This window comes from Sorex fumeus, unplaced genomic scaffold (genome assembly GCF_029834395.1).
Source record: "Sorex fumeus unplaced genomic scaffold, SorFum_2.1 ptg000047l, whole genome shotgun sequence".
Classification (NCBI taxonomy): Eukaryota; Metazoa; Chordata; class Mammalia; order Eulipotyphla; family Soricidae; genus Sorex; species Sorex fumeus.
Genome location: NW_026606104.1, coordinates 4,047,301 through 4,117,516, shown reverse-complemented (window position 1 = coordinate 4,117,516; position 70,216 = coordinate 4,047,301). Strand labels below are relative to the sequence as shown.

The following is a 70,216-nucleotide window of genomic DNA, read 5'->3' as shown; positions in this document are numbered from 1 at the left end:
AGGCCCCCCAGCTGTACGACACGCCCTATGAGCCCACGGACGGGGCTGCCCCCAGGGCCGAGGGCAAGGCCAGGGCCCCCGACAGCCATGGCCGGCTGCCTGAGAACGACGGGAGGCCTGCAGCCGAGTACGAGCAGCCCTGGGAGTGGAAGAAGGAGCAGATCGCCCGGGCACTGTCGGGTGAGGCCGGGCCCTGGGGAGCAGCCCCCACCCGTCGGAGAGACAGGACAGGGGGGCGGCACTGGCCTTGCACACACTGACACACCAGCTCGATCCCCGGCACCACATAGGGACCCCCAAGCCCACCAGGAGGTTCCCTGAGCACCACCAGGTGTGTCCTACCCCCCATAAAAAAAGAAAGTCCCATGTTGTAATTCTTTATGGTGGCTCCCGCCAGCCAGCCAGCCGCAGGGCTGTTTCCCTGAAGGCACCTTGAAGTGGCAGGTGGGGAGGAGCTTCAAGGAGCTCAGCCCCAGAGGGGCACAGTCACCTGTGACAGGGACGGGGTGCCTCTCCTCCTGGAGGTGGAGGATGTCCCCCGGGTGGCCTGGGGCTCACTGGGGTCCTCCTTCCAGTTCAGTTTGAAGGCGCAGAGCGGCCGTGCGCCAAGGAGGAGACGGGGAGGCAGCATCTCCGCCAGAAGAGCTGGACCCAGAAGATCCTGAAGCCAGCGCTGCCCGACCACAGCGAGGGGGAGAGAGTGGACCCCTCCTTGCCCCTGGAGAAGCAGCCGTGAGTGTCCTCATCCCCGGCGACCAGGGTGGGCACTGGCCCATGTCTCATTCCTGCATCCATAAGTACTTATGTGTGTTGTTGGGGGGAGCAGCATTTGGAAAAACCCATATTTTGTTTTATTTTGTTTGGGCCACACCTAGCGATGCTCAGGGGTTACTCCTGACTCTGCCATTCAGGAATCACTCCTGGCAGTGCTCGAGGGACCATACGGGGTGCTGGGGATCAAACCGGAGTTTGCCACGTGCAAGGCCAATGCCCTACCTGCTGTATTATATCACTCCAGGTCCCATTTTTTTGGGAGTGCGGGAAGAGATTTTGGGAGCCTAACTCTGTCCCCGGGGGCACTCCTGGTGGTGCTTGTGGACCCTGTGTGCAGCAGAGGGTGGAACACTGTCCCTGCTGTCCTGTCTCTCCAGCCCCAAGTGAAACCCATTTTCAAGCCCAGTCCAGAGCCTCTGCTCACAGCCAGGAGCTGATCAGCGCATTCCCTTCTGTTATCGCTCTCCTTTTGATGAGCTGCACGTGCTTTACATGCAGGAGGCCCTGTGCCCCTTCTGCCAGCGCCTCCAGCTCCAAGCACCGCCAGGAGCCACCCTAGAGCCCGGTGTGGCCCAAAACAGACCAAAGGAGCCAGAACAATAGCACAGCAGGCAGGGCGCCTGCCTCACTGGCAGCCAACTCCGGTTCATACCCGGCACCCCACCTGCTTCCTTGAGCACCTTCAGGAGTGATCTCTGAGCACAGAGTCGGGCGTAAGCTCTGAGCATCACCAGGGGAGGCACAAAAGCAAAACAGTCGCGATCCCTGAGCACGGAGCCAGGGGTAAACCCTGCGCACAGCAGGGTGTAGTTAAAAAGGAAGAAGTGGGGTGTGTGGAACTCGGTGGGCCAAAGGCACACCCAGTTCGAGGGCTGATGCTGGCCTTCCTGCCTCCCTTGCAGCTGGTACCATGGGGCCATCAGCCGAGCGGAGGCCGAGAGCCTGCTCCAGCCCTGCAGGGAAGCTGGGTACCTGGTTCGGAACAGCGAGTCGGGGAACAGTCGGTACTCCATTGCGCTGAAGTAAGTGCCGGAGCCTCCTGGGTCCCACAGGCGCGCCGGGCCGCCCTGATCACCTCTCTGCCGGGCTCAGTGGGGTGTGCCTGCTGGGGCCCCAGAATGTGAGAGGTGCGGAGGATAAGGACGCAGCGTGGGGGTTGGAGACACCAGTCCCCCCAGCCCCGTCTCTAGCGCCAGATGATCCTGTTCCACCGTCTCACCCTCTGCTTTGCATGGCCCGGGTGGAGAGAGGACGCACTCAGACCTCTAACAGGGGCAATAGTCGTGCTTTGATGCTCTCTTGCCTGGGACTTTTGTAAGTCAGTAACCACCCCCCCCCCACCCCCGCCACACACACACACACACACACACACACACACACCGAGTGTCAAGATGCCAACTGAAGTTCTGACATCAGTTTCTCCTGGGGGAGAAGGAGCCACCCACTCACTCCTGTCCTCCTCCCCCACCACCCCAGCCTCTGAGTGTGCACAGAAGCTCGTCTGCCTGCCCTGCCCAGCCGCTGAAGCTTGTATCATGGAAACTGGCGCTGCACTGTGGGCTCTGTGGTGCTATATTGGAGGGTCATTGTCAAGAGCCCTAACAGCACTTCCTTCCTCAGGAAGCTGAGCCCCTGCAGCTGAAACAATCAGACTGGAGGGAGAGCGAGGCTGGCGGGGGGAGCGCGGAGCGTGGGGCAGAGGGATCGCGGCAGACAGATGCCAGGAATAGCTCTGTGTGTTCCTGGGGCCAGGCTGCTGGAGTGCTGGCTGTCAGTCCCTACCACCCGCAAGTCCGTCCAGAACTTTCCTTTCCTCTTCCCTTCATGAATGGGAAGTTCCCCCTGGTGGTCTCGCACTTGGACTGGGAGTTTGGGGGTCAGTGGGACTTTGCTTTTTCCACCACTACCAACTATACCCCCACCCCCGCCCCTGCCCCCTCCAGTAGCTGATGACTTGTGTGCATGAAAGATAAACGCTGAGGGCGCCCCACATGTGGCGGAGGGCCGGGCAGCTCCTAAGCGCCCTTCCGGGGAGCCAGCTGCCTATGGCAGTGGAGACAGGAGTGGGTCTCACGCTTGCTGGGGAGAGCGCCCTCTTGTGGCGGGGCAGGTTGCTCCCTGACGTCGCCTGGGTTTGTGTTTCATTCCAGGACAAGTCAAGGATGTGTCCACATCATCGTGGCCCAGACCAAGGACAACAAATACACCCTGAATCAGACCAGCGCCGTCTTTGCCAGCATCCCGGAAGTGGTACACTACTATTCCAACGAGAAGCTGCCCTTCAAGGGGGCGGAGCACATGACTCTTCTCTACCCAGTGCACAGCAAAGTGCACTAGGGGTCAGTCCCAGGGAGCCGCTCAGGGCAAGGTGGCTGCACCCAGGCATTGCACCTGCGGATGGAGGACAAAGGCTGGGAACACGCCTCCGGCCTCCAGCCCCTGGCCCCTGGCCTGCCCCCTCCTCTGCGCCCCTGGCTTCCCCTGCCTGCTTTCCTGCCTTCAGGAGCCATATCCTCCCGTGCCCTCCACGCTCTCGAGTTGGGTGTTCTCCTGAGGAGCGGTGAGTCAGGAGTCGGGAAAACGAAGCCGCTGGAACACCTGATCTCCACCTTTCTGGAAGATGACAGGAAACGGGGCCATGGGCTGGGAGAGCATGTGATTCCAGAGGGGGAGGGGCTGGGCACTCTGCCTTTCCTTCCTTCGCCTCAGGGACGCCCTCAAGCTGCTTTGGCAGCCCAGCCTCCCCTGTCCCACCGAGAGAGAGAGACCGGAGGGGGCCCCATTGTCATACTTGCCAGTAGAACAAGGGACTGGTGGCTCGATTCCCTGAACCAGAGAGTGAAGTAGCCAAGACAGATTGCACTTCTGATTTTTTTTTTACTCTAGAAATTTTCAAAGCTCCATCGTAGAGAATTGTTTTCTAACTGGATAATTAGACTTTCTGACAACCTTGTTCTTGTCTCTGTGTGATTTAGTTATTCTGGAAATGTTTATTTTTTTTTTAGTTTTTGTCCCTCCAGTTAGATTTGCTTTGTACTTTTAGGGTGGTTCTGTGTTTTTTTTTTTTTTTCTTTCTGGACCACAGCCAGAGGTGCTCAGGGCTTCCTTACTCCTGGCTCTGTGCTCAGGGATTGGTCTCTCCTGGCAGGGCTCCAGGGGCCCATATGCAGTGCCAGGGATGGAACCCAGCGTGCAAACCAAGCACCCTGCCCACTGTGTTATCTCTCCATCTGCCTTTTTAGGGTCAGTTACAAACATATCAATGTAATTCCAAGGTCTGATCTTGCGACCTGGGCCTTCAGCCCTTGCTCTCTCATACTGGTCCCAGCTGACTGGTTCACGCTGTATAAAGGTAGCTGAAAAGACTCAAGGCTTTTTCCTAATTCCCATTGCTTAAGATAGTAACTTAATTCCCACAGTATTGTTGTCTTTATGAATGACTCTGGACTTGGTGCCACCAAGATTCTGTTGAAAAGCTCGCGTGGGAATAGCCGGGCTGTGATAGTCTGTGAGGCGCCTCCTCTGGCGAGCGACTGTCATTACAACTCTGCAGGAACCTCTGGAGTTGGAGGTTTGTCCCTGGCTTCTCAGACTGACCCCCAAGCAAATGCCCTCAGAGAAAACGTAACTTTAGAAGTTTTCTTTTAAATATGGGGGGGGGAAGTTGGTTTGGTTCATTTTTTTAGGAAAGCATTGCTTTCGAGTTATTAGTGGTCGTTGAACTGTTACAACTTAGAGATCAGTAAAGATTTGCTTCTCTATTCAGTTCAGATCTTAGCCTGTGGATTGGGTGATCATAGATCTAAAAAAATCTTGAAAGTGAGGCTGGAGTGATAGTTCAGTGGGCAGGGCACTTGCCTTGCATGCTGCTGACTTGGATTTGATCCCCTGCACCCCACATGGTCTCCTGAACACCAGAAGTGATTCCTTAGCATGGAGCCAGGAGTAACCCCTAAGCATTGCTGGGTGTGGCCCCCAAACAAAACAAAAATCTTGAGAGGAACTTCTTCTCACTGGGTCCCAATGGTTTACCAATAAAGAGTTCTGTTTTATCAAGTATTGTCAGAATTTTTAAAATGTGTATTTGTTCATGTTTTTGTGTACTTAAGTACAATTTTTTTAAATGTCATTGTTCTAATTTCCTTCAACAGATATTTATGATCTTGCATATACAAATAATTCATTGTGTTAAATTCATTTTTAAGTTCAACATTCTAGAAATGAAGCCTTATTTTGGATTCATCTTATCCCATGAAGGAAATGCAGCAGTTAACCTAATTTTAATAAATGCTGAATGCTTGATAAAGTTTTTCTGGGTGCCGTAAATGATTTTTGGCCCATTCCCAGCAGTCCTGTTAAATGTATAATGAAATAGCCTTTCGGAAGCTGTCCCAGTATGTTCGTATTTATTGTGCTTTTGTCCTGCATCCAACGTGGTGCTTCTTAAACTGTTCTGCGTCTGTCATACGATTTTCTTAGCTCTTCATGGAGGGCCTTGAAGTTTCTCTGTAGCCCAGATAATCTGGCTTGTGCAAGAGGGTACTGAGGAGAAATAGTAAATTAGTGGAAGGGAAGTTAAGTGCCTATTTTTTACTCCAGGTCCCGACACAAGATGACAAAAGCCAGGGAACTCACAGCTGGGGGTGGCACTGAGCACCATATGCTCTAAAAACAATTAGGCCCAGCGGGCGCTCCTAATGGCTTCCTGTGAAGTCTCCTGGGCCAGCTGATCCCAAGCCCCTGTGACCTGGTTCCTCTGAGCTCTGAATACTTCGTTTTGGTCATTTGTCTCCAAATAAGCATTTCTCTGTAGCCTTGAGCCTTTCCAGTTAATTCCATCTCCCAGAATATTTTCTGATTCTCTCTGGAGAAATTGATGTCTTCTAGTAAATTCATACTCATGTTGGATTTAGCGTCCAATACATTGTCCGTGTCTCTGCTTTTTCTCATACCTAATGTTTGGGGGCTTGTTTTTGTTTGGGGGCCACAGTCAGTGGGACAAGTTGCTCAGGGGTCATTCCCAGCAGTGCACCAGATGGTGCCAGAGCTGGAATTGGGCCTGCTCCACACAAAGGCAGCACCTAGCCTGTAGATCTGTCTCTCCACTGTATCACACCTCCTTTCAAAACAAAATTCTTGGGGTGGGGGGGAGAGTTAGTACAGTGAGAAATGCATTTGCCTTGCACATTTGACCCAGGTTTAATCCCTGGCACCACACATAGCCCCCAGCATTGCTAGGAGGCATCCCTGAGCACAGAACCAGGAGTAAACCCTGAGCACCACCAGGTGTGGCCCAGAAACAAACAAAAATCTTGGTTCTAGTTCTCTTGAGGAGCATGTTTGGCTGGTTTACATCATGGCTGACATCGAACAGAGGGAAACAAGATACAAAATGGTACAGTTGTACCATAGGATAACCTTGATTTGTCCTTTCTCCTTTGCCACAAAGAGCTTAGGTTTATCAGGTTACACCCATCACAGTGCTCCTGAGTCACTCCCATTCCTTTGTTTATCTGTAACCTCTTCTCTTCCCCAACCAGTTAACCAGCTTTCCCCCCAATCAGCTTTTGTTAATTTGTAAGTTCAGATCCTTCTAGGACTCTGAACTTGTAAGTTAATATTGCCTTTGTAAGTTATTATTGCCTTTCTCCTCTCCTTGTGTCTTTTGAATAGTTTACCTTAAAGCAATGCCCTTTTCGGAAGACAGTTAATATTATGCTTTTGTAACTTGGGATTTAATTGGCTTTAAATATTATTCTGCTTTCTCGACTTCAGCCTCAGTTGCCCTTAGTTCCTAGCACCCCAAAAGCAGGATCCCAACGAGGGACTGAATGGGCCCAGGACAACCTGTGAGCTACCCTGGCATTGAAGTGGGCCAGGCCAAAGAGCCGCAATACTCAATTATAAGTTGAGAGCATGGTCATGGACAAATGCTGTCAATGATCCAAAAGCAACGACAAGATTAGGACCCTGCTAGGGATAGGAAAGACTAATCTCACCTGAGCACTGTAGTCTGAGATTGAGAGCAATTCTATAAGCTTAATGTATCTCTTACTGTGTCCATACAAAATGATTAATATTATAAATGCTTATATGTTTGTTGGACAAGGAGAGAAGAAACACACCCATGGGATTCCGCCCTTGAGTGGGTCGTCCTGCTGAAAGAGAATCTATCCTAGAAGCAGCTTTCCCTGAGGGAAGGATTTTACCCCTATTGATTGTGACCACACCTATGTGTGATCCTCAAGCCCTCGTGCTGGGGGATTTAACTAGGCTATAAGAGGGGGTTGGGGGAGCCAGAGCCAGAAGGAGATTGAAGGGGGATGGAGAAGGAGAATGAAGTAGCATGGCTGGGGGAAGAAGCAGGGAGAGATAGGAGTGAATGGAGATGAGATTGGAATCAATGGCACTTGAGACCAACCAGCCTGGCCCTCTTTCCTTCTTTTGCCTGCCCATCACCATCGACCTCCCCCGGGTGGGGGAAGCGGCCCTAGACTACCTAACGCAGGTGATGGAGAAATAGAGCACTGCTGTCCTTTTGTGTTTACACACTCTTCCTTGGCAGCGTGGTTATTCTGGTGGATAGCACACACCGGAGATGTGTTTTTGCTGTTTTTGTTTCTGGGCCACACCTGGCAATGCTCAGAGGTTGTACTCAGGAATTACTCCTGGTGTTGCTCAGGGGACCATATAGGGTATCAGGGATCAAACTCGAGTCTACCCTGAGCAAGGTAAGTGCCCTGCCCACTGTACCATCCCAGAGGAGGGTTTCTAAGTCATGAATGAATGCTGGAAGAATGCCCGTAGGGAAGTCTGGGATGCCACTCTCCTTTGTGCCAGGCCTGTTCTTTATAAAGTCACCCAAAGAACTTTCTTGAGAAATATTTCTAAAAAGCGCTGGTTCTCTGCCCTTCTCCATTGTCTCCACTCTTAGAGGAATTGTTTTTCATCCATTAAACACTCCTGGAATGAATGGGCATGTATCTTAGCAACGGCCAGAAAGTTTTGAGACAGGTGGGGAATAGTCCTGATTCATTAATTGGATGATTTAACTCGATTCCTGGCTAATGGCCTCTGTTCTTGACTACATCTTAATGATTCTGAAAGACAGCTGGGCATTGAGACATCGTGTGTGGTTGCTTTTTAAACGAGGGCAGCCTATCAGTTCTATTAATAGTGCCTTTGGGGGACAGAGACAGAGAGAGAGAGAGAGAGAGAGAGGAGAGAGAGAGCGCTAGTACCTGGTAAGGCACCAATGTGGACCAGGTACAGAGGGTTCATCTCTGAGCACAGAGCCAGGAAAAAACCCTGAATACCATTGTTGTTGCCCCAAAACCCCAAAATAAATAAGATGAAAATAAAGTGCCTTTTTAGTCAAAAGTTAATGCCTTATTTTTTCCCCCTCCTACCTTCTCCCCTTGCTGGGGCAGAGGAGAACCAAGACACTGAGAATTCACCGTGTCCTCTGCCTCCTTTCAATATTTTGCAGAATTCCTTTTGGCCCCTCTGTCTCAGATGCCTCCCATTTGCTCGTCAACAGCCCGTACCACGTTGGCTTTATGGTATTTTTAGCATCCGTCTTCCTTTTCCTCGACTCCAGTTTCTGCATCCCGTTCATTACTGAGACTTGGTCTTTTGGTCTTGCCACTCCGCCTTAGTGCGAGCCCTGTAGAAAGACGGTGTGTTGCTGCCATCTAGTGGCGAAAATGAGAACTGTAGCAGGAAGGCTGCGCCTTGGGGCAAGGTTTCTTTCTTTTTTTTTTTCTAAGAGATTTTTTTTATATTGGGGGGGGGGCGGGGATGATGACACAGCAGTTGCCATCTTGAAATCTGCCCTTTCTTTGCCGAAAGGACAGTATGCAGCGGCCACCGTGAGGCCCAAACTACGGCTGGATCTCGTAGAGTCATGTTACACCTGAAGAATGTTCTGGACATGCCTCTGAAACAGGAAGCTCTTTTGCCTAACTATCCAGTTGGTTCTCCCGCCCCCACCCCGCAACATAACACTCTAAATATCAATTACTACTTTAGCTTTAATTTCCAAAAATACCCGAAGGCTGCATATGATGAGGCTGCCTACCTGTAGTGCTTTCGTAATTTATATTACAGCAGGGAAATTTGTTTTAGAAAATCTGGGTGTACTTCAGTAGTCAGTAGAGGCTGCATCGGCTCCCATGGATGGTTTACTAGGAAATAGGACTTTAAATAAACATCATTCCAAGAAAACAAGTGTTTTTGCTTGACGCTGTGAGGTTGTGGTTTGATTTGGGGGGTCACACCTGGCAGTACTCAGGAGTTAACTCTTCAGGGATCACTCCTGGTGGGCTTTGGGGGACCATGTGTGGTGCTAGGGATTGAACTTGCTTCAGCTGCTTGCAAGGCAAGCGCCCTGCCTGAGGTACTACTGCTGCAGCCTCGATTCTCTGAGTCTTGAGAATCACCACCTCCCTTCATTAGAAAGAGGGTCGGGAGCCATAGCACTGTGTAGGATGCTTGCCCTACACAGGGCTGACACAGGGCTCAATCCCCAGCATCCTATACGGTCCCCTGAGTACCACTAGGAGTGATCTCTGAGATCAGAGCCTGGAGTAAGCCAGGAGCACTGCTGGGTATGGCCAAGAAAAAAAAAAAGAAATTCCCACAACCAGCACTAGAGCAGAATCTAAATCTTTGCCTCACTGTTCAGAGTAGGTCCCTGCAGGCAAGTGGGGGTTGAACAGAAGCTGCAGCCCGCATCTTCCTCAGTTCCCTCCCACTCCGCTTCCTTCTCCAGCAGCCGGGTGAACCTTCCACCCTTCTAGCACCTTGAGGACAGCCTCTGTGTGGACAGTTGTTGGTGCCCTCATCTCCAACTAGGTTTCAGACTGTGGTCTGGTCTTTGCTCTAATCACTCATCGTGAGCACTGATGCTCCCAGGTCCCTTCTGGGCTCCGGACCTGATGAAAGTTGATGTTGAGACTTTTTTTTTTTTTTCAATAGCTTCTGAAGAGTTTGCAGATTTAAATTTTTTTAAATTTTTTTTTTTATTTAGATTTTTATTAGTGAAACACCATGAGGTACAGTTGTAGATTTACAAATTTTTGTGCTTGGGTTTCAGTTATACAATGATCGAGTACCCATCCCTCCACCAGTTCTCATTCTCCACCACCAATGATCTCAGGATCCCTCCCACCTCCATCATCCCCCCCATCCCACCCTGCCTCTGTGGCAGGGCATTCCCTTTTGTTCTCTCTCTCCTTTTGAGTGCTGTGGTTTGCAAAACAGGCATTGAGTGGCAATCCTGTTCGGTCTAGAGTCTACTTTCAGCATGCTTCTCCCACCCTGGGAGGATCCTCCCCACACCCTTTACTTGGTGCTCCCTTCTCTACCTGTGCTGTCATTTCCCCCAGCATGTGCAGCTGGCTGATGTCGAGACGCTTTTTACAACCCTAACATGTGGTCTTGCTACCCAGCCAGGATCGGAGGCCTCTGTGCAGAAATGCCAAATAAAAATCATCTGAGGTTTAAGCTATAGTGTGAAGTCCTGTTAAAAAATTAAATAAAACTATTTAAATTAAAATTTGATGTTTGTGTCCTGAAAGTAGATAAAGGACCAAACATGATGACCTCTCAGTATCTGCATTGCAAACCATAATGCCCAAAGGTAGAAAGAGAGTATGGGGAATATTGTCTGCCATGGAGACAGTGGGAGGGTGGGAAAGGTGGGGGTATACTGGGGATATTGGTGGTGGGAAACGTGCACTGGTGGAGGGATGGGTGTTTGATCATCGTGTGATTGTAATTCAAACATAAAAGCTTATAACTATATCTCATGGTGAATCAATAAAATTAAAAATAAAAAACTTATCAACATAAATTAATATGAATTGGTGCCTTTTAAAAGTGTAGTAAATAAAATATTTGTAAATAAAAAATAAAAAAATTAAATAAAAAATTTAGTACGGGTGTTTCATTGTATGATTGAGACTTAGACCCGAAAGCTTTGTAACTGCTCTCACGGTGATTCAATAAATAAAATTACAAAAAGGTAAAAGGTAAAGGTCCTCCCGTTGTTCATCGATTTGCTCGAGCGGGCCCAGTAACGTCTCCATTGGAGACTTTGTTGTTACTGTGTCTGGCATATCGAATACATCACGGGTGGCTTGCCAGGCTCTGCCGTGCGGGCGAGATACTCTCAGTAGCTTGCCGGGTTCTCCGAGAGGGGCAGAGGAATCGAACTCGGGTCGGCCATGTTGGCTGCGTGCAAGGCAAACGCCCTACTGCTGTGCTATCACTCCAGATCCTTGGCACCACATGTGATCAGTTTCCAGCAGGACCAGGAGTGATCCTGAACTGCGTGTGGGCCCAAACCCCAAATGTGTGTGTGTGTGTGTGTGTGTGCATGTGCAGAAAATTTTGTTTCCTATCTTTTGCCACAATAAAAGAGTGGGGGACCAGAGAGAGAGGACAGCAGGTGGGGCGCTTGTCTTGTTTGTGGCCGACTCAGGTTTGATCTTCACATCACATATGGTGCCTTGAACCTGCCAGGAGTGAGCACTGAGCACAGCTGAGCAAAAACGAAGAAGAAGAAGAAGAAGAAGAAGAAGAAGAAGAAGAAGAGGAGGAGGAAGAGGAGGAGGAGGAGGAGGAGGAGGAGGAGGAGGAGGAGGAGGAGGAGGAGGAGGAGGAGGAGGAGGAGGAGGAGGAGGAGGAGAAGAAGAAGAAGAAGAAGAAGAAGAAGAAGAAGAAGAATCTAGCAGATGACTCGTCCGTGTGACCAGGACTAAGGGCCACCCAGGCTGTGAGTCAGGGTGTCCTCCTGCTGTTTGGTGACTGTGCCCTCCAGGTGGGCACCAGGAGCCCGTCCACTCCAGTGCAGCCCTGGGCAGGCCTGGTGTGTCCCAGATGGGCAGAGGCTCCTCAGCAGAACGGGGCAGCCAAGGCCCCATGGGATGATGTAAGTGCCGAGAGACCAGGAGATTCACCACAGGCAGGAGCCGTTTCCCAGGGCACAGGCCTCTTCCACCCACCTGCTCCATACGGCCACTGAGTCAAACCTGCCGCGTTTCCGGCCTGACTCTCCTGGATGACTCAGGAGTCAGTGATGCACGAACAAACCAGCTTCCGTTCATCTTGACTTGAAAGCAGTTAGCTAAAAGCCACTTGCTTCGCAGCTGCTTGTGGAGCGTAATAAGCTGTTTACATTCGCCGTGGAATCTATTCTGGGGTCACCCCAGCAGTACAGACCTGACGGTTCGGGGCTCAGTCCAGGGATGATAAAGCGGGGCCTGTGGGATCAAGCTTGGAGCCTCCCGTGCCCTGGTTCTTTGCACACTCCCTCTCCCCCTCCCGCTGCCGTCATTCTGGTTTGTCTTCTTTTTTTTTTTCTTTTTGTTTTTTTGGGTCACACCTGGTGATGCACAAGGGTTACTCCTGTCTCATGAACTCGGGAATTACTCCTGGCGGTGCTCGGGGGACCATATGGGATGCTGGGAATCGAACCCGGGTTGGCTGCGAGCAAGGCAAACACCCTACCCGCTGTGCCCCTGGTTTGCCTTCTTTCCTTTTGGGGTCTCCCTCGTGGTCCTTGGGTGATTGGGTGACTGTGGTGCTGGGGATTGAACCTAAGACTTCAGCAAGGAACCCACGTGCTGCAGCCCTGGAACCATGACCCTGGCTTCTGTTTGAGCTATTGTTGGCGTGGGGCGGGGGGGCAGTAGAACTTACACCTGGTTGTCCTGGAGTCACTCCCAGCAGTGCCTGGGGGGACTAGGTCGTGCCACTGGCGGGGCAGGGATCAAACCTGGTCCCCTGCGTTCAAAGCATCCACACTAACCCTTTGAGCCATCTCCTTGGGCCCCACTCTGCATCATTTTAAATGGTGCTGGTTTGCATATGAGACGCCTCCCCCCCAATCCTTGTGCCTTGGAAATAGAGAGAATATAGGGGAGGAAGGGGGACATGCCTTGCACGCAGAAGAGCCTAGAGTGACCCCCAGCAGCACTGTACTGCTGTAAGCTACTGAGCCATCCAGTCTCCTGACCAAGGTGTTTCAGGCACCCTAAGCACTGGTTGGGGTGTCCCCAAAATAGCTAACATGGAGGGGCCGGAGATATAGTACAGCGGGTAGGGCGTTTGCCTTGCACACGCCCAGGTTCAATCCCTGCCACCCCATATGGTCCCCAGAGCCCCTCCAGCAGTGATTCCTGAGCACAGAGTCAGGAGTTAAGCCCTGAGCAGCATCAGGTTGGTGCAAAAACAAAACAAAACCAAAAATAGACTCCTGTTTTGTTTTGGTTTTTTTTTTGGCTTTTTGGGTCACACCTGGCAATGCACAGGAGTTACTCTTGGCTCATGCACTCAGGAATTACTCCTGGTGGTGCTCGGGGGACTATATGGGATGCTGGGAATCGAACCCGGGTCGGCTGTGTGCAAGGCAAGTGCCCTACCCGCTGTGCTATCTCTGCCTTCTACTTTAAACCCCACCAAATGTGGTGTGCAACTCTTGTATTATTAGTGGTGTGAAGTATGAGATACTGTGAATGCCTGGTGGTTCTGGAGGTTTTGGGCTGCCGGGAATGGGTCTTTGGGGCAGGGGGGTCCCTCTGGGTTGCCCCGAATGAAACAGCCTAGAGCGGGATCCGGTGGCGTGGCTATGAAGAGTTGTTCTATGACAGATTTATAACGTGTCTCTGGATCATGGCTGTTGAGATTATCTGGCGCCAGCTAGAGGTGGCTTGTGGGCGTGACGGCTAAGTTGCAGGAAACGGGGGAGAGGAATGGGGGGGCGGGTGATCACCCATTCCCGGTTCCGTTAAATCTGGAGTTTTCAGGGTCCAGACATTCTTGGCCTCTGTAGCAGGGGAGCCGCCTCCCTGGGGTCCTGCCAGGCTCTGGGCCTGGAATTCTGCATCTCAATTTCCCAATCCCCTCCTGGGTCTGAGGTCTTCCTGCCTTTGGGCTGCTTTAGGTGGCGGGTAGCCCCATCTCTCTGCCTAGAGCACTTGTCTCCAGCCCCGTCTCCTTGGTGGTCCCTGGTGGTCATTAGGGGTGTGAGTCTAGAGGTGGGTGGGACCCCTACGGAAAGGCTTGGCTCCAATCTCTCCCTGGCCCCAGTACAGAGGTTCTGGAAGCTGTGAGTGGAGACCAAGCCTGCATAGGGAAGGGTGCTGAGAGCCAGCCTGTAAACAAAGCGAATAAAGCCAGGGCGGATTTCCAGGAAGCCCAGTGCAGTGGGGACCTAGGAGGGAGGCGGCGAGAGAGTTGCATCCTTTCTGCAGAGGCCGGAGGCAAGCGTCTGTCTGGGGAGCATGGGTCTGGGTTGGATCCGGCTTCCCAAGACTGCCCCATCTCGGGGCGGCCTGATATATGAGCGTGGGCCTGGCTGCCCTGGGGGACCCTGAGACACATCATGTTTGACAGCCCAGATTTCCACAGGCTTGGCCCACACTCCTACTCACATCAACAAACACAGCAAACACTCATGTGTTCGGGCCATCTCTTCATGGGCAGGTGGGCTGGGCCTCTCCCCTGCCAAGAAGCTGGAGATGGTCAATTTCATGCTATTTTTTTTTTTAAATCAACCCAAACGGGGCCAAGAGAACGTATAGGGGTTATGGGGATTGCCTTGCATGCAACCGACCCAGGTTTGATCCTTGGCACCCTATAGGGTCCCCTGAACTCCACCAGGAGGGATTCCTGAGCACAGAGCCAGAATTAAGCCCTGAGCACCACCAGGTGTGGCCCGAAAAACAAAACAAACAGGAAAAGACTTTTTTTTTTCTTTTTGGGTCACACCTGGCGATGCACAGGGGTTACTCCTGGTTCTGCACTCAGGAATCAGCCCTGGCAGTGCTCAGGGGACCATATGGGATGCTGGGAATCGAACCTGGGTTGGCCGCGTGCAAGGCAAACGCCCTACCCGCTGTGCTATTGCTCCAGCCCCAGGAAAAGACATTTTAAAGTTTCACTCTTGCAGACCTGCTGGCTCTGGGGGGCGTCTCTCCGGGACAACCCCCCACCCCGTCCCTGCCCCTGACCTCGTGTGGGGAGGAGATGAGTGTCTGCCATACAGTCGGGCCCGCTGGGGCTGGGGGGCCAGGAGACCCCTCTCCCCGCCCCCACCCCCTACACACACACACACACACACACACACACACACACACACACACACACACACAGAGCAGGGACCTTTTATTCATGCACACACCTTTCCCTGCGGTCCACACAGCGTTTCCCACCTCTGGTTGGTATGGGGGCAGAAAAGGGGCCTGTCTCTTGGGGTGGGGATGGGAGTGGGGGAATCCAGAAGGAAAAGAATTCCCAAGCTGGCTGCTCCCCAGCCACCCTCCCTGACTCCTCTGGAATGAGCTGCTCCTTTAGTCGGCCAGGAGGGGGCGCCACTGGCCCGTTGCCCTGCAGCCCCCAGCCAGGCCCACATCTGTTTCCTGTGTCTGTCTGCAAGGCTGGCACCAGCTTCCCACCAGAGAGGATGATGGCTTACGGGGGCCTGTGGGCAGCAGGGGGAGGAATGCGGGGCTGTTGCCCCTGCCAAGTCCTATGGGAGTCGGAGTTTCGTTCTTCTCTTCTCTGTTCCATGGCTCCCAGGCGCTTCCCGGGGCTGGACAGGCCGAGACCTCCCGCAGGTGGTGGTACTCAGGGCTTAATCCTTGCTCTGTGCTCAGGGATCCCTCCTGGTGGGGCTCAGGGGACCCTATTGGGGTGCCAAGGATCACACCTGGGTCGGTTGCATGCAAGGCAAGCCCCAAAACCCCGATACTCTCTCTTGGCCCCTTCGGGTTGATTTTAAAAATAATAATGAATGAAAGGACATGAAATTGGCCATGTCCAGCCTCTTGACATGGGAGAGGTCCAGCCCATCTGCCCTGTGGGGAGATGGCCGGGACACGTGTGGGTTTGCCTGTGCGCACACACACACACACACACACACACACACACACACACACACACACACATATGGCCCCAGAACGGGGCTCTTTTCTGGTCTTTTCCTTGAAGGCCCCAGCAGGACTCCACTCATATAAGGGAAGTTAGCTGAGAAAGCGTCTCTTGTTTCCGTGAACTTGTGATTTTTTCCCCCAAAGGTCACTTGATCCCAACTGTGGGGAGGTCACCCCCAGACGTCACACGACTTCCTCATTCCTCCCCCCTTCTTACTCTGCTTAAAAGCACAAACAGGGCCCATGTTCCCCGGTGAGCCCAAGTTACAAGGCAAAGGTGCTTTTAGACCTTATTTATTGCAAATACATCTTGACAATATTCATTTGAAATGCAAAACAGCTGGTCACAAAAGCACTGAGAAGCATATACTGACCCTTTGCCCCAAATATAGACATCAGCCTTTGATATTTGCTTTAGCTAAGTTAGGTAAAAATAAAAAAATAACATCTGAAACTATTATTTCTCTCTCAAAAACAAAACAAAATAACACATATCATAAAGTTGAGGTATACTATTTAACAGACGTGTGATCTCTGCCCAAACACGGCCTGTTAATGAACAGCCTTGCTCTGTGCTCTTCCGGGCCTTCCTCAGCTGGGCTGAGCTTGAGCATATGTTCCTAAAACTGACATGTTCTTAATAATCATCGAGGTTGCCATGGCAACCTGCTCGTTCTGGCACCAGGCCACCCTGGGGATGAGATTCTGGAAAGACCCGTGAGGGGCTGTGCGGAGCTGCTGGCCCTGCCCTCCCCCGCAGCCCACCTCCGGCCCCTGACGGGAACGCTCGGCCGGGGGCTCACTCAGTTCCTGAGACTGGTTGCTTGCCCTGCTCCAAATCAAGATTAAGTTTCTCATCAGTCCCCACGACGCGGGCTGCCTCCCCGGAGCATCAGCCTCTGCGCTTTCAGTGAGGTGATACGGCCCCTCCCAGGGGGCTGGGCCATTGGTGAACATTCTACAGAAAGCCACAAACCACCCTCACTTCCAGCTGGGCCCCGCCCCCGGCCTTGCTCACCCCATAGTGGGGGCCCTGACCTGGTCCCCTCAAGCACACTCACGCTGTGGCACGCTGAGTGAGACGCTGCGGAACCCCACGACAGGCAGCGGGTCAGGCCAGATCCCTACAGAGTAGACCTGCAGCCATGAGGATCAGTTCTTCGACAGAAACATTTCATTAATGCTACAGGATGAAGCGACTCCCCTTCAGACCTAGAGTCTGCGTGTCCTCGTCTCTTGCGCTTCTCTTGCAGTGGTGGGGATCGAGCCCGGGGCCTTGAGCATGCCGAACCAGAGCTCCAGACTCAGCCACCTCCTCAGCCCTCCTGGACGTTGGCCTGTTTCACACTAACTATTACAGTCCTGGCATTCACATGGGGGTTGAGTGGCAGACAGCACACGGGTGGGGGGATTAGGGAGTCACCTCCCATGGAGGAGAAAGGCCGCCGTGCTTCAGAAACGCACATTCACAGACCGTGGGCTTGAGGACAGAGACACCTAGGGTTGGGTTTATGCCGGGGCACACAGCCCAGGGCCTGAGACCCAGAGAGAAAACAAATACTTCTCCTTCATCTCAGTAAAGGCAGACAAAAATAAAGGGGGAAAACCCTTTCTCGCCGTATCTGTGTCGAGCAGTTTCGTTGCAGTCATAACGAAAACTGTGGCAGGTGTGGCTGACGTGGCCTGGTTCTCGGCAGGTGTGAGCGCCTCTGGATTTCACCTCTCCCACTCGCTGAGGGTCGCTGGATGTGGATCGCGTTGGGGAACCCAGAGGACTCATCTGAGAGTGGCGGGCACAGGCCCCACAGTCCCCTGAACCACTCCTGCCTGTCCAAGCCATTTTACAGAGTAACAACAAAATAACCAGTGCTGGCTTTGGCCGACTCAAGCTGGGTGACCCCCAGCGTGAGGCTGGGGAGCAGAGGGCCCTGCCTGCTGGTGATGAAGTCTGGACAGCCCTGACCTGCTCTGCTTCCCTCTTGCTCCTCCCACCCAGGTCAAGGCGATTTCCCCCAAAGAATCCCAGCTCAACCTGAGGCACTCTTCATTGTAATACCACCGTTTTTCTCGTGTTTCTCAGGCGTACTTGCCCCAGGGGCTGTGAACATTAATGAATTCTCAACCCCCCCCCACCCAGAAAAACAAGCGGGAGTGGTCGGAAGTGTCCTGGGCTGGACCATGAGGAGGTGGTGGTGGGGGATGGGGGGACGGGGGGGGGGGGGGGCGGGGGGCGCAAGGGAGTGGCAGTTTCCAATACCAGCCAAATGGCAGGAGGTGCGAGGCATCCTGTAAGGAGGAGGGGCAGGGTCTCGGATTCTCATAGCAAGCCTCTGGGGGCAGGGGGAGAGCATCAATTTCAAGGATTGGGGTTTGCCTGGCTCTGGTGGGAGGTTCCCAGAACCATACCCAGGAGCTGGATACCATTTCCTTTCCACATCGGGCCTTCTGAATCAGAGAAGACACAGCTCCCGTGTGTGTGTGTGTGTGTGTGTGTGTGTGTGTGTGTGTGTGTGTGAGAGAGAGAGAGAGAGAGAGAGAGAGAGAGAGAGAGAGAGAGAGAGACTTTTTCAGACTCCAGATCAAGACAGAAAGCGGTCTCTTCCCAAAACGAGGGAAATGAGGGGAAGCGCGGCCTCTCCTCCTCCTCCTGTTGTCACCCAGCTCACCACGGAGCTACAGGAAATGTGTGCGTTTCCCAGCCGTGTTTGCGCCGCTCAGCTACTGGGCCCACGCGGGTGGCCCAGCCTTCTCAAGATAAAACAGCAGTTTGTCAAAAGCCAGAGGAAAATACACTTTCGCCGGCTTCTTTTGTCTTTTCACATAAATATTATCTTCCCTGGTTACTCAAGGCTCAGTGAAAAAAAAAAAAGAAAATAAACAAAACTATATCGAGAACAGCTTCACATCTCTAGGGGCAGAGCCCCCGGGGCCAGTTCTGGGGGGGGGGGGGGGAAGAGGAGGAGGGTTTCCAGAGGCTGCTGACCCCTTGTCCCCTTTGCCTTTGTGATCACTGGGGACCGCACGTTCCCCATGTCCCTTTTCTGCTTCTCTCCTCCCAAGGCCCGTGATTACCCACCACTAACAATGCTCTCGTGCTCAGTGCAATTCCACTCAGACCAGCAGGCCCTCCTGGTGCGGGGCAGAAAGACGGGACTGACTCCCCCGGAGTCCCTGGATCCAGACACACGATGTCCAGCCGAACCAGAGAAGCTGGAGGTCAAGGCACTTGGATTTTAAAGGCGTGCAGCAGAGGCTGATGCGATGTGGGGCTGGAGGCGGTGTGGCTGGTGTGGCCTGGGGGACCTGTGGGTGCCCGCAGCGCGTGGTCACAGCTCTCAGACGCAGAGGCCTGAGAGCCCTCGAATCCCTGGGAACAGTGCTCGGGAAGGCCGGATCAGAAGCAGAAGGGCCCTTGTGTTGAGTTCCAGTAAACTGGTCTCGCGAGGCCTCTGAGGGGGGTGCCGGTCCCCCCAGCCCTGAGGGGAGCAGAATGCCCGTGAGTGAGACACGGTGGCCGTGGCGGGGGTGCCATGTGGTCCAAGCTCAGCAGGTGTGGACCCCCACGCAGCTTGCTGGGCGCGTGCCCCCAGCTATCTGGGGAAGAAGTAGTCTTTGTTGCTGATGTCATAGGGGCCGTGAGAGGGCCCTGCCTCCAGCGGGCTGTGTCCTGAGACGCCGTCGGGTCCGAAGCTGCGGGGGGGCCCCACAGGGGAGATGAGGGGGACCAGCACCGGGGGGGCCTCGGGGATGTGCCGTCCCGGAGGATACGACGGCTGCATGCTGGTCTTGCTTTCTTTCTGGGCTTTCAGCTTCCACGTCTTCTTGAACCTTCAGGGACGCACAAACATAGACACATAAACCCCCAAACCAACCAATCAAGGGGCTGAGTAGTACAGTGGGTAGGGCCCTTGCCTTGCATGCAGTGGACCCTGTTCTACCCCCAACACCCAATATGGTCCCCCCAGGAGTGATCCCTGAGCTCAGAGCCAGAAGTAAGGCCTGTGCAAAGCTGGGTGTAGAACATCCCCCTCCCCAGCCAAAAAAAAAAGTATTTAGTACCTGGGGAGCCCAAGATGGGAGGGGGAGGCAGGAGGAGGTTGGGGGTGGGCACTGGTTGTCAGGAGCTATCAGGCTTCAGCTTAAAAGGATGAAACTTATCCCACCGGCTGTTCCGTCTCCAGGACTCACATTATACTCTCAAGGGTTGGAGGCCAGGTTTAAAAACTGCCCCAAGGGGCTAGAGGGATAGTTCGGTGGGGAGGGCATTTGCCTTGCAAATAGCCAACCTGGACTTGATCCCCACGTCTCTGAACACCGTTAGGAGGGATCCCTGAGCTCAGAGCCAGGAGTAAGCCCTGAGCATCACCGAGTATGGCCACAAACCAAACCAAACCAAACCAACCACCACCAACAACAAAAAGACAGGCCCAAAGCATCATGAATGTTCTATCAGTCGAATCTACAGATGGGAAGCGAGACGTGTGTGGTCAGGAGTCTCTCCACGGCACCGAGCGCTGGGCGACCAAGGCTGCCCCTGTTTACCCACCCCGCCAAGCCCCTTCCTGAAACAGTGTCTCTCTCAGGTTCCTTTTCCTTTTTTCTTTTATTTTCCAGGCAATGCTCAGGAGTTACTTCCTGGCAATTCCCTGTCAACTGAGCCAGACTGCTCAAAGTGAGGTCCTGAGAGTGTGGTCCTGCAGGGGTGAGGGGGGTCGGGCACATACCAGGCATGCACCTTCTCCCCACGCCACTGCCCCTGCAGCAGCAGAGGGACAGTCTCCAGCAGGAAAGGGCACAGGCTGGCCAGGCTGGGGGTGGGGGTAAGGATCTCCCCACTCCCTCTGCAGCCCCCGGCTTCCTCCCTCACTGTCAACCCTCCCTTCCCTCCTCTCCACCCCCACCTCCAGCGGCTCCCCCCACGCGGGCCTACTCGCAGCAGTCCCCGTGGGCACCACCGGGGCACGGGTGACTCATGGGACAGGAAGCCCGATGCCAAACAGGAAGGAGATAGCATCTCTCTGATCACGGCCCGCTCACGCTGCGCGCAGGCCCTGAGCCAGGGCTCAGGAGCGCACAAAGTCCCCGGCCGCCACGAGGCCCAGAGACACAGGCCTGGTGATAGTGATCTTCAAAGGTACAGTCGGGCCGCCTTCCTGCAAGCGGGCTGGGGAATCTCCACCCCCCTGCCACGCTCCGAGCAGAGTGGTGGGGTTGGGAGTGCTCCTAGGCTCACAGACGTCAGATCCTTTCAGGAAGGGCCTGGAGGGAGGGTCAAGCCAATGGCAGAAACGAGATCTGGGAATTTTCCAAGGGATTCTTTTTACATCCATAGGTTATTCCTGAACTGGTTAGGACAGGAATTACCTCCCTCTTAGAGAGTCCGGCCACACGCCAAGCCTGACAAGTTACCTGTAGCATATTCGATATGCCAAAAACAGTAACAATAGTTCGATTTCCAGCATCCCATATGGTCCCCTGAGCACCGCCAGGAGTAACTCCTGAGTGCAGAGCCAGGAGTAACCCCTGTGCATCATCAGGTGTGACCCAAAAAGCAAAAAAAAAAAAAAAAAAAAAAAGGCCTCATTCCCCTGACCTTGAAAGAGCCCCCAATACGCCCCTGGGCTACGCTAGCACTAGACAGGGATGAATGGAGTCATTACTGGTGCCCACTCAAGCAAATCAATGATCAACGGGATGATAAGTGAAAAGTGATATGTGGTTAGGATAAACAGTTGAGTTGGTTTGGTTTTGGATTGGGGGCCACACCTGGCAGTGCTCAGGGCTGACTTCATGGCTCTGTTTCAGGAATCACTCCTAGCATGCACAGGGGACCGTATGGGTGCCAGAGATCAAACCAGGGTCGGCCACGTGCAAGGGAAATGCCCTCCCCACTCACTGTCCTATGCTCTGGCCCAAGAGTTAAGCATTGACTCCAAGCCCGCCATTGGTGGGCGGCCTGTATTGGAGTGATCAGTAGCTTGTAGGGTGTCACTTATGATCTCATGGCTCAGATACCCCATAGGGAGGGCCTCAGGCTGGAGAGAAAGCACTGCGGGGAGATCATTTGCTTTGCTGAGTCCACCAGGAGTGATCTCTGAGCACTGCTGGGTTTGGCCCCAAAACCAAGAAAAAAAAAATGTGTATTTTAAGCACAGAGCTATTTAAACAAGAGAAACACCCCTAAAGGCCTCCGACCCTCTGGCAAGAGGAGGAAGATCCAGTGAAGGAGCCACGCATAGTGCAGGGAGCAACTGAGGCACAGAATCTGCCTCAGGGGCGGGGCAAGGGATGGGCAATAATCAGTGCTGAATTTAAGAGATTCAGAATGATCTTGGTTATGTAAAAGTCCACAAGAAAGCACGAGACAAAGGCGCAGGAGACTCAGGTGAGGCTGACAGGTCCCTGGAGTGAGTGCAGTGGGGAGGGCACTTGCCTGGCACGTAGCAGACCCAGGTTCTATCCCTGGCACCACATACGGTCCCCCAAGCACCTCCTGAGCACAGAGCCAGGAGCAAACCCTGAACATCACCGCTTTTGGCCCCATTCACCATCACCCCCCAAAAAAACAGGGGTCCAGAGCAATATTATAGCAGGTAAGACACTTGCTTTGCACATGCCTAATCCAGGTTTGATTCCCGGCACACCATATGCTCCCCCAAAGCACTGCCAGGAGAGATCCCTGAGCACAGAGCCAGGTAGAAACCCTGAGCACTGCCAGGTATGGTGCCAAACAAACAAAACCAAAAAGCCCTACCACGCCCCCTGGGTTTGTGGGTGCCGCTGGGGGTTAGTCTGAGGCCTTTCCACGTGGCTGCCAGACATCACAGCCACACTGAGGAAGTCACGGTGGCTCCCGACACAGAGCCAGGAAGAACCCCAGAGCACTGCCAGGTGTGGCCCCCAAAACAAAACAACAAAAACCATTCACAGTGGCTGTCTGTGTGTCTTTTGGTGATTCCTCCCGCCCCTCGCTCCCATCTTTCTATTGCCAATATTCAGTCAATAACGACACACCTCGTCAGCTTTTCTCAGCCTCTTCCGGGGCTGAGCAGCAGGTACAAAAAGTGTCTGTCCTGGGTCACTGAGAAAGATGAGATTTCCTTCCGAGGCAGTGTGAGGAATGAATGACACACTGTTCTGAGAATTACTCAGCCCAAAGGGGCCTGGAAACCCGCCAGCCAGTGTGTGTGTGTGTGTGTGTGTGTGTGTGTGTGTGTGTGTGTGTACACCTGGCACCCCGCTGCCCTGCAGGGGGTGGGGAGTTCTGAGCAGACAGGGGGACTGGAGGGTGGGGAACAGGGGGGCAGGAAGGAAGAAGAGACAGCGGGGCAGTTGGGTCACCCAACACGTCTCAGCCTCCAGCTCGGCCTCTCCTACGGATCTGAGTTTCATAGTGTTTTCCTTAGATCAAAACTTCCATCGCTAAGAGAAAACTTTAAAAAAACTTCATAATTGAGAGGCTGGAGAGATAGTACGGTGGACGGTGGGGAAGGTACTTGCCTTGCATATGGCCAACCCAGGTTCAATTTCTGAAACCAAATAGGGTTCCCCGACCCCCACCTGAGTGATCCTTGAATTCAGAATCAGGAATGAGTCTTGAGCACCGCTGGGAGTGGCCCCCAAACAAAAACAAACAAAAGGGAGAAAAATAATTTAAATAGGCTAGAGAGAGAGTACAGTGGGTAGGGCATTTGGCACATGATAGACATAGGTTTGATCCCAAACATTCCATATGGTCCCCTAAGCACCACCAGGAGAAATTCTAGAAGTAATGCCTTAGCAATGCATTACTAATGGGTCCCAAACCCAAAAACAAATAATTTAAAATTCATTAAAAAAAAGACTTTATTCTTTCGTTTTTGTTTTGTTTGACTTGCTTTGGTTTGGGGGCCACGCTTGGCAGTGGTCAGGGATCACTCCTGGAGCTGCTCAGGGGGCCGGATCAGGTGCCGGGGATCTAACCGGGCTTGGCCATGTGCAAGGCAAGTGCCCTACCTGCTGTACAATCACTCAGGCCCAAAAACCTTTACTCTTAAAAACCAAAAATTACACCAAAATCTAGTGGCAGGAAGTTCCCTCCCACCCAGGCCACAGAGGTTACCCACTAGCGAAGCCACTTCCGTAGGCAGGACACCGTGAACCTGCCCCCGGGGCCCCACCTTGACAGAATCTGATAATCTTCAGCCCGGACTGAGCATGACCAAGGAGGGGGGGAAGGGGGGAACCAACCCTCTGAGTGAGTGCGCCCTTGAGGAGGGGCTCGCTGTTTCCAGTGCTGCATTGGCACTTCGGGGTGGGTGGTGGGGCCACACCTGGCGATGCTCAGGGCTCAGCCCAGGCTGTGCTCTCAGTCACTCCCACTGGGGCACCATCTCAAACCCAGGTCAGCCGCACGCACGGCAAGTGGCCCTCCCCACTCTCTCTTGGGTCCCTCTGCAGTACTTAATCTGTGATTTTTTTTTTCTTTTTGGGTCACACCGGGAGATGCTCAGGGGTTACTCCTGGTGGTGCTCGGGGGACCATATGGGACGCTGGGAATCAAACCCGGGTCGGCCGTGTGAAGGCAAATGCCCTCCCTGCTGTGCTATTGCTCCAGCCCCTAGTTTGTGACTTTGGGGCAAGGAACAGCCCCTATTCCTACAGCAATGCCAGCGCCCACCGAGCTGCTTCCTGTCTGGTCACGCTCTTTCCCTCCGATTCCAGCCTGGCTGCCGGGTTGTTCCTCCTCACCACGACTCTCCCAAGTTGGACTTCCAGGGGGCTGTTACTGGCCTGACCCCCAGTCCCTCCACCTACTGCTGTCAGCTCACAGGCACCCCCACCCCAGGGTGCCTCTGGGGTCCTCTCTTCTCCCCCCCAGTGCTCCTAGTCTCAGACAGCAACGCCCACCTCCCTCTGCCTCCCTGCCTCTGTTCGTCCCTTGCATTTCCCGCCTGCGTGACTTACTGGGAGCAGAGATGGTCCCAGCCCACGGCCGCCCGGCGCCCCACTCACCTCAGGACGATGCCAATGCAGAGGAGGGCTCCAAAGACCAGGCTTCCTCCAGCCACCAGGAACGCGGGCAGAGGAGCTGAAGCATCTTGCACTGGGCAGAGGAGGAGGCGGGGGAGAAAACAGGAGGAAACGGGAAAGGCATGGGAAGACACAGCAGGAGTGAGGGGAGGCGGGAGGCAAGGGGGATGGAGGAGAGAAAATGGTTTAGGTGGGACCCTTGAGCCTCAAAATCCTCACCCCAGTCATCTGACATGGGGCCCATGTCTGTCCAGTTCCAGAGAGTGGCCCCAGCCTGTGGAACTGACCCCAGGCTTCACCACTCACCTCAGGCCTTACTGTGTACACCCGGACACCTGCAGCGGTCACAGATGTCCACTCACACTCGAGGCTGCAACTCCCCGCCCCGCCCCCAGGGCTCCAGGGATGCAGGAAGGAGGCTGGGGACCTCCTGGAGAGAGAATCAGGGAGGCGCGGCCACTTCCCTTCTGGCCGCAGGAGACGGTCATCGGTGGTCTGTCTCCCTACTTGGACACATGCCCGGGCCACAGAGACCCCGTGGCTGCCCCCAAACTTGTTCTCACTCCACATTCAGCTCCTGCCTGTCTGCCTGCCTGTGCTGCCGCCCGGTCCCTATGTGACCCCTAGGCTTCACCGGGTCATGAGGTGGCCTCACTCCCCGCCATCCCCCTGCACGCCTCAGCCCGGGAACCAGCCATGCGCGCTCCTGCGCGCTCTCCTGATGACCCAGGACAAAGCAATCTGCCCCACTGGTGACCCCAGCAGCATCTCTGTCCTCAGAAAGGCCCCCCAAGCCAGCCAAGAGCCCACCTGGACAGAGCACCCTGAGGGAGTCACCATTCCTGCCTGCCAGGGTGGCTCAGGGGCACCGGCAGCATCTCTGCTGCTGAAGAGCGAGTGGCAGGAGTGGCAGTGCCCCTGGGTCAGCCTGGTCTCGAGGGACGGACTCTGCACAAGCCCCTCCTTCTCCACGGACAGGCCATCGGGCAGCTGCGTGCTCAGCTTACTCATTAACTGGCATTTCAACATCTTCCCATTGGCCCCTTCGTTCTCTCAGCAAACAGTGACCAAGAGCCCATCCCATACCCGCCTTTGTGCTCACCCCCAAGGGGGCAGATGAAAGGGTGGCCACGAAGCTCTGACCTCCTGGATCTCACGTCTGACCAAGGGAGAGGGACAAACACACAGCCATGTGCCAAATGACGTCAGTATGACAGGGGCCAGGATGGCCCAGCACGGGCAGAGAGCTCCATTGGCCGGAGTGTCAGGAAGGGCCTCTGGGAGGGGGACACGGGAGCAGAGACGTAACCAGGGAGGCAAGGCTGCACCCAGAGCCAGCAGCACGTGCAAAGGCCCTGCTGCGCATGGCAGGGGGAGGAGGGCAGAGCCCAGCGCCATGGGGACTACGGGACTTAAACTTTTCTCGGGAGGCAGTGGGCAGTGGAGGAGATGAGAAGCCACCAGATTCTGAACGTCTCAGGGCCCACCAAGAGAGTTTGGACACAGCATGAGGAGCAAAAGAGGAAGAGGAGGCCAGTGTGATGCCCACGGCCGGGTGAGTCGGTGGACGTGGTGCTGGCTGGGGGCTGCAGGGGCCGAATAGCAGCAAGCTCCCCTCTTCACACACTCCGGAGTCTGAGTTTTCACTTCCCTGATCGATGTTTGTTTTTGGCAGTGCTGGGGGTCGAACCCAGGGCCGCACCCATGTAAGGCAAGTGCCCTCCTGCTGAGCTACATTCCCAGACCCGGCAGGGGTCTATAATGGACATGTCAGCTAGGGAGCCTGGGTCTCAGTGAGAGAGAGAGAAATCTGGGAGTCGCCCGCCCAGGGATGGCCTCGCCAGGCGTGGGGCCAGATGAGCTCATCACGGAGCAGGGACCCCTCCTCCCAGCTGCCCCCAACACTCCGCCCGAGGTGCAGTTCCTTCCCGGGCTCTCCGTGACTCCCCCAGTGAGCTGTTCTTCCCACCCCTGCACTTGTGTATGCTTATGGACACTTTCCTCCTGGCCTCATTCACCTTTACTTGAATTGCCAGCCCTGTCAGAGCCCGCTCACTGACAGAGGACCCCTGGGAAGGTGGCCTTAAAGCCCCAAACCCCAGCTCTGCAGAGCTCAGCCCACCCCTGGCACACTGCACAACAGGGCCGGCTTGTGTCCAGCACCCAGCACCCAGCACCAGATGCAGGCAGGCAGTGCCCACCCAGGAGGGCTCCTGAGATCCAGCACCTCCTCAGAATGCGCCAGGGCCGGCCGGGGAAGCTTCCCCACCCAGCAACCTCGGGTCTGCGCTCCTGGCACCCCAGCCCTCCTGCCAAACAAGCCTAGCTGGGACCTTTCTTGGCGCAAGTGTCGGTCGTTTCTCTGGCCTGGCAGGGAAAGGGAACCAGGAGCATCAGAGTCAAGGGCTCCACATTAACATCTCCCTCTGCAATGTGCCAACCACACGCCAGCGCCCGGCATGGAATGTGCTCACCCGTGTCATGGGAACTGGTCCCTACTTTACCTCACACCCTCCCGATTTGCCTCTCACCGTGCCTCACCCGGCACCAATGAATGTGGATGTATCACGTGGGAAAAGAATGTTTCTGGGGCCGGAGAGATAGTACTGTGGGTTATGGCACTGGCCGTGCATGCAGCCAACCTGTGCTTGATCCCCGGCATCCAACAGGGTCCCCCACCCCTCCAGCATCACCAGGATTGATTCCTGAGTGTACAGCCCAGAGTAAGCCCTGAGCATCGCCAGGTGTGACACCACCGACTCCCCGAAATAAAAAGAATGCTGCTGTGTCTGCTTCTTTGAAACAGACTGACCCCGGCTGGAGTGATAGCATGGCGGGTAGGGCGTTTGCCTTGCACGCGGCCGACCGGGGTTCGATCCCCAGCATCCCATATGGTCCCCCGAGCACCACCAGGAGTAATTCCTGAGTGCAAAGCCAGGTGTAAGCCCTGAGCATCGCCGGGTGTGACCCAAACAGAAAAACAAACAAATAAATAAAAAAATAAACAGACTGACCCTCTGCTGGCTCATCGAAGAGTAGGAAAGTACCAGGCCTTACCTGGGAGGCTTGTTGTGTTCACAGGGCCCACAGGGAGAATAACTTCCTCGTTGGGATCAGTCTTGAGTGCCTACGAAAGACATCCCTTGGAGTAGAACCTGCTTCCGGATCCCACCAGCATCCACTGCTGCCTCCCCTCTCCAGAGCAGGGGACTCTCCAGCCTGGCCTCACCACTCAGTTTCTGTGCTACCCTTCACGGTTTTATGTCTACACTCGGCTCCTTGAGGAGGGGTGTCGCCCACCTGCCAGCCCACCAAGAACTGGGGTGGCCATTGGCCTCTGGTCTGTGCCAGGGTACAGAGTCCAGTCCTTGCCAGAGAAGGCATAGGCCAAATCAGAGCATGACCCAGGCCAACTCTGAGCAACGGCCTAACTCTGAATGGAGCCATTTTCCTCCCTGGAGACACCAGCAGAATCTCGGCTAACATGAAGCCCCTCTGAGCCAGCAAAGGCAGGGTTCAGCTCGCCGAGCCCCTGAACCCCATCCTGGTAGCCCGCTGGCCCCCTCACCTAGGCTTCATCCTGGGATTTCAGGGACAGCAGGTGACATGTGAGACCCCAGTTCTTCTCGCACCACCCAGCACCGTGGCCTGGTGGCTGAGCCCCCCAGCTTAGCACGTAGGGAATTAAGGACTATGGGAGGGACTGGGGTGAGCAGAGAAATTGGATTATGGAGGATTTACAAAGCAGCTTCAGACATAATCCTCTTTCCAGGAAACCATGCCACAAAGCCCCAGGGGAAGGGCCTGGAGGGCCATGCCAGGGGAGGCTGAGGCAGCAGCACCTCACACAGTCAGCCCGGCCCTCAGGCACCTCGTCCCTCCAGCCCTGGATGAGAACCGGCAGTGCCCCCGCCAGGGAGAGGCCGGCAAGATAGGGAAGCCCTGCCTGTGCCGAGTCCCTGCTCCTGGTACAAGGCCCAGCTCGGGTTTCAACCCAATTAGTTCTGGTACCAGCCATGACTCAAAGCCCCATGCCCCACGGGCCTGAGCCTGGGCAGAGCAGGCACTCACCTGCACGGACTTGGGGGCGCTGGTCTCCTCGGCGGAAGTCCTGGGTTCTGGGGAGAGAGGGAAGGACCATGAGTGACCCAACACCTGCTGCTCCAGGAGAGTCAGATTCATCCCCTTGTTCAGAAGAGCATCAGGGCAGAAACCACCAAAGAGCCAAACCCGGGCCTTGACACAGGCCCGTGTCACATACTGCCTCTTAGTATTTTCTTAGTATTTTCAGTTTTATTTAAGGATCACATATGGCAGTGCCCAAGGCTGACTCCTGGCTCTGCACTCAGAGATTACTCCTGGTGGAGATCAAGGGACTATACTGGATGTGGGGGATCGAACCTGGGTTTACTGTGTGCCAGGCAAACTGAACCACCCTCCAGCCCCATGAAGAGCCTTTTAAAATGCTTTATAAGGGGCTGGAGAGATAGCACAGGGGTAAGGTATTTATGAGTATGACCCTGTAACAAAACCAAACAAAAAGTGCTTTAGAAAATGTTGAGGGGGCTGGAGCGATAGCACAGCGGGTCGGGCGTTTGCCTTGCATGCAGCTGACCTGGGTTCGATTCCCAGCATCCCATATGGTCCCTGGAACACCGCCAGGAGTAACTCCTGAGTGCAGAACCAGGAGTATCCCCTGTGCATCTCCGGGTGTGACACAAAAAGCAAGGAAAAAAAAAAGGAAATGTTGAGGACATGATATAATGTTCTATGGAAAACGCAACAACAAAAAAAAACTATCCATCTAACATGATGCAAATTTTCTAAGCAAACATATTTCTATCATGATTTATTGAGGTATTTGATATGCCAAACACAGTAACAAGTGTCACAATGAAGATGTTACTGGGCCCGCTTGAGCAAATTGATGAACAAGGGAGGACAGTGACAGATTTATTCCATAGGTTATAATGCGATATTATTTATTAACATATTACAATATTACATATCTGTTAGATATGCACATTATAAATTACACATTTTGTATAAGGAAATCTCAGAAGGATTTTCCTTATCACCAGAGATAAGCACCACTAACATCTTAATTTCCTTCTTCGTGTTTTTTCACAATCACAAATATTTAACACAGGGCTGGGGAGACAGCCAAGGGCTCCCAATCCTCAGCCCTGTGAGGTGTGGTCCCCACCCCGAGTAAATGAAACATGAGTAACAAGTCCTCATCCATGTGGGTGGAATAAAAACACTTTCCCTGAGAAGAGTATGTGCACACAAATACTGCACATGTGCACATGCGCGCGCGCGCGCGCACACACACACACACACACACACGGGCGGTGTTCCTACAGAGCAGAAGGGCTGAGCCAAGGACGAAGCAAGAGGCTGACATGGGTCAGGCCCAGCCAGGGCGAGCCTGGGCCCAAGGCCAGCAGCTGACCCATGACAGACAATGAGTGGAATGTTCTGGATTTCAAAGCATTTTATTGTCACTTTATCATTTTCCATCAGGAAGTTAAAAATAGGACCTGGGATGAAGATGAAGATGAGGAGAGAGCCTGCCTTGGGTGTGAGGTCCAGGGTTTGAGCCCCAGCACCTCTCTCTCTCTCTCTCTCTCTCTCTCTCTCTCTCTCTCCTTTCCTCTCCCTCTCGTCTCCTCTCCTCTCCTCTCTATTTTCCCTCTCTCTCCCTCTCTCTCCTCTCCACTCTCCTCTCCTGTCTCTCCTTTCTCTCTCCTCTTCTCTCTCTCTCTCTCTCTCTCTCTCTCTCTCTTTCTCTCTCTCTCTCTCCACCACAAAACAGGTTCACAGAAAGATGCCAAACCTCCCCAAGTCAATCCGAGAAGAGCTGGGGCAGAGGCTGCAGGGAGAGCCCCACAGAGGGCACCCAGCCCCGAGAGAGAGGAGAGAGGGAACTGCCACACAGCAGCCCCGAACCAGCTGGACCCGAGGAAGGCACGCGGACTTCCGCCTCCCTTATGCTCCTCCTCCTCAAACCCGCAAAGAACAGGCAGTGGATGAGGGGGGAGCTGAGGAGGGAAGGAAAACGGGAGCCAGAGGCAGGACTGGCCCCAAGTGGTGGCCTACCCAGAGGCTCCCAAACCCAGCCTAGGCCAAGCGAAAAGGCTGCAGGGAAGGTGCTGGCCTTGCATGCGGCTGACCCAGGTTCAATCCCCGGCACCTCATAGGGTCCCCCAAGCACCACTAGAAGTAATTCCTGAGTGCAGAACCAGGAGTCACTCCTGAGCATCACCCAGTGTGGCCCAGAACAAAACAAAAACAAACCAGACCCGGCCTCGGCTAGCAATGGTAGCAGCACCTAGGGCCTCACTCTAGGCTTGGGCCTCGGCATCTTGGGTGCCAGCCCAGGGGGATGTGTCAGAGGAAAGGAACAGGGGCTGGTTCCAGGCCAGACAGGGACATGGCACCCCAGGAGTTCCGGTCTCAGGGGAAAGCGGGAATTTTATTTTGGAATCATCTCAGATTCCCCAAGAATGTTACCAGATGAAGAAACTTTTTCTCACAGAACAGATGAAGTCTTACATAAGGGGAGTCTGAGAGCATCGAGGACCCCAGGGTACCCCGAGAGGGAGATGGGCATCTCTGGGGCTTTCCATGGACAAAGACAACCGGGAAAGAAGCCAGTGAGGAGTCTCGGCAGACACCCGCCGGCCCTGGGTCCTGATGGGTCTCCGTCCCCTTCCAGCCGTATGGAGACGCCACAGTGGGCACGGCCAGGCGGGCTCTCCTCCTCTCCCCAGCATCTTTCCCTCCCCACGACGCCTCTCCTTGGCTGGCACGAGACGAGAAGGAGTCTGGGGGGAGAGGATGGGGGATAAGGAACGGGCCTGTGTGCGGCTGCAGTAGCCGTCACACCCACTCCAGTCCCCCCGGCACCACCAGGTCACTCAGAGCCAGGACTGGCTCGTGACCCCACCAGACATGACCCTCCCTAAGAGACGCAGGAACTATGGTCCTCACGCGCTGCCCTGAGACCCCGGGTGCCAGGCAGGAGCAGGGCGCTGATGCTGATGCCGCAGAAATGACCCGCAGCAGAGAATGACAGCAGCAAACTCTGCCAGCTCATTCTGCCCACTTTCCCAGCTGCGGGCTCATGTGCTCCTCACAATACTTTTTTTTTTTTGGCTTTTTGGGTCACACCGGGTGATGCTCAGGGGTTACTTCTGACTCTGCATTAAGGAATTACTCCTGGGGGGTACCCAGGGGGCCATATGGGATGCCGGGGATTGAAACGGGTGTCATGGCTGCTGCAAAGCAAACGCCCTACCCACTGTGTTATCTGGCCCCATGGCAGTACTTGAAGGAGCTACCACTATTCTCCCCACTCTACAGAGGGGGAAACTGAGGAGCAAGGAGAGTCTATAAGGTGCCAAAGTTTTGTAAGAAATAAGTGACTTTCTAGCTCCCAAAACGAGTTTCTGCTCTCCTTACCCCTCTTTATTTTACAAGTCATCTGGGAGCCAGAGAGGTAGTACAGGGATTAAGGTGCTGGCCTTACACACAGCCAAACTGGTTTGATCCCTGGCACTACATATGGTCCCTAGAGCACTGTCAGGAGCAAATCCTGAGCACCACTGGGTGTGCTTCCCCACAAATCATCTTTTGGTGGAAGAGATAGGAGGCAAAGTATTCAATCGCCTTGCAAATGAGTGACAAAAAAAAGTTTTGTCGCTTATTTCTTACAAAACGTTGACACCTTATAGAATCTTCCTGAACCTCAGTTCCCCCCTCTGTAGAGTGGGGAGAATGGTGGTAGCTCCTTCAAGTACTGCTGCAGGTCCAGAGAGCACAGCGAGTAGGGTGTTTGCTTGGCAGCAGCCATGACACCCGTTCCAATCCCTGGCATCCCATATGGCCCCGAGTTTGAATCTACAGCATCCCATAGGGTCCTCTGAGCCAGGAGTGATCCCTGAGTCTAGAGCCGGAGTAGCCCCTGAGCACCACCAGGCCTAAAACCCCCTCCCAAAACCCAAATTAAAATATTTTTAAATACTAATTGTCTCTAGATTGAACACTTTTCAGATTCAGGGACTGTGTCTCACTCGTCTTTGAAAGCTCTGTAGTTAACACAGGATGGCATCCTACTAAAAGCTATAGTTGGCAAGTCTGAGTCATGGAAAATCATTCAAAAAATAGACTGTCTGGGAGCTGGATAGCACGCAGCTGACCCTGGTTCGAATCCCAGCATCCAAGGTGGTCCCCCAATCCTGCCGGGCGTGATTTCTAAATTCAGAGCCAGGAGTAATCTCTGAGCACTGCCAGGTGTGGAGGAAGGAAGGAAGGAAGGGAGGGAGGGAGGGAGGGAGGAAGGAAGGAAGGAAGGAAGGGAGGAAGGAAGGAAGGAAGGAAGGAAGGAAGGAAGGATCAAAGGAAGGGAGGGAGGGAGGGAGGGAGGGAGGAAAAAAAGAAAGGAAGGTGGGGGTTGGAGCGATAACACAGCAGGCAAGGCATTCCCATATGGTCCCCTGGGCACTGCCAGGAGTAATTCCTGAATGCAGAGCCAGTAGTAACCCCTGTGCATCGTTGGGTGAGACCCAAAAAGCAAAAAAAAAAAAAGGAAGGAAGGAAAGAAAGAAAAAAAGAAAGAAAGAAAGAAAGAAAGAAAGAAAAGAAAAGAAAAAAGGAAAGAAAATAGACTCTCAGGAATATTACCAGTGGCTGGAGGACATTCTCCTTGTACTAACATTTCCCAAGACACGGAAATGTTCTTTTATAATCAAAACAGAATGAGTGGCCATGAGGTGAAACTGACAGATGATCGCATGAGCTCATTTAAAACAAGAAAATTCCCCCTAAGGACTGGTTTGGGTTTACTGCTGAAAACCGGGAAGAGCAACGTCCCACATAAACTACGAGGGCGACCTCAAGACCAGATGTAGAACCTTGGCCGAGGCACTCAGCGCCTCTGAAAACCTGTGGTGGCTTGCTCCTGAGAGGAACTGCTGAGACCACATGCTGAGAGCTCAGGGCAGAGGGTGCACAGTAGCCACTGCCAAAAAAACTCCCTGAGGACTGGACAGGGGCTAGGGCAGAGCACGAGCCCTGATGTGTGAGGACCTGGGTTCCAATCCTGGCACCACTGAAAAAATATTTTATGTGTTTATTATATAATATACATTATATTATATACAAAATATAACATCATATATAATTAAATATATGGGCCGGAGGCATAGCACAGCGGGAAACCTTGCGTTGTAGTTCAGTCCCCGGCACCCCAAGTGGGGTCCTGAGTCCCATCAGGAGTGATCCCTAATGCAGAACCAGGAATAAGTCTTGAACACAGCCAGAAGTGCCCCCCCCCAAACAAACTATATATATATATATATATATATATATAGAGAGAGAGAGAGAGAGAGAGAGAGAGAGAGGGAGAGAGCACTGTACTGTAGCACTGTTCTCCTGTTGTTCATCGATTTGCTTGAGTGGGCACCAGTAACATCTCCATTGTGAGACTTGTTGTTACTGTTTGGGGCATATAGAATATGCCACGGGGAGCTTGCCAGGCTCTGACATGCAGGCGGGATACTCTCGGTAGCTTGCCGGGATCTCCGAGAGGGGCGGAGGAATCGAACCTGGGTTGGCCCGGTTGGCTGCATGCAAGGCAAACGCCCTACCGCTGTGCTATCGCTCCAGCATATTGGCTGGAGCAATATATATATATATATATGTGTGTGTGTGTGTGTGTGTGTATCTGCATGATTTTATATATAAGTACATGTCTACTTATATATAAAATCATGCATATATATATATAAGTAAAAGGTAAAGTAAATCTTAACCAATGCTCACAATTAATATGTACTCAGATGTATAACTGTCACTAGGATATGCCACTATATAGTTATAACACACTATCAACCATGTGTTCATGGGGTTGGGAGCCCACATGGTCCCCAAACCACACTAGCTATGGCCCTAAACCAAAAATAGCTGTATCTTACTCATGAGACCAGTAACACTTACTATATCTTTGACATTTCAGGAAGAGGGTAGATCTGAAAAGTTCTCATCACAAGAGAAAGTACTGTCCTGAGGTGAGGGGATAGCATATAACCAGCACCCTAACCCACGTGGGAATCAAGGCTTTTTTGGGGGGAGTTTGTTCTGGGGCCACACCCAGCGGTGCTCAGGGCCTGCTCCTGGTGGAGCTCGGGAGACCCTCTGTGGTGCCCGAGAGAGAACCTGGACCCCCTGCATGCAAGGCAAGCGCCTTCCTAGCTGCGCCATCTCTCTGGCCCCAGGGAATCATCATTTTTGCCTTCCACCAATCCCACCTGTCCACCAGAGCCCTGCAGGTCAGACAGGGGTCAGACAGAGAAGGTGAAACACGTGCCTCTAACAGCTGCATGCGATGTGGGTGGAGCTCAAGGTCTGGGTGGAGAAAAGGAGAAGCAGGTGTGGGCTGAGGAGAAAAAGAGGAAAAGGACAGATGAGGGAGGGGAGGTATGGATGGAGAGAGACAGGGAACAGGGTGAAGCTCAAGCTAGACCCTGGGCGGCAGAGGAGAGACGACGGGGCAGCCACAGACCTTTCGCTGCCTATTGTAGCTTCCTGTGAGCCCAGAGCCAAAATTCCTGTCCCTCGTGCCAAGCAGCAGCAGCTGCAGTAGCAGAAAGACCAGCTGAAGCCCCAGGAGGAAAACACCCGCAGCCCGTGCACGTCCTGTCTCTCCCGAGCCCATGGTGCTGGTAAAGGGCCTCAGTCATGTGCCTCCGTCCACTCCATCCCACATTCTGAGCAGACTGACAGTTGGCAACCTGGGCCAGGTAAACCGCTCCGGAGCTCAGACCTCGGACATGTGCAGCCCTAACTCTGAGCCCTGTCCACTGACTGTTCCCAACCCTGTATGGACCTGGAACCTCGAGCTTCATTTAAAAAAAAAAAGTTGGTGACTTTATTGGTCCCCCACTCCCCATTTTTTTTTTTTAACAGAAGCAGCAATCAACCCCTCAAGAAGGCAAAGTGCATGCTTTCCTGCCGAGGGACATCCCCAGTGGTCCAAATGTCTCTTTCTAAAATTTGACCGGTCCTGGTACTGCCGAAGTCGGGGATGCTGGGAGCTGGGCACAGAGGGTGAGACGTGGGAGGACGGGGAGTGGGCTGAAGGGAAGCAGGGGCAGGGCCAGGCTCAGAGCAGTGGAGGGAAGGACACCAGAGGGATGTCCAGGCTCCCCTGGGAAGCAGAGGAAAGCAGGTTGGGCTGACAGAAGTGGGAGGTGACTCAGGAATGCCTCTGGGAGTGGTGCATGGACACCGGGATACCCCCCCACCCCGAGACGGGCTATGTTAAGAGGCACTGATTGTAAGAATTGTGCCCAGGGCCAGAGCCATAGTACAGCAGGTAGGGTGCTTGGCTTGCACACAGTCAACCTGGGTTTGATGCATATAGGGTCAACAAGGTCCCCCTACATAGGGTCTCTCAAGCTCCGCCAGGAGGGATCCCTGAGCAAGGACTCAGGGCGTGGCCCCCCAAACCAAATAACTCTGTCCTGGAGAGGCAAGGCAGGAGTGAAGGCCCTGCCTTGCATGTGGCTGCAACACCAAATACTCGGGCAGACGGCCTGCAGGGCCAGCACCTGCCCTTCCCCAGGGCCCTATCTCTGGCCCCCACTAAGGTTCAGATGGCTCCCCCCACCCCCAGCCAAACAAGTACAAGACGGGGAGTTCCAGTTCCTCCCACTGCCCCAGAGAAGCTATTGTTGTCTGCGACAAGCCAGTCACAACGGCCAGGGCTGGGGGAGCCCAGTGCTGGCTCCAGCCCCTGCTCCACCCACCCCCTCCACTGGAGGGTGGGGCACATCAGCAGTTGGGGGCGCTGGAGACTGAACCTGGCACCTCACAGGGTGACGCATGTGCTCTCCGACTCTTGGGGACGCGGGGATTCCGGGAGGGACATTGGTCTAAGAACAAGGCTCAGTGGGTGGAAAGGGGCCAAGCAGGGAAAGGCCCACACCCTCCTGGCCACCGCCGCCCTGGACATGGCTTGGGAAGAGGAGCCCAAGCATAGACAGATCCTCCCAACTTCCTGGAACTGAGTCGCACTAGCAGAGACGCTGTCAGGACAGTTCAATCCACTGGAATGGATCACTGTCACTGTTACTGTCCTCCCGTTGTTCATCAATTTGCTCAAGCGGGCCCAGTAACATTGTGAGATTTGTTACTGTGTTTGGCATATCGAATACATCACGGGTAGCTTGCCAGGCTTTTCTGTGCAGGCAAGATACTCTCAGTAGCTTGCCGGGCTCTCTGAGAGGGGCGGAGGAATCGAACTCAGGTCGGTCATGTCGGCCACGTGCAAGGCAAACGCTCTACCCGCTGTGCTATCACTCCAGCCCGCTGGAATGGATATTTCTCAGAAAGAGACACATGGGTGCGCACGCACACACACACACACACACATGCGCGCGCATGCGCGCACACAGGGACTGGAGTAATAGTATGGTGCACATGCGCATGCACACACGTGCACACACACACGCGTGCACACATACACACATGCATACACACACACGCGCACACACAAACATGAATGCACCAGGGGTTGACCAAAAGTATGGCAGGAAGAGTACTTGCCATGGGTCCTCTGAGTAGCCCCAAGAGTAATTCCTGAGTGCAAAGCCAGGATGAACCCTGAGCATCACCAGGTGTGGTTCTCACCCCACCTTCACCCCGCCTCAGTAAAGAGGCACACAGGTGCCAGGAGACAGCACAGAGGAAGGTATTTGCCTTGCAGGCGGCCAAACAGAGTTCAATATCCAGCAACTACATAAGATCCCTGAGCAGGGCCAGGAGAATCCCTGAGCCCCGCCAGATGTGGCCCAAACAACAACAACAAAAAAACGCAGTGGAGACAGCTGTGCTGAGGGTGAGGAGTCGTGTTGGATAGTTTCAGTTTCATAGGATGAGAAAGTTCTGGTGCTGGTGGGTGGCCTGTACAGAATATAACTTAGGAGGCCACTGAACATCAAAACTAGCCAGTACAAGTTTTCTGTAATTCACCACAATCAAAATGTTTATAAAGAAAGAACAAAACAGGATTTGGGGGAAGAAACAGTACGGGAGTTTGCCTTGCACATGGCAGACCCCAGTTCAGATCCCCGGAACCACATATGACCCCCCCCCCAACCAAACCCACCTATAGAGCCAGGAGTAAGTCCTGAGCACTGCCAGATGAGGCCCACTTTACCCCCAACCTCAGCCCACAAGAAAAAAAAAAAGCAGGATATCTTGAGTCAGAGAGAGTACAAAAGTTTAGGTACTATAAATGGATGGACATGGAGAGTATCATGCTGAGTGAATGAGTCAGAAAAAGATGGACAGATTAGAATGACTGCATTCATTTGTGGGATATAAAAATATATATAGTAGAAGACTAACATCCATGGTCCACAAAAACAGGGGCTAGGGGGACTTTTCAATGGTTGGAAATAACCACCAGTACGTGTTGGGGCTGAGGGTAGGTAAGATAAAGAGACCAGGGGCTGGAGTGATAGCACAGTGGGTGGGGTGTTTGCCTTGCACGCGGCCGACCCGGGTTCGATTCCCAGCATCCCATATGGTCCCCTGAGCACCGCCAGGAGTAATTCCTGAGAGCAGAGCCAGGAGTAACCCCTGTACATTGCTGGGTGTGACCCAAAAAGCAAAATAATAATAATAATAATAATAATAAGATAAAGAGACCAATATGACAATAATAGCTGGAAATGATCATGCTGGACAAGAACTGAGGGCTAAAAGTAGGTAAGGGATATTCTCGATAACCTTTCAGTATCATTATTGCAAACCACAATGTTCAAAAGGAGAGAGAGAGAGAGAGAGAGAGAGAGAGAGAGAGAGAGAGAAGGAAAAGCGCCTGCCATAGAGGCAGGCAGGGGGCGGCGGGTGGGGGGTGATGGGAGAGAACCTGGGGACACTAGTGCTGGGAAATGTACACTGGTGGAGGGATGGGTGTTGGAACACTGTATGACTGAAATTCAATCATGAAAGGTGTTGTAATGCTCTAAAAAAAAAAAAAAGTTAAGGCACTTGCCTAGCACATGGTTTGGGCTGCAACTCTGGTTCAACTACCAGTACCACATATGGTCCCTGGAGCGCAGAGCAGGCGTGGCCCCTGAGCAGGGAGCCAGGTGTGGCCCCCAGCATGACGTGGGTGTGGTCCAAAACCAAACCAAACTAAGATTATTTTCAATTATTTGTCACCATCTCCATGAAGTGGAAAGGTACAAAGGAGACGTCAGAGGAGACGTCTGGCTCTGGGATTTTCCCTCCGCACAGAAGCTCCCTGGGCTGTTTCCACACTCAGCTTCCAGAAGATGAGCACGAGTCGCCGTGAGTGCACACCCATCACAGACAGCCCCACGTGTCGGACAACACCATCTAGCCTGGAGCAAGTTCTGGTGGGGGGAGGGGGTCACATCCAGAGATGCTCTGGGGCTACTCCGAGCAGTGCCCAGGGGACCGTGCCAGGGATCAAACGGCGGTCCTCATACGCAAAGCCTGTGTTCCAGGAGGAATGAAGCTGGGCGATCAATATCATTTCAATCTTAGCTTTGGACCCACAGACACTCAACATGACTCAAAAATAATAAGTATTTTCTCTTTGGGGGGAGGGGAAGCATATCTGGCAGTGCTCAGGGCTCTTCTCTGGTGCTGTGCTCTCCGCCCCATCTTTTTATTTATCTCTAAGTCCTGAAGGATATCTAATTTGGTTGAACTAAGCTCCCAGACTAAAACCAGGAAGTACAGTGGGTAAAGTACAGGAAGGAAAGCAGGGGCCAAAAAGTACGGTGGGTGAGGTGCTTGCCTTGCAAGTGACCAACCCAGGTTTGATCCCCAGCACCACTTGGGGTCCCACCCCCAAGCCCCCACCAGGAGTGATCCTTGAGTGCAGATGCCAGGGTAAGCCTTGAGCAATGCCGGGTGTGGCCCTCAACCAATGGAGTCTTAAAGAGAGTGGACACTGAAGCCCATCTACGCTGTCGGTCTGAGGGAGCCCAAGGCAGGAGGTGGCATCACCACTCTCTGGATGGGGCTCACGTGCTGGGCGGCAGCCAGGAAACTCCTACACGGGTTTCAGGGCTCCTGATCCTCAGCCTTCCTAGGATGGACCCAGCTGTTTTCTCGGGAAACACCACCCCCAGCAGACACACTGGCTTCTGCTCTGAGGGAAGAAGCTGGAGACAGAACACGGAGCAGCTTCCTCTGGAAAAGCATGTGGGGAAGGGGCCAAGGCAGGGGACAGTGCTGTCATAGCAGGCCTCATGGACCGTAAGACACAATTCTTAAATATCATCCTTATGGTGGGCTAGGGGCTGGAGCGGTAAGGCGTTTGCCTTACAAGCGGCCAACATGGCCGACCCGAGTTCGATTCCTCTGCCCCTCTCGGAGAGCCCAGCAAGCTACCGAGAGTATCTCGCCCGCACGGCAGAGCCTGGCAAGCTCCCCGTGACGTATTCGATATGCCAAACACAGTAACAAGTCTCATGATGGAGACGTTACTGGGCCCACTTGAGCAAATCGATGAACAACGGGAGGACCGTGATGGTGGGCTAGAGAGATGGCACAGTGGGTAGAGCGCTGGCCTTGCATGCAGTCAACTTGGGTTCAACCTCCAGCATCCCATATGGTATCCCAAGCAACGCCAGGAGTAGTTCCTGAGCACAAAGCCAGGAGTAACCCAAGAATCCCTGGGCCTGGCCCCAAAACCAAGAAAAAAAAATTTAAATAATAAAAAAATAATCGTCATGGAGCTGGAAAGATAGTACGGTGGGTACGTACTTGCCTTGCACACAGCCAACTTGAGTTTGACCCTAGTCATCCCATATGGTCCCCCAAGCCCCCACCGGGAGTGATTTCTGAGTAATGCCAAATGTGGCCCAGAATGAGGGAAACAAACTACATTAATCATGAAGTCACTGAATAGGAGACACACAAATGTACCTAGAACAGGGCAGTGGGGAGGGCACTCGCCTTGCACGCGGCCAACCCAGGTTCAATCCCAGGGACCCCATATGGACACCTGACCCTTCCAGATGTGATCCTTGAGCACAAAGCCAGGAGTAACCCTTAAGTACAGTGGGTGTGGCCCAAAAAAAACTATTTTTTTTAAATGTAGCTAGAAAAGGAAGAAATATACCAACATGTTCTCACTCATTTTCTCTAAAGGGCAAGACTATTAGTGGTAATTATCTTCCTATTTTTCTGGAATTTTTCATGTTCAAACACTAATCCTGGTAATCTTCCAAAGGCAACCATCATTATCTTTAACCTGGAAGGGGTCACTGGACACACCCCACAGTGCTCAGGTCACTTCTGCTCTATACTCAGGGATCACTCCTGGTGGTCTCAGCGGCAAAGGACTGAGCTCGGGTCGGCCACATGCAAGGCCAGCACCTCACCTGCTGCCCTAGCACTCTAGCCCATCTCTCCACCTGTTACACCCAACACCTTTTAACTCTGTTTCTGTTTTATAGTGTTTTTTGTTTGTTTGTTTCAGTTTTGGGGTCATACCTGGCAGTGCTTGAAGTGACTCCCAGCAGTGCTCAGGAGACCATACGGTCTTGGTGAATGAACCTGGGCCCCCTGCACGCAAATTATGAGCTCCAGTCCTCTGAGATATTTCCCCAGCCCCTAAGATATTTTAAAAGTTGGGCCAGAGAGATAGAACAGCTGGAAAGATGCTTGCTTTCCATGCAGTCGAACCAGGTTCGATTCCCGGCATTCCATACTATCCCCCACATACCAGGAGTGAGATCAGGAGTGGCCCCTGAACACTGCTGAATTGGCCCCAAAACAAAACAAAACAAGCCCCCCCCCCAAAAAAAAGAGCAGGAGCAATGATTATGAAGGGAATGCACCCATGGATTCCCTGCAGCTCCTCCTGAGTCTGAATTGGCCCAGGGGAAATCGAGGCCTTGTCCAGGCCATCAGCCCACACCAGCCCCAGACCTGAGGCCAGAACCATTTGGGCAGAACTGACCCCAGAGCTGCCCAGCCGACTGACTCACTGAGCCCTCACCTGGACACGCGATCATCTACTATAACTGACCGACACAGCGACGTCGGGTGGCAGGGCAATAGCTGAGAGCAGAGACAGCGCCGATACCTCCCTCCTCCGGCCACCCGTACCTGTCCAGGGGGTGCCCCTGACCTCGGGGCTCCAGGGGCTCCACTGGCCCATCCCGAACTCCTCCTGGGCGCGCATCTGCACCACGTGGCTCAGGCGGCTCCAGGCGTCGCGGATGATGCAGCTGTGCCTGGCTTCGTGGACCTGGGTGTGAGTGAGGAGGCGTGAGGTGTCTGCGGGACACCTGGCCGGCCGCTGCCCCCTCTCCCAGGGCTCCGCGAGTGTCCGCATCCGGAAGAAGCCTCCTGAGGCTCCGAGCCCCCATCCACCCCCAGGGCCTCGCTCCCCGTCCGTTCACCTTCCAGGTGGTGAAGACTTTGGACCGCTCTGCCCGGTAGCGGAGCTCGAACTGCAGCCGGTAGTAGTTTGTGTTCCAGGACGGGGGGTCTCGCCAGCTGACCCGGAGCCAGCGGGGATTACCGTCCACCGCGGTGACCGTGATGTTGGCCGGAGGGTCTGGCTGCACTGTGGGGAGAGGGGACAGACCGTCCACCGCAGGGCAGGGAGAGAGCCCCAGGAGGAACCCCAGCCCCCTGCACGGCTCCCAGATGACGACTTCCCACTCAGACACCGGCCGGGAGCGCCCTGTGGGCTGCAGCTGTGTACACCCCTGACAGCCCCGCCACGAAGGGCAGGGTCGGGGTAGGGGTGGGGGCCAAGACCACTGGGCACAGGCAGGGCAGGAGGGCACTTACAGACTTCGTACCCCTCGAACGACAGGGGTCTGCTACTTCTGCTCCCGGCAGTGTTGGCGAGGCACAGGGACACAGTGTACCTGGAGTTGTCGGCCTCGGGCACTGGCAGCTGGCAGGAGAAGGTCCGCGGGGCTGGGCTGTATAGGCAAGGCTGCTGGGAGAGACTGAAGCCTCCTTTCTGAGGGCTGGACACAGAGCACAGGCATCAGGGACTGCACAGCCCTCTGGGGACACCCAGGGCTGAGTCCCCACTCAGAGGCAGCAGCTCGGAGCCTCTTTTCCCTCCCTGACAAATGGGGACATAAGAGCGCCTGGTGCACAGGGTTTAGACTCCAGGGATCTCGAACCTGCAGTTCTAACAAGCTCCTGGTAGCAGTGAATCTGTAATGTAAGAATGACGCTTTGAGAAAAGCAGCCCCATCTTACTCTTCTGTCAGGCATCACATTCTCTGGAAGGCCATCTCACTTTGTGGACTAACTCAAAGATGACCTTTGATTCAGAGGCAGTTTTTGCTAGTTTTCTAAGGAAGGATCTAGTCTTATTGTGCATGATGCTTATTATTCCCTTCTGAAGTAGGGAGGTAGATGGACGGACTGGGGGTAAAAAAAAAAAAAGGTTTCTTTTTTTTTTAAATTCAGGGACCTCAAGGAGGGCAAAAGACCTAGCACAAGGGCCGGAAAGATCAGACAGCTGGGAGGGAAGACTGCCTTGCACGCGGCTGACCCGGGTTTGGTCCCCCAAGCACTGCCAGGAGTGATCCCTGAGCACAGAACCAGGAGTCGTCAGCCCTGAGCACTGCTGCCAGGGGTGGCCCAGAAAGCAAACCAACCCAGGTGCCAGAGGGTACTCACAGGTTCTTCACCAGCAGCCTGGCCTTGGTGCCGGGAGAGGGGCTGGCCCGCGGCTTCCACTCACAGGTGACTTTGTTGAATGGGTTCCTCCGGAAGCAGGAGATCTGGGGCTCCTCGGGGGGTGCTGGGGAGAGCAGGTGGGTATGAGGAGGAGCTCAGGGGAGCACGGCCCAGAGCCACCCTGGGCCCAGATGGGGAAGCACAGAGGGGCAGCGGGGGCAGCCTGGGAGGGGGTCCCCAGGGACGCTGGCTTGTTCAAAGGGTCAGAGGACAGACAACCAGGGCTCGGTCCCCGACACCCCATAGTGCCCCGAGCCGCACCAGGAGGGACCCCTGGGTACAGAGCGAAGAGTAAGGAGTGGCACCAGACCCAACAATAAAAAGAAGCTGTTTATTCTAGAAAAATCACTGTTCTGTGAGCTCAGCCTATGCTGGGCCGGTTTTGGCTCCACATCTCAGGGGCTGCCCCCACTGGCCTCTGCCCAGCATCAAGGGAGGAGAAGGAGGACACCCTCGGGCTGCGTGCTCAGCAGTGGACCACTTCAGGAGCCACCACAGACACCCCCGAGGACCCACCAGGCTGCTCGACAGATGCATCTCCCCCACATGGCAGAAAAAGGCACGGAAGCACGGTAGCACTGTCCTCCCATTGTTCACCAATTTGCTCAAGTGGGCACCAGTAACGTCTCCATTGTGAGACTTGTTGTTACTGTGTTTGGCATATCGAATACGCCACGGGGCGCTTGCCAGGCTTTGCCGTGTGGGCGAGATCCTCTAGGCAGCTTGCCAGGGTCTCCGAGAGGGGTAGAAGAATCGAACTGGAGTAGGCCCGGATTGGCCACTTGCAAGGCAAACGCCCCACCCACTGTGCTATCGCTCCAGCCCAAGGCACGAGCAGGAATATAAGGGCAGGGCCAAGGGGGCTTGTGGGGGGCACCACCAGCCCCAGAACTCCCTACCCCATGGACCCCTCAGTCCCGGGCCCTCTCACCCCTGGGCCCCTCATCCCCTGCATTCCCTCCACACACACCCCCACCCCTCACCCCCAGGCCCTCTCACCCCAGGGCCCTCACTGCCCTCCCTCACCCCGGTCCCTCACCCCTGCATTCCCTCCACCCCCCTCACCCCCAGACCCCTCACCCTCCTCCACCAGCAGCCGCACGATGCCCGCCGGATGGTTGGCCCTGAAGCAGGAGTAGTTCCCCGAGTCGCCAGGTCGCAGGGAGTGGAGAACCAACGTGGGCCTCTGGAGGGCAGCTTTGCTCAGGTGCCGGGGAACCTCAGTGTGGAGCTCCCAGAGGACGGGCCTGCGGTCTCGAGAGCCGTTCCTCAGACAGGTCAGGTTGATGCTGGCCCCTGGCAGCTTGGTTAGCACGTTGCTCGGCACCTCTGGGGGACAGGGGAGACAACACTCAGGAAACACCCAGGAAGGACGGAGGGAAGCCCTGGGTCCTGATCTGGGGGGCCGGAGTGGGGCCCACTTCCGGCCACCAGCTTTCCTCCACGGAACACATCCCTATGTGAAACCTTCCGACCTGGGGGCTTTGTTTATTTCTGGGCCACACCGGCGGCGTTCAGGGCTCATTCCTGCCTCTGTGCTCAGAAATCACTCCTGACAGTGCTCGGGGGACCGTATGGGATGCCGAGAATCGAACCCAGGTAAGCTGCATGCAAGGCAAATGCCCACCAGCCCTACTATTGCTGTGGCCCCTTAAGGTAGATTCAATGCCTTTTTTTTTTTTATTTTTTGGGCAAAAACATGAAGTACAACATTTCCATAAAACTTCTTTCACTTGTGGGGGAGTGGGCGGAACACACGGTGGTACTCAGGGGCTACGCCCAGCATGGTGTTGGGGTGGGGGGTGTCGGTCACTCCTGGTGGTGCCAGGGACCCAACCTGGGCCTCATACATGTGAAGCAAGTGAAGGTTAAAAAAAAATGTGTGTGCTTTATCTCTGTAAAAACAGGGCGTGACAATAATTACGTGGGGGCAATAAGTGGTGAAATCTGCATCTGGGTGAGCCGGCTGTGGCTCCCAGGACCTCCTCCCTCAGGCCGGCCCTCTCCAACCAAAGCCCCGTCACCCTCCTCGAAGCACCCTTCAGGGCCTGCCCCTTGCCGTGACACCAAATCTACGTGGGAGGATGCCACGGGCACAGGCACGGCTGGGTAGAGGCCACGGTGGAACGGGAGTCTGAGGGAAGACGCGAGTCCAGCTCGGGACTCAGGCTCTTGCCACGCAGGCGGTCACCTACAGTCAGGATGCAGTTCATGGACCCCACAGCACATATAGGCCTCCAGCACCGCCAGGACTCAGTCCTGAGCACAGAGCCAGGAGTAGCCCCCTGGGCACCAGAGGGACCAGAGACGCTGTACAGTGAGAAGGGGGCTTGCCTCACATGCAGATGAGCCAGACTCAATGTCCAACACCGACCCCGGAACAGCCCAGAAAGCAGGGCTGTGAGCGTAAAAGGACCAGCACCAGCCTTGCTCTGGGTCCCCAATTGTCACTCCCTCTTGCTTCCCCTCCAGCCTGGCACCCTCCATCTTGGCTGGCAGAGGAGCAACTGGCATCCAAGGCTCATTCTTTCCCCTACAAGAGCCTTGGATTTCGGGTGAGAAATCTGGTTAACGGTCAGCGCACGGCCCTGAGATTCTGGCAGGTCTCTGAGCCTGCCGTAGCCGCACTTGCCCACGTCCCCTCGCTCCCTCACGCCACAGTATCCCAGCAGGCACCCAGGCCAAGCACCACAAGGAGACAGTGAGCATGGGGAGGCCTGTGCCACACAGGGGGGGGTGGGGGGGCGGCGAGGGGGGCAGCTCTGCACAGAACTGGACAGACAGGAGGCAGCCTGAGGGTCAGCAGAATCCAGACACTGAGCAAAGTCCCCCTCCGTCCTGGGAGCAACAGACATCTAGTACGAATTCCCCAGTCATCTCAGGTATCGTGTCAAAATGCACCACATAACATCAGCACAAGCTGATGAGCATCAGGATATATAGGGCGGCGTGAGACAGACCAATCACTGAGAACCCCAACACAGACATCACATGAGGTCCCCTTTGTACCCCGGCTTCCCTACACAGCACCTGATCCAGGGAAGGCATCGCTCCCTCGCTTTGATTTGCTTCTAAGTTTTGGTTTGGGGGCCACATCCCACAGTGCTCTGGGCTGACTCCTGGATTTAAATTCAGGGAGCACTCATGGGGACCGTATGTGATACTAGGGTTGGCCACAGGCCAGGCATGTGCTTTTCCTGCTGTACCATCTTTCTGACTTCACCACCTCATTCCTTTTTTTTTTTTCCCCTTCTGGGTCATACCCGGCGATGCTCAGGGTTACTCCTGGCTCATGCACTCAGGAATTACTCTTGGCGGTGCTCAGGGGACCATATGGGATGCTGGGAATCGAATCCGCGTCGGCCGCATGCAAGGCAAATGCCCTACCCACTGTGCTATCTCTCCAGCCCCCCAACCCCCACTTTTTAAAAGCAGGCTCGCAGGGGGGCAGAGGAGCAGTCTGCAGGCCGAACATATTCTTGGCAGGCAGGAGGTCTGGATTTGACCCCCCAGCATCACATGGTATCCTCAGCACCACTGGAAGTGACACAAAACCCACCTCTCCAAAATAAAATACAAATAAATAAGAATGAATTCACAGGGCTGCAGGAGCAGGGAGATAGTTTAGCGGAATCCCCAGCATCCCATATGACCCCCTGAGCATCACCTGGAGTGATCCCTGAGCACAGAGCCGGGAGTAATCCCTGTGCAAAGCCGAGTGTGGCCCGAAAACCAAAAAGAAAAGAATGAGTTCCTGGGGTTGAGGAGTGAGCTCAGCGGGAGCTTGTGTCTCACCTGGCTGAGGTGAACCCTGGCACAGACAGAGATAAAGAACAGACTCGCAACACACAACATGACTACACTTTGCTTAACTTCATTTTCGGTTTGGGGGCCACACCTGGTGGTGCTCAGGGCTTATTTCTAGCTCTGTGCTCAGGGATCATTCCTGGCGGGGATCACGGGGTGTTTTGGGGGATCAACCCCAGGTTGGCCACATGCAAGGCAAGCACCGTGCCTGCTGTATAATATATTGCTCTGATCCCTTTTACAGGTTCCTGAGTGGGGTGAGGAGACTGTCTCTGTGCTGTGTGTTTACCATGGCCAGCTGCTGAGATTCAGTGACCCGCGGCTAGCAAGCATGGTGCCTGTCCATTTTCACTGCTGAGTAATTGTCCACTGTGTGGCCCCAATGTGCTGGCCTGGTTCTGCTGTTGAGACTGTGGGCGGGCTCCAGTGGAGAGGCCAACCGGCTGCAGTGTCCTGCGGAGGTGCGTCTGGGGCGGTTCCACCCAGATTCAGGTGATCGCCCTCAGTGACGCTCACACTCGGATAAAGCCGGCCCATGAATCATGAGTCACTCTAGGACACCTTCCCATTGCTCAGCCGTGACCAGCTGTGCCAGTGGCCTGAGGAGGGCTGCCAGGCTGTTTGCATGCTTTACTGGAGTAGAGTGTGGCTATCACCTTCTCTAGTCCAGTTTCCCTGAGCACAGCTGCTGGGCCTGGTGCATCCCCTCCAGATGACCACTCATCCCAGGAGCACCCACAGACGGTCCCACCTCTGAGTCACGCATAGGCTCTTATCTGTGCCTGAGTGAAGTGGCATCTAGAAGACCCAGGCCAGGGAGAGAACAGAAAAAAAAATAAACAAATAGAGCTGCGTCAGGTTAGAAAGGGGACCAAAGAAACCCGAGTTACCTTAAGAGCTGCTCTGCCGGAGGAGAGAAGATATTTGCACACTGTACCCGGGAGGGATCCAGGACTAATATCCAGGATGGCTGATGTGCTCAGAAAGTCAAATAACAGAGAAACCAATAACCCCATGAAAAAACAGGAGGAGGAGACTTTCATGAAGAGAACATATGTATCTTTCAATGATGTACCTAAAAAATTGTTCACCGTTGGGGCCGGAGCGATAGCACAGCAGGTAGGGCGTTTGCCTTGCATGTGGCCAACCCGGGTTCGATTCCCAGCATCCCATCTGGTCCCCTGAGCACCGCCAGGAGTAACTCCTGAGTGCAGAGCCAGGAGTAACCCCTGAGCATCACCGGGTATGACCCAAAAAGAAAAAAAAGAAAAAAAATTTTCACTGTCAGTTATTATCAAATCCAAATCAGGAGACATCATGTCATGCTCGTGAGAATGACACACAGCAGAAGACGGGAGGGGCAGAGAGACAGCAGTGGGAAGGCACTTGCTGTACACCCAGCCCACCCTGTCTGGATCCCGAGCACCACATAGAATCCCGGGACCCCCACCAGGGGTGATTCCTGAGCACAGAGCCAGGAGTAGCCCCAAATCCAACCAGACTAACAGATTGGAAATAACCCATCAGCAGGGTGGGAATGTCACCTAGTTCAACCTTTCTAGAAGTCTCTATGGAGATTCTCAGAACAGAACAGATCTCCCCTATGCGATTCCCAGTGATTCTGCCTCTTGGCATCTGCCCCCAAATAAAAAGAGATGAACAGAAGCCCCACTGACACATCTAATCACTCTATTGGTTTTCCCCACAATCTAAAATGAAGGCATTCCTCACAGAACTTTGGGCCTGGGGATGTGTCTCCATGGAAAACCACATGCCTTAGAGAACCCCAAAAGCAAGCAAAATATACACACACACACACACACACACACACACACACACACACACACACACACACACCACAGACCATCTTTTATAAGCCAAATAGCATAAAGAAGTAATTCAGCCATAATTCACGTGGAGGAAAAAAAAAAGGCAGTATTCTCAGATACCTGCCTCTCCCAACCTTCTCGCCCTCACCCACCCCCCCAAATAAAAACCCTACCGAGTCATACCAAATATTCACCTAAGCTGACCTGCACGGAAACTGGAAAAAATGGTGATTTGGTCCCAGGAGGCTGCTCAAAGGGCTGTGCTGTGACCAGGCTCTGGCCACCACGCAGACTGGGCAGCCCTTATGAGAGCCAGTGAGAACTCGGTGGCTGGTGCTGAATGCCTCGGAGGGCCCTGCAGGCGCCAGGCACGACCTCCGCACTGAGGGCTCCCCCAGGTGACAGAGTCTGAGCAGCGCCCCTTGTCCCTGGAGAGCCCAGGGCTGGCGGAGGAGAGACGCAGAGGGGACTCTCCAGTGCTTCTGCCCCAGACACTTCCAGAAAATCTATTTCCCCACTCACACGTCAGCCTCCAACAGCCGCTCCTGCCTTGTTTGGGGACCTGAACAAAAGCACGAGCCATTCTGTTCCCGCCCTCGCTCACAAAGGCCAAAGGATTTGGGCACTTCAGAGAAAGAGCAAATCAAAGGACTGTTTTCCGCCCACCCCCCCTTCCACAAAAGCAGGCTTCAGGGGCCACACAATGGCCACTTCCTCTGCCAGGGAACTTGAGCAATGGCTCTCTGAATCTTGAAAGCTGAGTCACTTTTTTTTTTTTTTGGATAGATAGGGAATGACTAATTTATAAACCACCAATTGGCAAAGGTTGCCTGTCCCAGCCCTTCTGCGAAACACGTTTCTCTTCCAACCTGTGAACAGTACCATGCTAAACCTGCTTTTTAAAAAGCACCGTCGACAGAACGATCTTAATCAATTCTCGGAGAAATCCGTCAAAAAAAGGTCCATCTGCTGCTGGACCAGGGAGCCGGCTCAAGGGACCAAGTGCTGCCTGGCATGTGGACCCCCAGGGCCTTTAGGGCCCCCAGTACCCCCAGCTATGGGTTTCCCAGGAAAGAAAAGAAACAGGCTGGAACGATAGTACAGTGAGGGGGGGAGCATTTGCCTTGCACACGGCTGACCCCCGGGTTCTATCCCTGGCTTCCCATATAGTCCCCCAAGCACTGCCAGGAGTAATACTTGAGTGCAGAGCTAGGAGTAGCCCTGAGCATCACTAGGTGTGATCCAAAAACCAAAAAAAGAAAGGAAGGAAGGAAGGAGGGAAGAAGGGAAGGAGGGAGGGAGGAAGAAGGAAAGGAAGGAAGGAAGGAAGGAAGGAAGGAAGGAAGGAAGGAAGGAAGGAAACTTGCTGAAGTCAGAATGGCTAGTTCTGCTGTCCCTCAGCCTGCCCACTTGCTCAGCCCTCTGCCTCTGGTCCTGTGTCCTGGGGCCCCCGGGTGTGGTGGCTGGGAATGAGTCTGCAGCATCCGTGAGGAGGAAGTGATGCCCACAAAAGACCCGCTCGGCCCCTCTTTCCGCCTCAAGTGGGAGCAGAAAATAGCTTGATCCTCCTTTTTATTTCCCTTTTTGGGCCACGTTGAGCAGTGCTCAGGGGTTACTCCTGGCTCTGCTCTCAGGGGTCACTCCTGGAGGTGTTCAGGGGACCATATGGGGCGCTAGGGATCGAACCCTGGCCAACCGTGTGCAAGGTTAAAGCCCCAGCTGCTGTACTCTCTCCCCAAGCCCCCTTCCTCCTGTCTTTCTGTGTTTTCATAGTCTGTAAGCAACTTGTATCTCTATCCTCATGCAGAGTGAAAGCAGATAAGTACCTAAAGATGGAAGTTGGTGCCTGGGGTCTGATCTGAGTTCTGGGGGAGTGAGTAGGGTACAGTGGGTGGGCACCAGAGAACGGGAGGAATATGGAGTTGGGGGTGTCCCAGGACAAGTGGTTTCTGAGAGAACATTCCAGGCCACAGTTTGTCCCTGGGCTGGTCTGGGCCCCTGCTCCCTGTCCCTTCCCCCTGCCCTTCTTTCTCTCCCCAGGACCGACCCATGTAGAGAAAGCCAGGGGCAGATCCAGTGGTGAAGGCGTGAGGAGGGTGCTCCCAGCCGCATCCCCTCCCTCAGAGACATGGAGCCTCTGTGGCCCCCTGGAGCCTCGCAGGCAGCAGGGAGCGGCAGGTACTGAGCTCAGCAGGATTCCACAGCGGCCAGGGTGCAAGCCCAGGCCTGCTCACACCTCAAGAACGCAGGAATGTCTCTGCTCACATGGCCAGCCAGAAACGTCTGCCCGTCACTGATTCCTACGGTACTGGCACAAGGTGGCACCAAGTATGCTTTGAAAAGTGCCAGGGTCAGGGCTGGGAGACAGGACAGGGGTTGGCATACACCCCCCTCCAGAGCCCCAGCCCTGGCACCACAAGGGTCCGGGCATTAAACCACCTGTGCAGTTGGTTCAGCATCAGCAGGAGTGATCCCTGGGAACCCCGAGCACTGCCTGTGAGACCCCCAAAATGAAAGTATCAGAGGCAGGAGCTGGGGCTCTGGCTGAGCGGTAGAATATGAGTTTTGCATGTTTGAGACCCTGGATTCAATCCTGGGAAGCCCAGATAAAATTACTATTGGGCAAGGGCTGGAGCAACAGCACAGCGGGTAGGGCATTTGCCTTGCACACACCTGACCCAGGTTCGATTCTCAGCATCCCATATGGTCCCCTGAGCACCGCCAGGAGTAATTCCTGAGTGCATGAGCCAGGAGTAACCCCTGTGCATCGCCAGGTGTGACCCAAAAAGAAAAAAAAGTTACTATGGGGCCAGAGAGAGATAGCACAGTGAGTAATGCACTTGCCTTGCACATGGCCAACCCAGGTTCAATCCCCATATGGGTCCCGGAGCCCCACCAGGAGTGATCCCTGAGTGCAGCCAGGTATGTCCCCACCAAAAAAAAAAAACCTAAGTAAATTAAAATATCCCCTGTAGGTTGATCACACTTAGTTGAAAGGAGAAAATTAATTTCTGGGGTCACATGCTCAGACCCCCACCCTCTAAGCAAAGCCAGGATGCCACATGGCCACAGGGGAGTTAGCGGGTATCTCTGAAGATGAAGAAGGGGACACCCCTAGAATTCTCCCTGGCCCCTCTGCCTACCTCTCTAACCATCCATAGGTGACCTTGCTGACCCCTCCAAACTCGCAGTGTGGGGCGCCCCACACCCTCACGGAGCCAGGAGGAAAGCAGAGGGGTGAGTCTACGCAGTGGGGGCTGGGTCCTGAAAGTGAGTGGGCCCTGGGCAGGGGTTCACAGGGAGGGAGGAAAGGATAGGGAGGAGGCCCAAAGGACGGGAGCACAGGGCCTGCTTGTGGGAGTGCCAGGTTTGACCATGGAGCACTAAGCTGGGAATAGCAGGAAGCACCAGCAGGTGTGGCCAAAAAAAAAAAAAAAACAGAAACAAAATAGAGTGAGAACGGAATATTATGCAGCTGTCAGGAAAACTGAAGTCATGAAATTTGTCTATGAATGGATGGACGTGGAGAGAATCATGCTGAGTGAAATGAGTCAGGAGGAGAGGCACAGATATAGAATGACTGCATTCATTTGTGGGATATAAAAGTATATATATATACATATATATATTAGAAAACTGTATATATCCATGGACAGGGCAAACAGGGGTTAGGAGGACTGGTCAATGACTGAAATAAACCACAAGTGTGTGTAGGGCTGATGGTACATAAGATAGAGAAGAGACCAGCATTAAAATAATTGCTGGGAATGATCACGCTGGATAAGAACTGAGGGTTAAAAGTAGGTAAGGGATATTCTTGATAACCTTTCAGTATCAATATTACAGAACACAATGCCCAAAACGGAGTGGGGAGAGAGAGAAAGAGAGAGAGAGAGAAGGGCCTGCCATAGAGGCAGGTAGGGCGTGGGGGGGATGGAGGGTGATGGGAGGGAACCTGGGGACACTGACTGATGCTGGGAAATGGACACTGGGGGAGGGATGGGTGTTGGAATACTGCATGACTGAAATCCAATCAAGAACTCCTTTGTAATGCTCTAAAAAAATTAATTTAAAAAACTAAAAAAAATCCTAGGTCTCTATATTGATAATCTAAACAAACAAACAAACAACAGTGAGGTCAACACACACAAGGGCAAGAGAAGGAAGAGTTGAGGGCCAGGCCCCGGGGCCGAACCTCCAGCTCCTCGTGACATGCAGACAGCCCTTGACTGAACCCCACCTGCATTCTCCAATCTGGGGTCAGACTAAGACCTCAAAGATGGGCCCGTCCCCAAACTCCAGGCACAGAGCGGGCAGGTGGGGAGAGAGCATAGAGGCACTTGCCTTGCATGTGGCCAACCCAAGCTCGATACCCAACACACGCATGGTGCCCTGGACAACCTCAGGAGGAATTCCTGAGCATGGTCTGGAGTAAGCTCAGAGCACCCCCATGTGTGGCCCCGAAAACAAGGGGAAAAGAAAGTGACCCCAGGGGCTGGAGCGATAGCACAGCGGGTAGGGCTTTTGCCTTGCATGCAGCCGGCCCGGGTTCGATTCCCAGCATCCCATATGGGCCCCTGAGCACCGCCAGGGGTAATTCCTGAGTGCAGAACCAGGAGTAACCCCTGTGCAATGCCGGTGTGACCCAAAAAGCAAAAAAAGAAAAAAGAAAAAAAAGAAAAAGTGATCCCAAACACAAGGGGGGAATCAAGGAGCACTTGGTGCACTCACAGCCTCACAACGGGACTGACAGTCATTGCTTCTTCTTTCTCTCCTTCCCATCATCTCCAGGAGAAACCATTTGCCCAGTGTCCACCCCCACCCCCAGGCCGAGGACGGGGGGGGGGGGGGGGGAGGGGTATCAGGGCAAAGAGAAGGTCACAGCCATGACCCCTGGGGTCTGGACCCCGCCTCTTAGCTCCTGAGCAATGGGATGGGGCACTGAGGGGAACCAAAGCATCTCACTTGTGACCAACATTACCAGGTAGCCCTGTCAGAAACAAACCTCACCCCCTCTTCCTTGCTGCTTAAGTGCTCAGGATTCAGGGGGCCTCTGGTCAGGGACTGGTAACTTGGGGTGAGGAGGCATTGCTGACACCATCGTATGCTCTGGTCTTAATTTGTTTTCTAGTTGAAAAGAACATCCCGCGAGCTGGAGAGACAGTCCAGCGGGTAGGGCACTTGCCTTGCATGCCTCCGACCTGGGTTCCATCCCTGGAACCCCATAAGGTCCCCTGAGCACTGCCTGGGAGTAAGGGCCAGAGCACTGCTGGGTGTCGCTCAAAATTCAAACCATCACAAAGTACATCCCAAAGCATGAGACACGGCTGGACACGGAGGCCCCAGGTCTATGTGATCCACAGTGCAGAGTTCTGATCCAGGTCTTGCCAGTGACGTGCAGACAGCCCGGGGGATGTGGCATCTCCTGGCTGAGCCCCACCTGCTCTCTCCAGGGACTGTGGGTTCAGACTATTATCTCAAGGTTCCTGGCGCACCCAGCTCCAAACTCAAGCCTCTATTTTTCATTTTGCTTCTGGTCCACCCGCTGCAGGGTCTGTGGGTTTCTCTCCTGCAAGCTCTATGCTCGGGGGGGCTCCTGGGGGGCTATGGATGGAGCTTCTGGGCGCACCCTGGAAGCTTTGCAGACACGCTCTCCTGCAGGCAAAGCGTGTTCTCGGTCCCTGGAGTTATCTCTGGCGCGAGCAGCCCCCAAACTCTAGCCTCTTATCACACGAGCACTAGTTCCCAGAGGGCAGGAAGCTTGTCCAGATCTGCTCATCTCTGACAGGAACCAGCTTGAGACATAGCACTAGAGAAGCAGGGCTGAGCTCAAAACTGAGCACAGGATTCGCAGGCAGGAGACACGAGGTCTGGCCCAATGCCACATGGTCCCCAAGCAACAAAGGCAGGCACAGCCCCTGAACGCTGCTGGGTGTGGCCCCCCAGAGACAAAGAAAAAATGGAATTAATCGAAGGGTTCATTATTTTATTAGCCGATGACCTTTGGAGAGCACTGATGGGCGGGGACCCTGTGCAGACAAACTTCCAACCCCAGAGCAGTCCAGAGTGGTTGCTGGGCGATGCGGGGAATTCCCTCATTCCCCCAGTCTTCGAGCGCAAGTAAGTTTAGGAACCCCCGGCAATCAATCCCACACCTCGCGTACGCCCACATCACCCCACTTCTTGGCACGCGGGCACCCACCCCACCCAATCCTTCTGGGTGGGACACTGCGACCAGCTCGGGACCGAGGGGGCTTCCCCACCCCTGGCCGCAGCGTTGGTGCCCGACACCAAACAGTGTTGTTGTTTTTCTGCTCCTAGAGTCAGCGTGCAAACGTCAGTGATCAGAGACACAGAGCAGGAGTCCATTTCCCAACTCCTCAGCCAGCTGCCACACTGGCCAGCTAGAACTAAGCTGGGCGCCTGGCCTGTTTATGTCAGCGGGAGCCAAGTGCCCAGAACCAGGGGGGTTATCACGCGCCCACTAATCCCGCTGTCCCTCCGGGGACGTCTGCCACGGTGGCAGGGACTGCCAGCCCGGCCTCTCGGATTGCAGGAGGCTGCGCAGAGGAAGTTCGGGGCCGTCTATGATAAATACTTCTGGCCCAGAGGCGGTGGCTACCGAGAAGTCCAGGAGAGGAGCGTAGACAAACGCTGCCCTCCCTCTGCGGCCACCTCTAGGTTGGACTAAATTCCCTGGCCGTGCCTGGGCTGCCCCGGTGCCACAGTTGGCACCAAATTCCCTGAGGATCTTCAGAGAAATGTGGGCACTGAGCTCCCTCACCCCCGCTGGGCACCCTGGAGCACTCCCTGGGACCCTCCCCAGCCTCCCACCCGTTCCCAAGCCTTGAGGTATGGGGGTAGCGGGTGACCACAGCACTGGGGGTCAGGACCCCTGTCCCTTCCCAGAAGGAGCAGCGGCACGTGCTGGCCCTCACTTCCCCTGCCAGCCTCCCCTGCCCGCACCCCTTCTCAGTGCGGGCTGCACCCCATGGCACCCCCACCCATCCCTCTAATGTGTCTGGACCTTCTGTACCTGCTTGTATTTGTCTTGTATTTGGCAGCAGTTATATTTGCCTTGGCACTGTCTGGCCTCGCTTCTGTTACACGGACCGACTGTAGGACAGCAGAGGAGGTCCTGGGGCTACTGCTGACTCAGCAGTGTGTGTGTGTGTGTGTGTGTGTGTGTGTGTGTGTGTGTGTGTGTACGTCTGTGTGTGAGTGTGACCAGTGCCTCCCGAGAAAAACATTTAATCCTCTCCTGGCAGCATCACAGAGCAACAGCTGGCCTGGGGCCCAGAGCTCTGGCCTGGGTCACCTCGAAGAGATTATAAACAAATTAGAGGAAAAGATATCGAAGAAGGAGGCAAACAGCAATTCCCCTGCAGAGCCACCCGCAGACTAGAAACCAACCACCGTGACCGGCCCCACGCCCAGGGGGACAGAATGGGGACACGGGGTGGGGTCCCTGGTGAGAATAAGCCCCAGGCAGCTGAGCTGAGGATCACTCTCGTATTGAGGCCTGTGAGGCCCTGAAGGACAGCACGGGCCAAAATGCCCCTTCTCTTGGCAGGGGAGTGGGCACCCCTGGAGGACCCTGGGGACTGCTCCAGGCTCGGTGCCAGGACCATGTGATGCCAAGGATTGAGCCCAGCACCCTGCATGCTACAAGATGAGCCTTTCTGCAGAGGGCACAAGGCCCAAGCCACCCGCCAGACGGACGTAGCCACATGGGCCCCTGGGCTCCGTGTTACCCAACCCTGGGGTCTGCCCTCACCGCCAAACCAAGACGCTAGAGCGCTATTCGGCTCCCCCACCCTCTTAAGGAGCAGAAAAAAAAAAGCTAACGGTGCAGAAAGTCACACTGGGCTATGGGGGGAGGGGCTGCAGGGATGTAGGGGGGAGGCTGGGCAGGCTGTGGCCCAAGCCGTACTCGGCTGGTGGGGACTGCATGGCTTCCCAGGCAGGGTGACAGGGTCACACATCTTCCGTGACGACCCCAGAAACGCTCCTGTACACCTGCAGCTGTCTGAGCTGGGACACTGTCCCCCGGCCCCACAGGTGCGCACACACACACTCCTGCACACACGTGTGTGTGTGTGTGTGTGTATGTGTGTGCACACACACTACTCAGCCCACTCCAGGTCTCCGTGAAGAAGGCAGAGACACACCTATCCCTGCAGGCACCAAGCCCCCCTTCTTCATCTGCACTGGGCCTGTCTTGTCCTTTTTTATTTGGTTTTGTTTGGAGCTCACACCCAGCAGTGCTCAGGGCTTACTCCTGCTCAAGGATCACACCTGATGGGGCTCAGGGGACCCTCTGGGGATCCAGGGAATGAACCTGGGTCAGACATATGCAAGGCAAGTGTCCTACACACTATACTATCCCTCTGGCCCCAGACCTGCCTAGTTCGGAGGGAGGGAGATTCGCCATTCTGAATCCACTATGTTCACACTCCTAAATCAACTTCTAAATTTTACTTGATCCCAATGAAAACACCAGTAGAGAGGCCAGAGTGATAGCAGAGCGGGTAGGATGCACATGGCCAACTCTGGTTCGGTCCCCAACATCCCATATGGCCCCCCATGCACCACTAGGAGCACAGAGCACAGATCAGATTCAGGAGTAAGCCCTGATCATCACTTGGTGTGGCCCAACCCTCCCCTCAAAAAAAAAAAAAAAAGGGAAATGGAACAATTTGTCAAACTCAAATGAAAAAGAAAACTGGCAAGCCCAAATCTGAAAGAGCAGGGAAATGAGAAGGGATCAGCTCAATCAAACTTCCAAGCACATGACAAAGCTACAGTAATTAAACAGCACAGTAGTGCAAGCACTGAAATGAACAGTGGAAACTACGGAAAAACACTTAAGTGCATAAATAATAGTAAACGAAACTACTTTAGTCTGCACTATTGAACTGCACACATAACATGGTTCAGATGAAAAAAAATTTTTTTTTTGCATTTTGAGTCACACTCAGCGATTCTCAGGGGTTCCTCCTGGCTCTGCACTCAGGAATTACCCCTGGTGGTGCGTGGGGGACCATATGGGATGCCGGGGATTGAACCCAGGTGGGCCACATGCAAGGCAAACGCCCTACCAGTTGTACTATGGCTCCGGCCCCCAGTTGAAAATTTTTATGCTCTGTATATTTAATCACATTTTTAAAAAATAAAAGCTTAGTCTAAGGGGCTGGAGAGAGAGTACAGCAGGTGTGGCATCTGCCTTGCACACAGCTAACCAGGTTTTGATCCCCAACATCCCATATGGTTTCCTAAGCCCCAACAGGAGTGACCCATGAGCTCAGAGCCAGAAGTCAGCCCTGAACACAGTTGGGGACCACACCCCAAAAAAGCTCAGATCAAGTGTTAGTCATATAGGTGCTATGTCAAGTGTGCACGTGTATGACCTAATAGAGCAAATGCATTTGACTGCTGACCCATAGACACACTTGGATTCAGGCAAGAGGAGGGAAAGGTGAATTTCGTCCCTGTAGCGCTGTCCAGCCAGGAGCAACCAGATGGCCATCAGAGGGAGGCTGTGTGAATTCACGTAATGAAACATCCAAACAAGAGAAAGTTTGTTTTGGTTTTGTTTTCACTAAATCACTAGTTCATTACCGAAGAATCCAACTGTGAGGGCCGGGGAGATCCGGCTCCAAGGGCTGGAGCCATGTTTTGCAGGCCAGAGGCCCGGGACCCACCACATGGTCCATACTGGGTGTGCCCCTCCCCCCTCTAACTGAAACCCTCACAACTACTCTCCAGACAGAGCTAATCTCTGAAAACCTGTAAGGAGGCTCCAGAGATTTTACCAAATCTCCTTTCCAGTGGGGAAATCCTCCCCTTTCCCCATCAAAATAGCCTCTCAGCAATCACACCCATCTCCAGCACCCGGAGGCTAGAGAAGACTTCCAGCATTCTGGAAGATTCCGGGAAATGCTCTTGTTCCTCTGCCTTCCCCAAGGGGCTTGAGGTGGGCAGCAGCCAAGTCTCCACACGTCCCCCTGAACCAAAGGGATGTGAGCAGGATGCAGGCAGCGGACACTTATGCCTCCAGGGCTTCTCCAAGAGAAGGCAGGACCCCCGCCTCCACCCGCCTGCGGAGACAGGGCTCGCTCCAAGGGGCAAGTCCTGATCCAGGGAGGCTGCCTTGGGGACAGTGGGCTATGCCCTCACTCACTTTCTCCCTGCATGACCCTGAAGTACTGCCTGAACTTGTTTGTTTGTTTTGGGGCCACCCCCAGCAGGGTTACTCCTGGCTCTGGGGGGTATTCCTGGCTCTGTGCTCAGGAATTACTCCTAGGGGTGCCTAGAGGAACCTCGGAGATGAAACCCCACATGCAAGGCCAGTGCCCTCCTCACCGTGCATCCCCCCAGGCCCTCCTCGCCTTTCTGAGCCCCATTTCTTCCCTCCTAGTCAAGGCCGTTGTTTTGGCACTTCCCACCCCTGGTCTCTAGCAGACTGTTGCCACCAGCATGAACAGGTGACACCAGTCTCTGCACCGGGCCTTCCTCTGGGCTTCCCCACAGACTCATGTCCTCCCTCAGCTTCCCTGGACGGTGGCAATGTGCCAAGGCCAGCACAGCCCTGCCCCATCCAGCCCTGCGGGACTCCTCTGCCCCTCGGCAGGCTCCACGCTATGCTTGCACCCCCCTGAGACACTGTCTGTTGGCTTTCCACACCCCCAGCAGTTTCTCCAGCCCCCCACCGTGCCTCTTCCCCAGCCCAAGGAGCAGGGGGATGAGGGGGCCCAAGGGGCAGCCATGACTACAGCTCTGCGGAGCTGTGCTCTACCCTCTTACCCTGGGTGACCCCAGGGACTCCTCTGAGATAATGTCATCTGCTCTGGTCCCTAGTTCAGTCCCCATTCCCAAACGCCAGACTCCCGCAGCCAATTTCTCTGCCTTCGTGTCTGCTGTTCCTCATGCCCAGCACGCACCTCCCAGGCCTCCAAACCTGCTGGTCCTGAGCCCCTGTCCATCTGCAGAGGGTCACACTCCTCCTCCAGGGGCCAAGGGACTGACCTCTTAGACCCCAAAGGAAGTCCTGGGCCTGCCAAGAGCAGAGCCAGGAGAAAGCCCTGAGCACTGTTGGGTTTGGCTCAAAACCTCAAAAATAAGAATGAGAGAGGGAGGGAGCGAGGAAAGGAGGGAGGGAATCTTCCAGAATAAGCCAACCAGCCCTCCGTGCACTGCATGTACGCAGCACCCTCTGCATGGAATACCCTGGGCAGCCCTTGCCCTGGGTAGATGAGCACTTGAATGAGTATTTTTATTTCATTCTCATCAATTCCCATTTAAGGGGTGCCCAAGAGCGGGAGGACACAGCTGAGACCTTCAAGGCTGACCTGGACACATGACAGGTGCCCTCCCCTCACAGGTTGTGGCCTGCTGGCATATGGGACAGGAAGGCAAGAAGTGAGGGGTGCCCGTTCTCAGTGCACCTTCCCCCAGCAGATCTGCCCTCATCCCTCACTCCTTCCCCCTCCCGGGAGATATAGGGGCTGGGGCACCGAGGGTCCCTCCTTGCGATTCTGGGCTGGAGCTGGGGTACACCAGGCCTGGCACTAAGTCCTGGACTATCTTGCCAGCTGCTCCTTTGAGGGTAGAGTCTGGGTGACAGACCCCACACAGGCACCCCAAACACACACACATATACCTCAGGGCTCTCCACAACTCAATTCCTGTTTGCTGCAATGAATAAACAAGGGACTGGGCCAGTACACCGATTTCTAGCAGCTGGGAGCAGGGAGGCCTCGGTTCAGTGGTTCTGAGGCCGTCCATCCCCACGTCTGCCCACGCTAGCAGGGACACTCCCTGAAGAGGACGTGTCCCCAGCCCCACTCCCACACACTGCGGGGCCATCCCAGGAGCCCCGTCCTGCATCCCACCCCCACATGCCAATTCCAACGAAAGGGGCCTGAGATGCTGGAGAAATCCTGACCTGGGGATGCGGCCAAGTTCAGAAGTGGGGACAGGAGCTGACACAGAGCAGCGGGAGTCCCAGGTCCCGAACCCAGCACCTCCAACCCCTCGCATGAGCACCCCTGGGCCATGCCTCAGCTCCCGGCCTCTGAGGCCAAGGAAAGAGCAGCATTCCCCGAGACCAGCGCTGTCTCCTGCAGGGCCCCGGCTCCCCACATGGGTCCCCAGAGTCACTTCCTGTCCTGTCTTTATTCGGGTGGGGAGGGGGGAGGGGAGAGTCAACATCTCTGCCTTTTCCTTGGGGGGAGGATTTTCACTTCCTCCCCTAAACTACCAGTTCTGCCTTTCCAGCCACGAGGCCCCCGTGCCCATGCCCCGCCTCCGGAGCCCCAGGGACACGCAGCTGACAGCAACAGCAGCCCTGGGAGGGAAGAGCAGCCTGGCAACCTCCCTGGGGCAGGGCCCAGGTGACAGGAGAGTGGAGGTAGACACAGGACAGGCACCCCAGCCCTCCCGCCCTCCCTCCCCAGCCGGTCCTGCCACCCTGCCTCCCATCCCCTACCCCACTCCCAGCCACAGGGCCTGACCCTCAGCTTGCCCCCACGCCCTCCTCTGCCTTCAGGGCTAGTCTGACGTTAGCTGGAGTGCCACAGAGCAGAACCACGAGTGGGTCTAACCAACGCTGCCCCTACCTCTCTGATTCTCGGACACCCTCCCACACACACCTTTTGTCTCTCTTTTTAAAATTATTTTTTGGGCCGTACAGTGGGTAGGGTGATTGCCTTGCACGCGGCTGACCTAGGTTCGCTCCCCAGCATCCCATATGGTCCCGCAAGCCACCTCCAGGAGTAATTCCTGAGTGCAAAGCCAGGAGTAACCCCTGAGCGTTGCTGGGTGCAAAAAAAGCAATAAAATAATTTTTTGAGGGGAGGCACATCTAGCAGTGTTCAGGGCTTACTCCTGGCTCTGAGCTCAAGAAGTACTCTTGGTGAGGCTGGGAGACCATACAGAGTGCTGGGAATAGAACCCACCTGCGTCAGCCATTTGCAGGGCAAGAGCCCTAGCCACGGCACTATCTCTCCAGCCCTCACTCATCCCTTTTACACCAAGGACCTCTAGCTCCAGTAGAAACAGGGCTAAGGTACAGGGAGCCCCAACCAACAGTGCCTGCCAGTGGTAACCATATGTGGATGGAGCTCAGAGGGCTGGAGCATGAGCCTGGCAAAGCAGCAGCGGGGATTAGATCTGGACACCACCAAGGCGCCCCCTCCCACTGCCCCCCATCCATAGGGCCATGCTAGAATAAAAGCTTTACAAGTGAGAGGTCCCAGGTTTGACTCTTGCACCGTCACAAAGAATTAAATGTGTAGAGAGCCGGATTCCTTTAGTCTCTTCAGCTCAGGAACAGCAAGCCGCAGCACCCGGCCTCTGGTGCTACCTCCTTATCATTCCTCGCGGGCAGGAGCCAGGGCACCATCTCCCCAGCCAGCTGTTCCCAGAAGACTGCCAGCTGGCGCTCGGTTTTCCCGCTGGGTTCTCGACCCTAAAATAACCCCCTGGAGAAGCAGCAGAGGCCGGGCTACAGCCAGGCGGTCCACCAAGCGGGACAGCAAGTGCCCGCCACCCTCTCCTGCCCCTCTGCTTCTCTCCCCTGGAACAGGGAGCCGGACACCCCCACCCCTCATCAACCTCCCCTCGGGTCCGGCTCTCGGTCTGGGGCGCGTCACCGCCCGGGGCAACTGCTGGGGTCCGCAAAGAACCGAGAACGCGGAGAAGGGGGCGAGGGGGTCCCGTGACTCAGCGCCCCTCAGTGAGGCACTGTCACCCGCACGAGACAACTAGGGAGATGCCTCTGGAACGCTGGGGCAACAGCCGCGCTCCTGGTGCCAAGGGCCACCCGGCGGAGCCCGCGCCCCTGGGACGCACACAAGTGTGCGGGGCTGGGCAGGCGCGGGTCGCGGGAACAGGTTTCCGAGCGCCCGGCAAGATTAGCTGGCAGAGGGATGGGGTCAGGCCCCCGCATTCCCCCGGGAAAGGACGCGCAGGACGCGGCCCTTCACTCAGGCACCAGCTATCCGCTGCCAGGGAGTCCCCAAGTCCCGGGACCCCGCGCTGCCGCGGACCCCCGGCCCTACGTCCCCAGCAGCCGCCGCGGACCTTCGCGGCTCCCGCGCCCCACGCGCCGCCTCGGACCCCCGGTACCCCGCGCGCCCCGCGTTCCCCACGCCACCGCGGACCCCTGGCCCTCCGCGTGCCCCGCGCCCTGCGCCCCGCGCTCCCAGCGTCCCCGCGTCTCACGCGCCGCCTCGGATCTCCGGCTCTCCGCCACCCCGCGCCCCCCGCGCCCCCCGCGCGGCGCTCAGCCCTTACCCAGCGCCCGGCAGTCGCTGACGGCGGCGGTGGCCCCGCAGGCGGCCACCAGGGCGGCGAGCAGAGCGCAGCGCGCGGCCCACATGCTTCCTCGCGGGCTCTCTCCGGGACAGGCTCCGGGACAGGCTCCGAGACTGCGGGTCCCCGCGGCGGCTCGGCCGCTCGGCGGCGGCGGCTCGGCCGGCCTCGAGCCCCCGGGGCTGCGCGCGCTCCGCGGCCCCCGGAGCCCCGCGCCGCGCCCGGCCCCGCGCCGCGCTCCCCGCTCGCCCATGACTCAGAGCAGCTCTCAGTCCTGGCAACGCAGGAAAACATTTGAGGAACTCGCGCCGCGGCGCCCCGGCCCGCCCTGTTAAAGCACCGGGAGCGGATGGCGCAACCGCCCGGCGCGGGGCAGCGGAGCGAGGGCGGCGCCCGGACCGGCGCACCTGCCCGCACCTGCCCGCAGGGGGCGCCCCCCTCCCCGGGTCGGGGAGCCGGGTTTCGAGAGGGGTGAGGGGAAGCGGAGCACCTGGTGCCGGCTTCCCATCTGGGAGCCCCCCAACACCTCCGGGGTTAGGCCGGGGAGAAGGCGCAAAGGGCTAGTTCGACCCCGGCCACCTCCAGGGGCGGCCCCCGACTGCGGACAGCGTGGTGGGGGCCCCAACCAAATCGCGGTGTCTGGAAAGACAGTACAGCGGGTAGAGCGCTTGCCTAGCACGTGCAGACACGGGTTCGACCTCCGGCATCACATTAGGGTGTCTGATCCCTGTCAGGAGTGATCCCTGCGCCCGGAGCCAGGAGTAAGCCCTGAGCACCAGGTGTGGCTCCCAATCCGCCGTCCCCCCTCCCCCCAAAAGTCAGAAGCTGGTTTCCAGCTGGGGTTTGGTATCGCTGCTTATCGGAATCAGAGGACCAGTAGATGGCGCCTACCTGTCCCCTCCTCCCCCCACTCTGATTTCAATTTGCAGGAACCACAGGGCAGACCTGAAAAGACCTGCCAAGGTCCCAGTCCCCAGAGCTGAGCCTGAAGGGATTGGGGGGACGGGAGGGAAGCGGGGGAACCAAGTCCCAGGAAGGAAAGAAATGCGACAAGAAGGGCTAGACCAGAAGCTTCTGCATCCCCACTGCAAAGTCAGAATGTGCTTCTTCACCTTGCTCAGACTGACACTGACAGGACCAGGGCTCCGGGGTCAGCTGGAAGGGGGTACAGCAGGAACTCTGTGGAAGCAGCCACCCACTGTGCCAGGCAGAATCAGCCTGACCCAGCCCACGAAAGAGGCAGTGAGGGGGCAAAAAGGCAGGAGGAGGGAGGGTAACTCTTGGGGCCACTCACCCTCTCTCCAGCTATTCAATCAGGACTAGGGGGGCCAGAGAGATAGGATGGGGGCAGGGAAGGCATTTGCCTTGCGCACAAATCCATCTGGGTTTGATCCCCATAAAGTCCTCTTGAACAGGTGCCACACCAGGTGTGGCACAAAACCAGAAAAAGTTAATGAATGACTGGAAATAAAATAAAATGGGGTGGGGACAATATAAGGCAGTCTGCAGTGTTTGCCTCTACATGCCAAAAATAATCAGCAACCTGAGACCAAAGGCATGGGCCACGTTCCACTCAGGCAGAAGAGTGGAAAGGAGGCATTGAGACACAGGTGTCTATACCCCACTCTGCCTGGAGGTCCCTGCCTCATCCACAGTGGAGGGGTCTTGGTCCTGGAGCCCAGCTCTGCCGCCTGCGGCTGGCTCTGTGGGGCACCTCGCCAAACCTCACCAGTCTCTGCTCCTGGCTTAGGGCTGCGGTGGCGTGCAGCCAGCCTTGTGGTTCTGTGAGGAGATCTGGCCCCTCTCTCCTGGTCCCCTCTGTGGAACATGGCTGGATCTCGATCATCACTCATGTGTTTCCCTCTGGATTTGTTATTGGGTCACAGCCAACGATGGTCAAGAATTATTCCTGGGGCTGGAGCAAAAGCACAGCGGGTAGGGCGTTTGCCTTGCACCTGCTGACCCGGGTTCAATTCCCAGCATCCCATAAGGTCCCCTGAGCACCGCCAGGGGTAATTCCTGAGTGCAGAGCCAGGAGTAACCCCTGTGTACCGCTGGGTGTGACCCAAAAAGCAAAAAAGAAAGAAAAATAAATCAATAAAAAATTATTCCTGGCGGTGCTCCGGGATGCCAGGATTCAAACACAGGTCGGCCACGTGCAAGGCAAGAGCCATATCCACTGTACTACAGCTCCAGCGGCTTGAAATTCCCCTCCTTGTACTTCACCCACTGGCCCTGAGTCATCCTTAAGCCTCTCAGTCTTTCCCCGTGGCCTAGAATCCCATCAGCCAGGGGACAAAATAAGATGGTCACTCCCAGCGTCTGCGGTCCCAAGATCCCCTTGTTCCAGCACCCCATTCCCTACCACGCCATAGAGCATGTCTCTCTGTGATCCCTGCTGAGGAGGGCCTGGCACAAGGCAAGGGCCTTCCTGTGGCCAACAGGGCAAGTCCTGGTGGTCACCTGGGTAAGCACTCTGACCCCAGGCAAGCCCTGCCTGAACTGCACCCAAGCGCAATTCCAAAATCCTGCCACACGCCAGACTCGGTTATAAAACACATTGATAAGGGAGAGAGGGAAACATACCTGCACAACTGGACCCCCCCGCCCACCACCACCACCACCCTTGCCCAGTCTGGGCAGCACAGACCTGGCCCCCGACCCTGGGCAGGCTCTGGGTTTGACCGGGGCTCCAGGAAGAAGTGTGGGGTTCAACCCCGCATGTAGGGCGCTGTGCAGCCGGGGACACCCGCAGGACCTTTGCCAGGGCGTCCCCGTGGCTCACCGTGCTGCTTGCAAAGAACGTTCCCCTGTGTTTCCTTTGAACTCTGGAGCCCTGAGGGCTGGGACACTGTGTCTGTGACCTTCAGACAGGGAGCAGAGGGGAGGCTGACACGTAGCAGCCCTGATCCAGGATACTGCAGGACACCCCCAACTCAGCGGCTTCGAGAGGGGGGCTGAGATGCAGACCTGGGCTTTGGAGCTTCTGCTTCTTGGACACCCTGATGTCTCTTCAGAGTGTCTGGGTTCACACCCTTCCTGGGTAACAAGTCCTCCAACCTTGGACCTGGAGAGGGTCAGTGGGGTGAGGGTGGGGGAGGAGCCACACCTGGCAGTGTGCAGGGACTACCCCCTGCCCTGTGCTTGGAGGTCAATTCCAGCACTGCTCTGGGGACCGTGAGTTTCCCGGGCTCAAACCCAGCTTTCTCCATGCAGGTCTGTGGAGTTCTCTGAGATCTGAGATCTGGTTTTTGGCTGTTTTTCCTTTTTTTGGCACGGGTGTGAGTGACATTGGGCAGTACTCAGGGCAACTCCTGCCTCTGCACTCAGGGCTCACTCCTGGTGGGGCTCAGGGGTTCCTATGGGGTGCTGGGGGTCAAACCCCGGCCAACCAGGTACAAGGCCCTACCCACTGTACTGTCCCCCCAAAAGTCTGATGGACCCATAGAATTGAGGCACAGAGTATTTTGTGTTGAAAAGGGACTTGGTCATCGCATTTATTCATCTGCCTCCTTGATTTGCAGATAAGGACCCTGAGGCTTTTAGAGAGAAAGGGTCACCTTTGCTGAAGGTGGTGTCAGGCAGGGCTGGGCCTGTTTTTTTTTTTTTTTTAATCCTGCCCTACCTCCTCCCAACAGGCAGTGTTCAGACTATCTCTTTGGGAAGGAGTGGAACAATGCCTTTTGTTCTCTCTTTACCCTTGGGGTCAGAGAATCCTGGGCTGACCGGACAGATCAGTAGTTACAGGGAAGGCACTTCCCTGCCCCCTCCCATAAGCCTGACAGGGGGCTGGAAGGGGTCCAATGTAGGTATAATAAGGGCACCCCATCCCTACCCTGCTGATCAACATCACTCAGTGTGCTCGGCCGTGTCACCCCCCAGAATTCAGCCCCCCCTAGGCCAGCACCCCCAGCCTGCCAAGGAAGGCACCCACTGCCCCATGGTGGACACAGGCAGTGCCCCAACACTGGCCACGTAATAGTCCTGCTCACCGCCCTCCCCCTCCCGTTTCCATCCTGCAGAACTCATCACTCAGTCCACTTCCTGTGGCTCACTCACTGAATCACCCCCACTCCCACAAAGGGGTCTTAGCACTATCATTCTCGGTATTTCATATTTCAGTCATATTTTAATATCTGTAGAATGTTATGCTTTTTTTTTTTTTTTTTGCTTTTTGGGTCACACCCGGCGATGCTCAGGGGTTACTCCTGGCTCATGCACTCAGGAATTGCTCCTGGCGGTGCTCGGGGGACCATATGGGGTGCTGGGAATCGAACCTGTGTCAGCCATGTTGGCTGAGTGCAAGGCAAACGCCCTACCCACTGTGCTATTGCTCCAGCTCTGTTATGATTTTTTTACTTAAAAAACATCACAGAGATAGGAGGGCCAGAAAGTGCTTGCCCTGCATGCGGCCAACCGAGCTTCGATTCCTGGCACCACACAGAATCCCCTGAGTACTGCCAGGACTCAACCCTGAGCACAGAGCCAAATGTGACCGAGAATCAAAATGAAACAAACAAAAAAATCACAGAGAGCCAAAGAGCTAGTATTGCTAAGGTACATGCCTTAGCAATCATGCATCACCCGATCTGAGCTCCATCCCCAGCATCACATGACCCTCTGAGCACCAGCAGCATAGTCCTGAGACCCAAGAGCTCGACCAGGTGTGGCCTTGGGAATCTCACACCACAGGCCCAAGAAGCTATGCATTTGCAGGCTCTAGCTCTGAGCACCAGCCTAGCTAGCTGAGGATGCTGGGAGTGGCCCATAGGGCCCTGGGAACAACTGGGGAATCTCTCTCTCCTGCAAATCACCTCAATGAAATCACAGTAAAGAGGGAAGGGAGTCAGTCCTGAAGGACTCCCTGCTTTTCATGTATGATGTTCCCACATCAATCCCTGCTACCAAAAGTAAATAAAGAAAAAAAAGTAAATAAAGAAATAACAACAGAAACCAATAAGCCTATCAAGAAACAAAAAATGGGGAGAGGAGATGAATAGACACTTCTATGAAAAAGACACAGTGATGGCCAGTAGACATATGAAAAATTGTTCATAGTCACTTATTGTCATGTATCAGGGAAATGCAAATCAAAACATCAATATTTCTGAGCACTGCCAGTGTAAAAAGCTGTCTCAGAAAAGACTGGAAACAGGGACTGGAGAGATAGCAGAACAGGTAAGCATTTGCCTCACACATGGCCAACCTAGCATATCAGATGATCTCCTAAGCCCCACCAGGAGTGACCCCTGAATGCAGAGCCAGGTGTAAGCCCTGAGCACCACTGGGTGTGACTGTGACACCGCCCTTCCCACCTACCCGCCAAAATAGGAAACAAGCATTGTTGGCAAGGATGCTCTGAAGAAGAAACCCTCATCCCCTGCCTCTGGGAATATCACATGATTCAGCCTCTATAGACAACAGTATAGACATTCCCTTTTTTTTTTTTTGCCCGGCTTTTTGGGTCACACCCAGCAATGCACAGGGTTTACTTCTGGCTCTGCACTCAGGAATTACTCCTGACGATGCTCGGGGGATCATATGGGATGCTGGGACCATATGGGATGCTGGGAATCAAACCTGGGTCAGCCACATGCAAGGGAAATGCCCTACCCGTTGTGCTATCACTCCAGCCCCTGACATTCCTTAAAAAGGCAAGAATAAAGCTGCTACATGACCCAGAAATTCCACTTCTTGCCATCTACCAAAACATTCACTTGAAACATTTGCCAAAGCAAACATTCACTTAAAATATATTTGCGTATGAACATTCATTGCATCGCTTTGTACAATAGCCAGAAAGTGGAAATAACCAAATGTCCATCGACAGATAAATAAAGAAGTTGTGTTGGTGCATATACACAATACAATACTATGCAGTCATAAGGGAAAAGAAAATGCCTAAAAGTAGAGCGAGAGTGGAGCTGGAGTGATAGCACAGTGGGTAGGGCGTTTGCCTTGCATGCGCCCAACCTGGGTTCGATTCCCAGCATCCCATATGGTCCCCTGAGTAACAACTCCTGAGTGCAGAGCCAGGAGTAGCCCCTGAGCATTGCCGGGTGTAACCCAAAAAAAAGCAAAAAAGGGGGTATGGTGCCGCCAGCAGGTCAATCTGTACCTGTGAGGCGAGTGCATCAGCAGCCTCATGGCGCCTTCAGACTTCCAGATACCCCAAAATTGCTGCTGTGCCTTTGGCCAGACCCCAAAAACTTGGGACAAAGTTTACCAAGAAAGTAAATAGCCAAAAGTTAGGTATGTGGGAGACACACCCACAAACCACCTCCGGCTCAGCTATATAATTGGAGGCATGGCCTCTCTGGTTCCTGATTGAACTGCTTAATGGCCATGATCCCAGAAATGAATCTTGGAAACCAGTGACTTTAGGTAGAAATGCGTCCAGTCCCTGCAGTAGGTTACTGTCGCTGGGCCACCCCAGGGGGAAAGGGTGTTGTCACTCCGCCTGCTCCCCCTTGGTGGCTCGGTGGCCATCATCCTCCAGAGGCCATTGGATAGTCATGCTTGGGCCCGCAGTGATGAAACATGTTGGGCCTCATGGAATGGGGGGGGGGGGAGCCGGACTTGTCCTCCCCACCCCAACGAGACCCCAAGTCATCGTCCACGAACGGCCTCTCTGGCTCCTTATCAAGCTGCTTAACAGCCTTGATCCCAGAGACTCAGAATCAAATCTTGAAACCCAGCGGCTTCTGGCAGAAATGCGTCCGGACCCCACAGTACGTTACTGTCGCGGGGCCACCCCAGGGAGGAAAG

At 54.8% G+C, this 70,216-nt stretch overlaps 2 protein-coding genes across 2 annotated transcripts in view; one reads left to right on the top strand and one right to left on the bottom strand.

The window, feature by feature from the left end:
• Positions 1-3,202, top strand: part of SHE (Src homology 2 domain containing E) — a 15,331-nt gene extending 12,129 nt beyond the window's left edge. The window contains exons 3-6 of the mRNA XM_056123535.1: positions 1-180; positions 576-732; positions 1,677-1,796; positions 2,925-3,202. The exon at positions 1-180 is cut by the window's left edge and continues 135 nt beyond it. Of these exons, the coding sequence (XP_055979510.1) occupies positions 1-180; positions 576-732; positions 1,677-1,796; positions 2,925-3,111 (644 nt within the window). The 3' untranslated portion in view covers positions 3,112-3,202. The remainder of the gene's footprint in view (positions 181-575; positions 733-1,676; positions 1,797-2,924) is intronic.
• A 12,789-nt stretch (positions 3,203-15,991) lies between these two features.
• On the bottom strand, positions 15,992-63,702 carry IL6R (interleukin 6 receptor). Its single transcript, XM_056123685.1, has 10 exons — positions 63,431-63,702; positions 44,577-44,825; positions 43,437-43,560; positions 42,585-42,769; positions 42,188-42,354; positions 41,892-42,033; positions 28,797-28,843; positions 27,783-27,852; positions 24,708-24,798; positions 15,992-19,541 (listed from the first exon to the last, which is right to left on the bottom strand). The coding sequence occupies exons 1-10, from the start codon at positions 63,699-63,701 to the stop codon at positions 19,304-19,306; spliced, it is 1,584 nt and encodes a 527-aa protein (XP_055979660.1). The 5' UTR covers position 63,702; the 3' UTR covers positions 15,992-19,303.
• Between the last annotated feature and the right edge of the window lie 6,514 nt (positions 63,703-70,216).

Coding starts and splice junctions, on each gene's coding strand:
- IL6R (XM_056123685.1), bottom strand. CDS start 63,701: ATGGGCGAGCGGGGAGCGCGGCGCGGGGCCGGGCGCGGCGCGGGGCTC. Junction 44,826..63,430: donor CAGCGACTGCCGGGCGCTGG/GTAAGGGCTGAG, acceptor CCTGTCCCCCAG/AGGTGCCGAGCAACGTGCTA. Junction 43,561..44,576: donor GCGGCTGCTGGTGGAGGAGG/GTGAGGGGTCTG, acceptor TGCTCTCCCCAG/CACCCCCCGAGGAGCCCCAG.